Source organism: Camellia sinensis, chromosome 3 (assembly GCF_055761805.1).
Source record: "Camellia sinensis isolate YWXY chromosome 3, ASM5576180v1, whole genome shotgun sequence".
NCBI classification, from domain to species: domain Eukaryota; kingdom Viridiplantae; phylum Streptophyta; class Magnoliopsida; order Ericales; family Theaceae; genus Camellia; species Camellia sinensis.
In genome coordinates this window covers 222,744,301-222,816,389 of record NC_138963.1, presented here as the reverse complement: position 1 = coordinate 222,816,389, position 72,089 = coordinate 222,744,301, and the positions used below count along the sequence as shown (strand labels likewise).

The following is a 72,089-nucleotide window of genomic DNA, read 5'->3' as shown; positions in this document are numbered from 1 at the left end:
TCGAGCGTACACTCTGAGTTCATGCAGTCCGCTCGAACGGGAAAAGTAACGCTTAAGCGTGAAATGCATGTATCCAGTACTTTGTATGTGTTTACAGTCCGCTCGAGCGAGGGAATGCACGCTCGAGCGAGGACTTGTGTCTCACACTCGAGCGGGGGTCGAGCGCCCATCAAGCGTGAATTTCATGCATCCAGTACTTTTACAGTCCGCTCGAGCGAGAAAAGTCACGCTCGAGCGGAGCTCCTTTGTCTGCATGTCCGCTCGAGTGTAGAAGGCCACGCTCGAGCGAGACCCTTGTTTTTTGAAAATTCTGAAAAGTGTTTTAAAGTACATCCTTTCATCATCATTCCATCCTAGGCATTCTTAGGCCTAGTTTAAGGCATCTTAGTGAGGTTATTGATGTAGAACCACACCGAGTCAAGATAGGGACTAAGTTATTGATTCCCAAACGTGCACCTTAGGCCTCATTTGGGAACCCTCATTTTTAGCTAAAAAGTCAAAATGTTACTAAATTAGCCAAAAAGCCAACAACCCATACCAAAAAGTCAAAGATTCTTTTTTCTCTCTACTTTTTGCACATCTTTTCATAAAAAGCTAAAAAGTCATCCCAAATATACTAGTTTTTTTTAGCTCATATTTTAGCCAAATAGCCAAAAAGTTACTAAATTAGCCTGTTCCCAAACGAGGCCTTAGTGTGTATTCATCCTGTAACTGTGTAGGGTTGGCATCTGAGGACGCTCACTAGCCTATCTGTAACCCAGAACTCTGTGAGTAACAATATTGTAAAGATATGTTTAATCATGAATATTTTCTTAATGATCTACTGTACTGCTTTCTGAAATGATATTTCTTACTGAATGAATGATGTCTTATTGATGAACTGTACTCGTGGTATCTATAGCAACTTACTGTTACTGTACTGTTACTGTACTGCTACTGTCACAGAGATCTCTGTCGGTTCCTATGTTGGAACCACTACTGTTTACTGTTATGATGATCATTAACTGACTGTTCGGTCTGTTAAGACCTATTGTACTATTTTGCTATTGAATATACCACTTATAACTGCTATGGTTTCTAAATGACTAGTATGCCTGTTTAATGACTGAAAAGACATTCATTCTTAATCTCTTTACGCATATGTTATTCACTGGGCTTTAGCTTACTGTTTATATATATATGTAGGTGTCCAGGCATCGGATCGGAGTTAGGAACGTTGGGTTAAACTCCCTTTTTGTCAAGCCAACCAACGTGCCTCACTGCGAGGTTCCAAGTGTGTTCAAGCTTAGGCTTTTTGGGGTGTCTCAGTTCACCCTTCTGTCTTTGTTTTGTAATACTGTATAGACTTGTACTATATTGTTCTAATAGGGATTAGGTCCCTATCCTGGATGATTGTACATGTATGTATATACTGTTTTAGTTCTGAATGTGAATATGTATGAAAAGTCTTTTTGCATACAGACTGTCACAGCTCATTGAACATCTTTTATTACTGTTTTGGCTTCGCCAGCCCCTGTACTCTGTATTACTGTTATTACTGTTAAGCAGGCCTTCGGTAATCACGGATTACTGGCCGGTTACGGTGCTAAACCTATAGGGGCGGGTTTGCGTCGTGACACTTAAAGAGAGCGAATTTCCTACGTCTCAGCCCTTTCAATAGTTATTATAATTTTTATTATTTACATTTTCTGGTGTTTTATTTATAATTATCACCAATAATTTTAAGGAGATTAAAACAGTAAAATTCATGGAGCTAGTATTAGAGAAGCCCAATGAGAATACCGGTGACCTCAACTAGCTCTTCTGGTTCAAGGGAGCCCATTTCAAGAGATAGAAAGGCAATGTGCTTTTCTACCTCAGTCTCCCCAAGGTGGCCTATATCCTGACTGAAAAAAATCCGAACAAAGTCCCCACTGAAGAGATGACTGACGAGAAGTATGTCGTTCATCTTGAAAAAATTGACAAATACAACACAGATGAGTATAAATGTCGGTAATATCTTTTGAATTGTCTTTTGAATTAATTTTATGATTATTATGATACTACTTACACCACTGCCAAGAAAATTTGAAAAACCATGCAGAATAAATATGACACTGAAGAGGCAAGCGCTAAAAAATATGTTGCAAGCTGTTTTTTTCGCTATCAGATGATAGATGGAAAATCAGTGGTAGAGCAAGTTCAAGATTTTTAGATGCTAGTAGTTGAAGTTAGATCCGAAGACATCAAAATTGGAGACAATCTTGTTGTGGCAGGTATTATTGACAAACTACCATCATCTTGGATGGAGTTTTAGAAGCCAATACGCCACAAGCAAAAAAAGACGTCCTTAGAGACTAATCACAAGGATTCGGGTGGAGGAGGACGCACGAGAACAATATGCGCTTTTGACACAAGAGCATTCCACTGCAAATGTGAATTTAACTTCTGGAAATACATTACCTAAAGGTCGATTTCATAAAAATAGTTACTTGAAAAAATATTGGAAGGCCACAAAATAAAAATTACCCGAGGCAAAAGAAATGGAACCAAGAATTCTTTTCACAAGATCTGACAAATGTGACATTTTTGTGTGTGGCAAAAGTGGGCATATTGCTCAAACTTGTAAATTTCGAAAACAACAGTCTCGACCACAGGCTAATGTTACCGAGGAACCATTTGTGGTTATGATTACAGATATTTTTATGGTTCAATCTATGGAAAGGTGGTTTGCAAATTTTGGTGCCAATAGGCACGTCTATTATGATAAAGATTGGTTCAAAGATTTTACTCTTTTTAATGAGGAGATGACTGTTTTGCTTGGTGACCCCAGTTTAACCAAGGTGCTCGAGTGTGGGGATGTTGAGCTGAAATTTACCTCTGAACATGTGCTTGTTTTAAAAGATGTGTTGTACACACTGTCCATGAGAAAAAATTTGATGTCGAGTTATTTGCTTAACAAAACTGATTTCAAACAGACTATTGAATCTGACCAATATGTAATCACTTAAAAAGTTATATTTGTGGAAAAATGACATACATGTGATGGAATGTTTTAATTAAATGTTGAGAATAAGAAAGCACATATTTCTGTTTACATGTTGTCTTCTATGAATTTTTGGCATGCTCGCCTGTGTCAGATTAATAGCCGATATGTGCGAGTCATGAGTAGTTTAGGATTAATTCTCAGACTAACAAATAATTTTGAAAAATGCGAAGTTTGCAGTCAAGCAAAAATAACTAAAAAGCCTCATAAAAGTGTGGTGAGAAATACTGAATTGCTAGAATTAATTCACACCGATTTATGTGAATTTGAAGGAATTTTAACACGTGGTGGAAATACATATTTTATCACTTTTATTGATGATTTTTCAAAATACACTTATGTGTACTTGTTGAAAAAAAAAATGATGCTTTTGAAAAATTAAAGAATTCCTTTTTAAAGTTGAAAATCAATTCGGTAAAAAGATTAAAAGATATAGAAGTGATAGAGGCCGAGAGTATGAATATTTTGGATTCAACTTGTTTGCTCAGTCTTTGGGTATAATCCATGAAACTACTCTACCATATTCACCTGCATCTAATGGTATAATAAAAAGGAAAAATAGAACTTTAACTGATTTAGTAAATGCTATGCTAATTGAAACAGGTGCTCTGTGGGGAAAAACAATTTTAACTGCATGTTATGTTATGAATAGAGTGCCACGTAAAAAAACAAAAGTAACACCTTTTGAGTTGTGGAAAGGGAACAAGCCAAATTTGAAATATTTGAGGATTTGGAGTTGTCTAGCTTTTGTTAGACTTGTGGACCCTAAAAGACCTAAATTAGGTGTGAAAGCTGACATTTGTGCTTTTCTTGGATATGCAACAAATAATACAGCCTATAAATTTTTTGATATTGAAAACAAAATAATTTTTGAATCAAGTGATGTAATTTTTCATGAAAAAAAATTTCCTTTTAAATCTAAAAATGGTGGGGGTCAAAATTATCAAGAAAATATTTTATCTGTGAGAGGGTAATTTTTGGGAAAAATTGGGCCGAGCTGTGAATTGGGCTTTGTGGCCCAAAGTACGAACGACTGAGTAAAAAGGCCATAACGATTACTCCGGCCCAATAGAAATAGTTACTCCGGCCCAAGAAAGACAAAGTTACTTCGGCTCAAGAATAGTAAAGCTACTTTAGTCCGGGCAAGTTGGAGCTACGCCGGTCTCAGAGTTAGTCCGGTCGTGATGTATCTTGAATAGGTCGGTCTAGCGGTATTTTTGAGTTAGACCGACCTAGGAGTAATACCGGTCGCGATTTGTTAAGTTTGGTCCAGTTGTGCTATGGGTTGAGCAGAGAACCGAGATGAGGAGTAAAAGCAGAACCGAACTAAGAATAGTTCGGCCTACTCAGTGGCTCTGCATAGCCAAGCTTATTTCTGTCATATCGTAGTTCGGCCAAAGTAAAAACCATCCCACTTGGTTTAAGCAGTGGGGGGGGGTGTAAAAGGATAAGCATTATCCTTAGGAGTATGAATCCTAGGAGGACTCTGCATGGAGGAATAAAAGTCCTACTAGGATTGTGCCATTCGAAACTTATAAAAGCTCACAAACATCACCTTGGTGGAGGTAACACACAACTTTGCTTTCTGAATTCACAGAGCTTTGTCTATTTGTCAAGTTTGCTGACTTAGGCATCGGAGAGGTTTCCGGCACACACTCGCCAGCTAGCTCACGTTTGTGTTTTTAGGTGATAAGGCGACATCGTACGGAGGAGCACAGACTTAGTCAACAGGATTATACGAGGAAGTATATTTCTTTCCCGTACAATTGGCGCCGTCTGTGGGAAAAACAGACAGAACGAAACCTCTTGACTAAGCTTCTCCTTTTCTCATTCAATGGCACACATTGAAGAATTGCCGCAGTCCGCCGTCGACGGACTAACTCCAGAAGGGGGCGCAAGGCGTGAAGGATTACCTTCTGTCCCTCCCATGGCGGACTTGGAGCCCCAACGACATACCTCCAGGAGGGATGTTAGGGGAAGGCTGAATAACAGCCCCCATCGCTCTCATTCACAAAGTCCAGACAGGCAAAGACGGATGATTGACCCTCAAGCTCTGGAAGACCGCGTGAAAGAACAAGATGAATTGATAAGAAAGATGGCGGCGGACATGGAGGCCTTGAAACGCCAGATGAAGAAAAAAGAAGTGGCGACAGGAGAGGGACGCAAAAACAAGACGCCCCCTCGCCACTCAGAAAATCGTAGTATGAATACTACACCTTCACAAGGAGAGAGCAGAAGCCTCAGGACAGGCGACACTCAATCCTGGTCTTCCAGAACTCGTCACTCCAGGTCTGAGAGGACGAGATCTGAAAGGTCATACACTAAAAGAAGCACATATTGGCCTTCACATTCGCACCAAACCAGATCTAAACAGACGGAATTACCCAGATCATCCGACTTACGAACCGTGCTAAAAAAGAAAGCACGATGCAAGGAGGATGCCAGGACAAGGGATCCACATAGAGTTTCAGCCTTGCAGCGGTTGGCTCCTCGGACGCATGGAAGCGTCGAGGTGGGAATGCCAATACCGCGCCCTGCCTATGAACCGACGGACAAGGCATTAGCAAGACTGCAGACTTCACCGTTTGTTCCAGCGATCGAAAACGCGCCCCTACCATCAGGCTTCCTTTAGCCGAAATTCACCACATATGAAGGGAAGACGGACCCGTACTCACACTTGACCCACTTCTGCCAAGTCATAGCTGTATACAGACGAAACGAGGCCTTAATGTGCATACTCTTCCCATCAAGTCTTGGCGACCTAGGCTTGACTTGGTTTGAGAAGCTCCCAGAAGGCAGCATAGCCTCTTGGGCACAATTAGCAGAAGCCTTTGTGACAAGGTTCCGAACAAACACTAAAACCCCGGTGGAGATCGATCAGCTACTCTCCATCGACATGGGTGATAAAGAGACCCTAAGATCCTACAACAGTTGCTACTGGGAGACATTCAATCAGATTGGGGACTGCCCCACCAATCTCGCCATTGCACAGTATAAAAGAGGCCTTCCAGTTGGGAACAGACTGAGGGACTCGATCACCATGACGCCACACCTCACTATGGAAGCCCTGATGGAAAGAGTGCATCAGCACATCAGGGTAGAAGAGGATGGCGCACGGGCCAAAGCAAAATCTAGTGCGACCGCAGTACTAGAAAAGAAGACCTCAGCAAAGGTCAATACAGTAGATCGACAGAGCAAAAACGGACGTGGCAGACGAGATAACGGAGAAGACCCTGATAAAAGATGGTTGAGAATCCGTACTGCCATAACCACGGTGTTCAAGAAACCGATATATCGGATTCTGAGCGAAATAAGAGATGAGCCTTTCGTCAAGTGGCCAGCCAAGCTGGGAGAAGCTCAGAAAGACTATGACGACAGATCACGGTGCACCTTCCACAAAGAAAAGGGGCACCGAACTGAGAATTGCACGCCACTGAGACAGCACTTGGAAGAACTGGTGGCAGCAGGCCACTTGGACAAATACATTGAAGGAGGGACACAGCCAGCCCCCCAGGATCATAATAACCCCAATGGGATGCCGATCGACGCCCCACCACAAGGCATCATCAATGTAATACATGGAATCTTTGAACCTGAGCGTGTATGCGAGCTCAAGGGATCAATCAAAAAGGCAGAGCACTTTAGAGAAGTACAAAGTGCCCAACCTGCCATTAAGAAGGGGAAGACAGAGACAAAAAACGTCATGTCCTTTTCGGACAAAGACTTAGATCGAATATATTGCCCCCACAATGATGCCTTGGTCGTCACTCTCCGAGTCAAGGATTTTGACGTCAAGCAGATTCTGATTGACCAGGGTAGTTCATGTGAGATCATGTACTACGAAACATTCAAACAGCTGAAGCTACAAGACAAAGACTTGGCGCCAGCCGTGTCTCCCCTGATTGGATTCAACTCCATGCCAGAATGGCCCGTCGGCAAGATAATTCTTCCAGTCAGAGCAGGAAGCGTGACAAAACAAGTGGAATTCTGGGTGTTGAAAGTCCCCTCCACTTACAACATCATCCTGGGCAGAACATGGCTGCATGCCATGCGATCGGTGGCGTCATCTTACCACCAAGTAATGCGGTTCCCCAACGACACTGGTATAATTAAAGAAGTCTATGGAGATCAGATCATGTCAAAGCAATGTTTCGCCACGGTGAATGGCAGCCGCGCTGCCAAAGGATACGTTCATTCGGTGGAAGAACCGGAAAGTAATGAACTATTCGCGGACGTCGGTAAAGAGGCTGATCAGAAAGCGGTGAAGGACTTGGTGGAGGTAAAAATAGATGAGAAGAACCCGGACAAGTTCTTCTTGTTTGGCTCATCGTTGTCCAGCGCTGAGAGATTAGAGGTCTTGGAATTCTTGACCTCTAACATCGAAGTGTTTGCCTGGACGCCCTACGACATGCCAGGCATTGATCCAAACTTCATCAGTCACCAACTCAATGTCCACCCATCCGCTAGACTAGTCATTCAACGCACACGCAGATCGGCACTCCACCACGCCGAAATAGTGGCAGAAGAAGTAGGCAACCTACTGAAAGCAGGAGCAATTAGAGAAGTGCACTACCCAAGATGGATCTCCAACACAGTCGTAGTGCCAAAGAAAAATGGCAAATGGCGAGTCTGCGTCGACTACAAAACAGTCAACAAGGCATGCCCAAAAGACAGCTTTCCTCTACCCCGGATAGATCAACTGGTGGACCTAACGACGGGACACAATCGACTTAGCTTCCTGGACGCATACAGAGGTTACCACCAAATCGCCATGCATGAACCAGACCAGGAGGTCACATCATTTACAACACCAAGAGGATTGTACTGCTACAAGGTCATGCCCTTTGGCCTAAAGAACGCAGGGGCAACATTCCAACGGATGGTCACCAAGATGTTTGAACCATTGTTAGGCAGAACAATGGAAGCTTACATCGACGACATGGTGGTCAAAAGCAAGGATGAGAATGACCATCTTAAGGACCTAGGCGAGATGTTCCAGATCCTGAAGAAACACAAGTTGCGCCTCAATGCGTCCAAGTGTGCATTCGGAGTAGGATCTGGCAAATTCTTAGGCTTCCTTGTGACCAACCGGGGTATAAAAGCAGACCCTTCCCAGATCAAAGCAATCCAGGAGTTGGAGAGACCAAACTCAGTCAAAGAAGTGCAACATCTTACCGTCATGGCAGCTGCGCTCAATCGGTTCATAAGCAGGTCGTCGGATAGACTACGACCATTCTTCCCAGCTTTAAAGGCCAAGTTTGAGTGGGATGAAGAATGCGACCAAGCTCTGGAAAGCCTAAAGGAATATATGTCTTCCCCACCACTGCTTGTCACCCCAGTACCTGGTGAAGAACTCTTCTTATACCTGGCAGTCTCTCAGCACGCAGTTAGCGCAGTGTTGGTTCGTGCAGAAGGAATCCAACACCTGCCCATCTATTATGTCAGCAAGACATTACTGGGAGCCGAAACGAGGTATTTGCCACTAGAGAAGCTAGCATTAGCCTTAATGATGTCCTCAAGGAAATTGGCACACTACTTTCATGCCCACACCATAGTTGTCCTCACAGCTTTTCCGCTAAAAGCTTTGTTTGAGAGGGAAAACTTTTCTGGGCGAATTTTGAAGTGGGCAGTAGAGTTGGGACAATTCGACATCAAGTTCCAACCCAGGACCACAATAAAAGCCTAATCTTTGGCAGACTTCATCGCAGAATTTACTCCTGGAAGTCATCATATCTGCCCAGTTGACCTGACTGACACAACCGAACTAGGGACGAAAGTTGACGCTGGAATAGCGCAACCCCTAGTAGAAGATACTCAGTCAAACTCTAAGGCAGACCAGACTAAGGACAACAAGGAAGAAACAAACAAAGATTCACCAACAGTACAATCAGATGACGAAGGGAAGACAGCAAACATGGACCTTGAAGAAAACACCATCCTTGACCCCACGACATCATCTGACCCCTCCACGTGCTGGAAGTTGTTCGTTGGGGAGATGTGAAAGCTCTTTGTGGATGGAGCATCCAACCGGCATGGTGCAGGGCTTGGCATAGTCCTCATCTCCCCAGACGGCCTAGTTGTAGAGCAAGCAATCAACCTTGGTTTCCCAGCATCAAACAACGAAGCGGAATATGAAGCGCTTCTCGCAGGACTCAAATCAGCATGCTACATAAAGGCCACCGAACTAATGGTTTACAGCGACTCACAACTGGTGGTAAATCAAATTTCTGGCGACTATGAAGCGAAGGATGATAGGATGGCCAAGTACCACGAGCTGGTCAGAACAGAGATCAAGAAGTTTGATGTAGTAAGGATAGAACAAATTGGCAGGGAGGAAAACAACAGAGCAGACGAACTAGCAGGCTTTGCCTCAATGGCAGATACATCCATCCCTCATCCATTACTCATCGACTACTTACCAAGACCAAGCATAGAAGACCCCGAAGAAGAAGAGGTATGTTGTGCAGAACTAGGCCCCTCTTGGATGGATCCCATCATCCTGTTCCTAAAAGACGGCATCCTACCAAAAGAGAAAAAAGAAGCCAACAGAATAAGAGCGAAGTCGCAGCGATTTTGGCTATCTCCATCCTTAGCATTATACAAGAAGTCGTTTTCAGGACCTTACTTAAAGTGTGTTCATCCCAGCAAGGTGGAAGCATTCTTGTTTGAAATACACGAGGGAGTTTGCGGAAGCCATCAAGGGGAAAGATCGCTAGCTTACAGGGCCATTTCACAAGGATATTGGTGGCCATATATGCAGGCAGACTCAGAGAAATATGTGAAGAAGTGTGAGAAATGCCAAAAATTCGCGCACCAAATACATCAACTAGCAAGAGAACTCCTACCATTGACTAGCCCATGGCCTTTCGCAATGTGGGGCTTGGACATAGTAGGACCACTTCCAACAGCACCAGGCAACATGAAGTTCTTTCTCGCAGCAACAGACTACTTCACAAAATGGGTGGAAGCAGAAGCATTGGCATCAATCAAAGAAAAAGATGTGAAGAAGTTCGTTTGGCAGAATATCATCATTCGGTTTGGCATACCAAAAGCCCTAATCTCAGACAATGGTACTCAGTTCGACGGCAGAATCTTCAGAAGCTTTTGTGAAGAATACAAGATAGAATTCTACAATTCCACACCGGCATATCCTCAAGCAAATGGGCAACAGAAGCATCAAATAAAGTCGTCTTGGATGGACTAAAGAAAAGGCTAGAAAAGGCAAAAGGCAAGTGGGCGGATGAACTTCCTCATGTTTTATGGGTTTACCGCACCACACCTCGGCGATCAACAGGAGAAACACCATTCTCCTTAGCCTACGGAATGGAAGCAGTAATCCCACTAGAAGTCGGCCTCCCCACAATTCGAAGCAAAAATTTTGATCCAGACTTGAATGGAGAAGCCATAGCATTGGAACTCGACCTTGCAGAAGAAAGAAGAGAAAGAGCACTGGTTCACATTGCCGCATACCAACGAGAGTTAATCAAAAAATACAACAAAACAGTGCATCCAAGACAATTCAAGATTGGAGATTGGGTACTGCGCAAAGTAATGGGAAACACCTTGGTTCCAGGAGACGGCAAGTTAGGGCCAAATTGGGAAGGTCCTTACAAAGTGGTTGGGTTAGCAAGCAAAGGGGCATACCACCTGGAAGACAAGGACGGCAAAGCAATCCCAAGGCCATGGAACACTGCCAATCTCAAGTTATTTTACTTTTAGCTTTTCTTTTTCAAACATATGTAATTTTTTCTTTCTCCAATAAAAACAAGCAATCCTTTTCAGCACAAGTTGTTCTTTGTAAAAGTTAGCTTTAGTGAAGATTAGGTACATTGCAAGCACTTTATTCTAAGTTAGCTGGAAAAACTAACTTAGAGGTTGGCTGGAATAAACCAACACCCTTCCTAAGCCCAGGATAAGGATCCAGGCTACAGGACGTTTGGTCGGCATAACCAAACATTATTCTAAGTTAGCTGGAAAAACTTAGAGGTTGGTTGGAATAAACCAACACCCCTCCTAAGCCCAGGATAAGGATCCAGGCTGCAGGACGTTTGGTCAAAATAACCAAATATTTTTTTCTAAGTTAGCTGGAAAAACTAACTTAGAGGTTGGCTGGAGTACACCAACACCCCTCCTAAGCCCAGGATAAGGATCCAGGCTGCAGGACGTTTGGTCGGAATAACCAAACATTATTCTAAGTTAGCCGGAAAAACTAACTTAGAGGGTTGGCTGGAACAAACCAACTCTGGTTACTCTTCAGCCGAAGTAAGGGTATGGCTGAAGAGTGGTTGGCTGGAATAAACCAACTTTTGTTACTCTTCAGCCGCAGTAAGGGTATGGCTGAAGAGTGGTTGGCTGGAATAAACCAACTCTTGTTGCTCTTCAGCCGAAGTAAGGGTATGGCTGAAGAGTGGTTGGCTGGAATAAACCAACTCTTGTTACTCTTCAACCGAAGTAAGGATATGGCTGAAGAATGGTTAGCTGGAATAAACACTGTATACTCCTCAACCGAAGTAAATATATCGGTTAAAGAGTGGTTGGCTGGTAAGCATAGTTTAACCAGCTAAAACCGGAATGAGAGTTCAAGAAAAATCTTCATTCAAGACATTACAAATGCAAGCATACGAATCAAAACCAGAATAAGAGTTCAAACAAAATTTTCATTCATTGAAAGGTAATTACAAAGGGGGCATAGCCCGGTTACAAGGACAAAAGGTAACAAAAGGAAAAAGTACATAATCAAGAGAAAAGTTCTTCAATTTTGGCATCGAAAGCCGCATCACCATCAAGTCGAAGACCGGCTTTAGAAGGGAGCTCGCTCTCGGTTGCCAGGATGGTTTCGGTTGGAACCATGGTTTCACCCGGTTGTTCAATAGTCAGGTCTTCCACCACGGGCTCCAACCGAACTGAAAGGTCCGCGCTGACAACCGGAGTATCTTCAGAAGCAGAGGAGTCGTTGGAATCTGAGTCTTCCAGAAACTGCTGTTGCAGGGCATTAGCATACTCCCCAAGGGAGCTCGGTATGAAATAGGCTGGAGCGTTGAAAACCTCGGTCTGTGGATCGTGACCGAGCTTTTCAACGGCTGCCCTCCAGCCGCACTTGAAGAACAGCTCCTTGGCAGCATCGCATTGCTTGACATAAGCATCCTCTGCTTTCTTGTAGCCCAGCTTTTCGGCTCCCTTTGCGCTCTTTTTCAGATGTGTTATTTCGGTATCTTTTCTCTTTTCAAGCTTTACCAACTCGCGCAGATACTTGTCTTTCATAGCGATGGCGGCTTTCTGCTTCTCCGCTTCAGCCGAACTAACTAGACCGGCAAGTCGGCCATTCTCAGTTTGTAGCTCGGCCATTTTCTTTTCGGCTTCTTCTAGTTCGGCCACCTTTGCTTCGGCTTCTGCCATTGCTTGCCTTGTGGTTTTTCTAAGCTCTTGGACCTTCTTGTAAGTAATGTTGTTTTTCTGTAAGGCCTGACAAAGCGAAGACTTCCCTTAAGCCGAAGTAAAAGTTGGAAAAATTAGACAGAAAAAAGGACAGAGCTACTTACCAAAATCATGGACTTCGATGAAGACCGGATGGACTTCACTTCGGTGTTTAATTGCTTTAGGTGGTGCTCCATATCTTTAGGAAGGCACACACTCTTGGCCAGGTTAAAGGCCAATTGATGATCTTTTTCAGCAACAACCGAATCAGAGTCTTTGATATCTCGGTCGTTGAAGGTTAGCTTCGGAGCCTATTTGGAAGATTCTGCTCGGTCAGTTTGCTCCGATTGAAGGGTAGGTTGAGGACTTTGGGGGATGGATTCAACCTCATCGACAAGTTGCTGTTCGGTCAATGTAGATCGGGCGCGTTTAGAGGGGCAAGATGAAGAAGGCTATTGAGAAGGGAGGGCCACAACGGCAGGCTGCGTTTGGATTGATGGTGGTACTTCGGCCCTGGTTGTTGCGGTCAGAAGGGCCCTAACTCTGCTTTTCTTTGCCATCTCTTCTTCAGCGGTTAGTGGGACAAGTCGTATTTCGGGCAAGGTTGGGTCCGATTCAGGTGCGTCTTCAAGAAGGAAATCGGTCACTCGGGCTTTTCGGCGACCGCTATATCTGTAGGTCGGCTCAAAGTTTAGAAGCTTAGCCCAACTCCTTTCTTTAACACGTAATACGGCTCGGAGTGTGTTCAGATTTGGGTAACTATAATGGGAAGCAAGATGAGCTGAGTCTGCAAAAAGGATACAACTGTTAGATCGGTTATGACATCTGAAACCAAAGTACAAGAAAAAACATACATAAAACCGAAGTAAACTCTACCAGGTTTTCCTTTCTTCCAGTTTATACTTCGGCCTGGGATTTGGGCTTGCTGATCTTCAAAATTGCCCGATACCCAGAAAAAGTCATCATCATTAACGTCCTTATCGGGCGTGTCTTGTATTATCTTTTCTCTACGGCGGCGTATCCTAAGGTAATAAACCCAGCCATCTTCTTTGGAACCTATGGAGTACTGGTGGAAGATTTCGGCTAAACCGAGGTTCAGGCCTGCTTGGCAGTTTAGCTCGGCTATACCCATTATTATCCGGTATGTATTGGTGGATAGCTGGGTTGGGCATAGTCTGGTTTGCCTAAGAAACTCACAAATTAAAGGCTGGACTGGGAACCTTAGTCCGGTCTCTATTATTGAAAGCAGGGTAAAAGGTACAAAGCTTGCTTCGCCCCAGGGTATGATATCCGGCTTGGCTAGGGTAAGGTGTACATCGTCTGGAATGCCATAATCCCTTCGGAATTCGGCCATACCACCAGGGGTCTCTACTAGATACCTATACTTACCCATTTGTTGTATAATTTACGAATAAGTTATATCGGTGCAAAAATTGTGCTCAGTAGCTCGGTTGAGCGCACGCAGGAGTGCCTGAGTAACCTAAGTCTGCAAAGTAGAAAACAAAGAGGTTAAGCACAGATCATTGGACCGTGCTACAAATTAAAAGCAAGGAATATGAGTCCTACTCCGGCCTAATGGACTGGTTCTACCTCGGTTCATCAAAAGGTTTGGTAGCTCGGTTTGAGCAGGTTAGACCGGTTCATCGTCTGGGGACAGCTTTTTGAGTTCGGTCTAAAAAACTGAGAAAGCTGGCTTAGCCCCAAGACTTAATTTGGTTGAGCTATGTGTTTTGATACTTCGGTTGAGCCTCTAGGGGCAACTTTCTAAGTTTGGTATAAAAACTAAGAAAGCTGGCTTAGCCCCAAAGGCTTAGCTCGGTTGAAGACTGAAGTTCCTAGTTTAATGTATTCCAACTTTGTTCGGTGATCTTATTTCGGCTAGGATGAAACAGAATATTTTTTAAAGCTGCTGTCATCTCTACAAGTTCTAGTTCGGTTACTATCTAAGGTGATCTACCTATATAGGACAAACAGTATCCTAGTTCGGTTGCTATATCATTTTGGATCCAAGACTAGTTTTCTACAGGATAATTCATACACGCATGAGTTCTACTGGTTTTCTCATGAAAGTACAGAAGCAAAAACAAAAATGTATAAATATGTTTCGCAAAAACATAGAAAGTTGGATACAAAAGCAAAACAGAGGGAGAGAATGGATTGGCTTACCAGTTTGAAGAAGAGGGAACTGGAGATGGAGTAGTTGCAGCAATGAGAAGCAAGGGCTTGGAAGTGAAGAAATGGAGGCACAGAGAGAGAAGACGAAGAATAGAAGAATAAGTGATTCAAAAGTGAAAGGGTAGGGATGTTTTGTGAAAAGGACGAAAGGAGAAAATGCGGGACTGTTCAAAAATTTCGTAGTACGAGGGCGGCGTGACAGCTGCCCCCAGCCTATAAGAGCCCGCCACGTGTCATTGGAAAGGGAAGCGTTACAGTCGTGATTGAAGATACGTTTTGACCGAACAAAACAGAGCCCGGAGTAAAATTAGCTCGGCTGGATATGCTAAAGGGTTTTTAGCTCGGCTGGAAAGGCTTGAAGAACTTCAGCTCGGTTGGAAGACTTGTAATCCTAATCATGCTGTGCAGATGGAATTAAGGGGCAATTGAGAGGGTAATTTTTGGAAAAAATTGGGCCGAGCTGTGAATTGGGCTTTGTGGCCCAAAGTACGAACGACTGAGTAAAAAGGCCGTAATGATTACTCCGGCCCAGTAGAAATAGTTACTCCGGCCCAAGAAAGACAAAGTTACTTCGGCTCAAGAATAGTAAAGCTACTTTAGTCCGGGCAAGTTGGAGCTACGCCGGTCTCAGAGTTAGTCCGGTAGTGATGTATCTTGAATAGGTCGGTCTAGTGGTATTTTTGAGTTAGACCGACCTAGGAGTAATACCGGTCGCGATTTGTTAAGTTTGGTCCAGCTGTGCTATGGGTTGAGCAGAGAACCGAGATGAGGAGTAAAAGCAGAACCGAACTAAGAATAGTTCGGCCTACTCAGTGGCTTTGCATAGCCAAGCTTATTTCGGTCATATCATAGTTCGGCCAATGTAAAAACCATCCCACTTGGTTTAAGCAGTGGGGGGGGTGTAAAAGGATAAGCATTATCCTTAGGAGTATGAATCCTAGGAGGACTCTGCATGGAGGAATAAAAGTCTTACTAGGATTGTGCCATTTGAAACTTATAAAAGCTCACAAACATCACCTTGGTGGAGGTAATACACAACTTTGCTTTCTGAATTCACAGAGCTTTTTCTATTTGTCAAGTTTGCTGACTTAGGCATCGGAGAGGTTTCCGGCACACACCCGCCGGCTAGCTCACGTTTGTGTTTTCAGGTGATAAGGCGACATCGTACGGAGGAGCATAGACTTGGTCAACAGGATTATACGAGGAAGTATATTTCTTTCCCGTACAATCTGAAATAGATTTCTTTATTCCTCTTTTACAAAACCAAGGCATTGTAGTTTTTGAACCTAGAAAGAGTAAAAGAGCTAGATTAGAAAAAGATTTTGGCCTTGATTATCATATTTTTAATGTGAAGGAAACTCCATTAACTTTACAAGAAGTTTTGGCATCTCCTGACTCTGTTTTTGGAACGAGACTGTAAATGATAATATGGAATCATTATTATCCAATAAAACTTGGGTATTAGTAGATTTATCACCAGGTTGTAAAACTATTGGCTGTAAATGAGTTTTGAGGAAAAAACTTAAACTGGATTGAACTATTGATAAATATAAAGCAAGACTTGTTGCAAAAAGGTTTTAAACAACAAGCAGATCTTGACTTTTTTGATAAATTTTCTCCGGTTACTAGAGTTACATCCATTAGATTATTAATTGCAGCGGCTGCAATTCATGATCTAAAAATTCATCAAATGGATATTAAAACAGCCTTTCTAAATAGAGATCTGGATGAAGAAATCTATATGGATTAACCTGAGAGTTTTGTGGAACCCGGTCAAGAAAGTAAAGTGTGCAAGCTAGTTAAATCCCTATATGACTTAAAACAGGCCCCTAAACAGTAGCATGAGAAATTTGATTCTTGCATGATTGAGAATGGTTATAAAGCTAATGAATGTGATAAATGCATCTACTGTAAATCTGAAGAAAATTCACATGTTATTATTAGTCTCTATGTGGATGATTTACTTATATTTGACTTTAATTTGCATATCATCGTGGAAACTAAAAATATGCTTAGTAGATCTTGGTGAGGCTAATTATATTTTGGGAATGAAAATTACCAAACCTGTGATGGTATATTTATTGATCAGTCGCATTATGTTGAGAAAATTTTGAGAAAATATAATTTTTATAAGTGCAAGCTTGTTCTTACTCCTTTTGATCCTCATGTACGTTTATTTCCTGCTGAAAATGATGAGGATGTAATTAATAAAAAGGAATATGCTAGTATGATTGGTAGCTTGTGTTATGTGACTGACTGTGCTAGACATGATATTGCCTATGCAGTTGGAGTACTTAGCAGGTTTACTAGCAAGCCTGGCAGTGATCACTGGCTAGCCATTAAGCGGATTATGAAATATTTATCTAGTACCATAAAATATGTCTTATTTTATAATAAGTATCCTACAGTACTTGAAGGTTACAGTGATGCCAATTGAAATACATTGAGAGGTGGTGCTATAAGTTAGAAATAAAAAAAACAAACCATTATTACTAATTCAACAATGGAGGTTGAGTTTATTGCTTTAGTTACAACTAATGAAGAAGCAAATTGGTTGAGAGATTTGTTAAATAAAATCTTTTGTTGGGAAAAACTGATATCACCTATATTGATTCATTGTGATAGCACCGCATCAATTGGTTGAGTTAATAACCCTTATTATAACGGTAAATCCAGACCTATCAGAAGAAAACACAGTACTGTGAGATCTTATATGAATAATGACATCATAAATGTGGATTATATTAAATCTGATGATAACCTTGCAGATCCATTAACTAAAGCCTTAGCAAGAGATAGAGTCTGATATACATTGAGAATGATGGGGTTAAAGCCCATTGAATATAGCATAAGCTATGTATGAGGATACTCAACTTAGGGACTAGAGATTCTGTAATTGGATTCAATGAGAAGAACGATCATATGATGGCCGTGAAAAATGCACTAAATTAATTTTTATCCATCCCTATGATGTAAGTGCATTTATGCCGTGACATTGTAGAGGTTGAGATATAAAAAAATTCTTAATGAATTTCTGTAGCTCTTACTGAGTGGGGTGTCATAGTTACAGGAGCACCATTAACAGAATTTACCTATATGAGTGTGGTAGTGAGGCCGCTACCTATGAGATTTGGGTTAATTCTTAAACACACTCATGAATTTTGGGATCGCACAAGGTCGTAATGTGCTAGCTATTAAAGCTTATGTGAACACCTGGAATATTATGTGTGTGCAATAATTATTTATTTCCCTTAAACAGTCATAGTTCAATGCTGAGCATACTATTGACTCTAGAGTAGATATTATTGTTTCACTAATGGAGGTTCAATGCAGAGCACACCTACCATGATGCATAATATCCTTATTTTCCTAATAATCTCATATTGTTTTACCTATAATATTAAAATAGGTAGGGAAATGTTAGCAGATCTTTTATATTATAATGTGTTATAAATTATATTATGTGCTTGAGCTCCAAGCAATTTGTTCTCCAAGCTACCTTTCTTTGCCTCTAAGAAAAGTTTATTTCCTTCCAAGTTCTCTTTTATTTTCCTCCAAGTATTCTTGCCCACCAAGTGACTCTTATTTTTCTTTTCCTTCAAGTATTTTTGCCCACCAGGTAACTTTTATTTTATTTTTGTTTCATTTCCTTTTGCCCCAAGTTTTTCTCTCCTATAAATTAAGCTAACCTCTTATCTTGAAAAAAAGAAGAAGTGTTTGTTATTTTATTATTTTTGTGTGAGATTATCAGGCAAAGAAATTAAGGATGTATGTGATGGAGTTTTGGATTCAACCAATTGTACAGTATTGGTGAACCATACGACCTAGTCAGGCTATTAGAGCATCTCCAACACAGGAGCCAAAAGGGGAGAATTAGGCATTTTGCCTATTGAAGTTGGATTTCGAAGCTCCAACGCGCTCTGCAACTTAAGAGGCATTTTGCCAATTCTTGTTTTCGCTCTCCACAGGTAGCCAGCGTTCATTGCTAGGCAAAACACTCTTCCCGCCATTGTGTTGACCCCCATCGCCGCGTGTTCCATCTCTGTTCCAACCCATTGATGATCCCAGGTATGGCTCTCTTTCTCTTTCTCTTTCTCCACTTCCCTGTTCTTCCCCATCATCTATCTGCAAAGGAATACATGATTTAGGGCAATCCATTTGCAAAAATTAGGTTTGTGTACTGAAATTGTTCATTGGGAAATTAATGATAGGCACTGGGTATAAACCGTTGATGATTTATTTGAAGCTATCAGATCCGAGGGTGCATCATTGTCAAAATTAACGATTTTTGTTTGTTGGTCTGTATTTTCATGCTATTTTTGTATATTTAAAGTTGCATTCGACACTTTTTTTGGGGTAAAAAATTGGGTTTTGGGTTTTATATGCAGTGTTTATGCAATGTGCCTGGTAGATTGAGTGATTCACTTTTATATTTTGTTGTATTTGCTTTTATAGATTGCTTGATGATAGGTTTTTCAATGTGTAGAGGGGTTTCTCCAATGTCCTCTACATGTTCGATAAATTGCCTCAAAGAATTGACCCCACAATTCTAGCCAAGAATCTATACATGTTTTATATTATGTGTTATTGATTGTTACTAATTGCAGCCAAGAATTGATTGTTACTGATGTGTAGAGGGTTACTGATTGTTTTATATTATATTACCCCACAATTCCAACCAAGAATTGCCTCAAAGAATTGTCCTCTACATGTTTTATATTATGTGTTACTGATTGCTCTGCTAATTAATTATTCTATTTTGTAAGTGTTAGAGAAATGTCTATGAAAATTGTTTTATTAGTTAAGTCTTGAGCACTGAGACTTGGCTTTGCACTAAACAATTATGAATCATGCGATTTTAAGCAAGTGATGTTCTAATTTTTTTTGCTATAACTGATGCTCTAATTATTAATGCTACACAAGAATTGTCACATATTGTTTTCAAGGTAGGCTATAGATACTTAAAAGAAAATTAATTTCTAACCATAAATATGTTTATATATCAGTATAGATGCAAATACATTGGTGTGCTTCATAGGATAGCATGTTTGAAGAAATTATAGTTTGTCTATGTTTTATAATTTTTATATCTATATTCTAAAAAATACAGTAATGACATATGTTCAGAAACCACTAAACTCTTTTTTATCATCAGTTGATTATCACCAGTTGTTTTAAATTGAGAGCATGGAAAATTTTAAATTACTTTCTATGAATTGTGAATCAGATTAGTTCCCATGCATTAGGGAAATTTTAGATGGGATCAAATTACTTTCTATGCATTATGAATCAGATTTGTTCCAATTGTGAATCAGGAAACTTTTAAATTACTTTCAAAGATGTCCAATTATAAATTACTTTGTTCCATTATGAATCAGATTTGTCCATTATGTCCAATTATGTCCAATTTTAAATTACTTTCAAAGATGCTCAATTATGTCCATTATGAATCAGATTTGTTCCAATTTTAAATTACTGTGTTCCAATTATGTCCACCATTCCCTAATTCAGTATTTTTGGAATTAGGCCATGAATTGATATTTTTTTTTTCTTTTCTTTTTGTGTGGTATGAACAATTGTGCTTTAGATGGAATATCAAGGAAATGCGTATTTTAGCAACCTAATAAACGAGTTTGACGTTGACCATGATTTTACCACTGAATCTTCTCAACAAGAGAGTCAATCTTTATCATTCTCTCCTGAAATTATTACTCAAACTACAAAGATATCACAACGCAAAGGGAAATCATGCGATTGTACAAAGACTTGTATCACTCGAACTTTCCCTTTGAGCATTGTTGGAACCAAAGTGGATGGAAGATACAACAACAAAGAAGCAAAAAAGCACAAAAAAATGCATCTCCGGCAACGTTAACCCCTTGTACACCAGATTCAGTAAACTTAGAGAACAGTGATAACTATGATGTTGTGGAAAGACCAATAGGAAGGAAGGCCGCAAAGAAAAACAAAGCTAAAGATCTTGGAAATAATGTTACAGAGTCGCCTTTTGTGAAGCTCTTAGAAGAGATAAAGGTAAAGAATGACATAACAAATGAGAAGAAAATAGAGATATTTGAGAAATCTTATCTTCAAGAGGAACAGAGGATTGAAAATGAGGAAAGGAAAAAGGAACGAAGGCTTGTATTGGAGGAAAGGAGAGAGGAAGAGAGAATCATGTCAATGGATACAAGTATTATACCTCCATTGCAAGCACAATATATTCGCCAACGTCGGATGCAAATCCTTGAAAAAAGGAATTAATTGTTTTTATTTAGCTTTGAAGCTATATTTTTATTTAATTTAAGTTTGACTGGATTTTATTTTTGGGATTGCTGGCACATCTATTTTTGATATTCAGAATTTTAGTGCTTTGACTTGGATTTAGAGTTGGGTTTGTTTCAAATTTTGCTGGTTGAAATATGAAATGGAGACAGCTCTTTGAAATGGAGACAGTGCTTTGAAATATGAAATGGAGACAATGCTTTGAATTTTGCTGGTTTGAATTCTTGTTGGATTTTAGTGCTTTGACTTAGATTTAGTGCTATTTACATTTAGTGCTATTTATATTTTGCTCTTTAAACCACTCACTAAATCCTGGATTGTATTCTGCTGGTTTGAATTCTTGTCCATTCAAGTCCTGGTTTGAATTCTGCTGGTTTACACTTAGTGCTATTTATATTTTTGCTCTTTAAACCACTCAGTGCTTTGAATTTTGCTGGTTTGAATTCTTGTCCATTCAAGTCTTGGATTTCAAAATTAATGAGAGATGTAAAGAAAGATTAAGAATTCTCCATATTCTCCATATTAGGGATTTATTGATAGAAAAAATTTATTCTAAGTATCACTAAAGATCATAGATTAAAAACAAATCACTAGTGATATATTATTGAAAGCACATAAAGTAGTACAAATATTTTTGAAAAGACACTCACTAAAGCATATAAGCTAGTACATAAATCAATAAGAACCAACTAGTATTTCTCACAACGAGTCTCCATGTAGTGTCCACAAGTGTTCGACCAAGTCCTGTTTAAGTTTGGAGTGAGTTCCTCTATCTCTGATGCGATGATGATTTTGAATGAATTCAAAAAGTTCTGGTGTATGCTCATGAGACACTGGTGGAAGACTTTCACTAATTGTATCATAATTAAAGTCTAACCCATTGGCATCCCTCTCATCTTCAACAATCATGTTATGCATTACTATGCATGCCATCATAATATCTTCCATTATTTCCGTTTTCCAAAAACATGCAGGTCCTTGCACAATCGCGAAACGTGCTTGGAGCACACCAAATGCTCGCTCAACGTCATTCCTTGCCGATTCTTGAGCTTTTGCAAAATATATTTGCTTATTCCCTTGTGAAGATGAGATTGTTTTGACAAATGTTATCCATTGCGGATATATACCATTGGCAAGATAGTATCCCATTGTATAATCATTTCCATTGATTGAGTAATTGACTGAAGGAGCACGACCTTGAGTAAGGAGTGAAAATACAGAAGAACGAACTAATACATTGATGTCGTTATGAGATCCGAGCATCCCAAAAAAGGCATGCCATATCCATAAATCTTGAGAAGCCACAGCCTCTAAAATAATAGTTGGTTCATGGATGTGACCAGAATACATACCTTTCCGTGCAGTAGGACAATTTTTCCACTTCCAATGCATACAATCAATGCTCCCTAACATACCAGGAAACCCGCGATTGCTTCCCATCGCTAATAATCTTGAAATATCATCGTTGTTAGGGCTCCTCAAGTACGTCTCAGAAAACATTGCAACCACCGCCTTAACAAAGTGTTTTAGACTCTCTATGGTGGTGCTTTCACCAATTCTCACATAATCATTCATCAAATCTGCTACTACTCCATAAGCGAGCATCCTCATAGCAGCTGTCATTTTTTGAAGGGAAGACAAACCAATGATGCCAACAGCATCTGTTTTCTGGACAAAATATGGATCGTATGCTTCCACTGTAGATAGAATGTGAAGAAAGAGAGATCGATTCATCCAGAATCTCCTCCTGAATAAATGGGCAGGATATATAGCTGTTTCTGAGAAGTAGTCTCGATAAAGTCTCTCGTGGCTTTGAATTCGATCGCGATAAATAACTACATGGCCTTCAATGGAACCACTATGTCTTCTTGAACATCTTTCTTTATTGAGTTGCTCTTCTTCCATTGCAGCTATCGTTATTAACTGCAATTCGTCATCACCGTCAAAGTCGTTAAGAATCATTTTCATGGTATTGCGAGCCATGATAATTAAAAAATGAATGAAGTTGAGAAATATAGTTCAAATTGGTAAAAATGAAAGAGCAAATCCTTTTTATAAATAAAAATATATGACCGTTACGAATATGTCCGTTACAGAATATTACTATTAGAGAATATTACCGTTTGAAAATATGACCGTTGAGAGAATATTATCATTTGAAAATATAACCGTTGAGCTAATATGATTGTTTGAAAATATTTTTTTTATAAATAATTTAATTATATATATTTATTTAATTATATATATTTGTTATAAAAAGATTATTTATTTATTTATTAATGTTTATAATAGTTTTCTTTTAAAAATTAGTTAAGTTAGTTTGATTGGTTAGCTAAAATAAAGAGTATGGTTAGAGTGTACACTAGCTAAACTAGTTAGGCAAAATAAAGAAGGTAGTTTTTTGTGTACTTTGAAGAGGCATTTTAGAGAGCATGGTTGGAGATGCTCTTATATCCGGAAGGGAATAAGTTAAATTTTTTTTTTCTGCATCGGTGTAAGACTTTGCCTAACCGCAGAGGGTTGGAGCCTTCTTAAAGAGAGTGAATTTCCTGCGCCTCAACCCTTTCAATAGTTATTGTAATTTTTATTATTTGTTTATTCTGGTGTTTTATTTGTAATTATCACCAACACATATTCAAAAAAAAAAAAAAAAAAAAAAAAAACAAAGAGATAATAAGAATAAAGGATTGAAACAATTCAGAGGATAGAGTAGAGTCTGATTTCGTTGACCACGAACTGGTGAAGCTAAACGGCGAGACTGATTTCATTGGTGACAGTGACAATGAAGGTCTGGTGGAGCTTTGTCATCTGGTTTATGGATGGAAGGGCATGTTGGTGTTATGGGGATTTGCGTAGTGATTTGGTGGTGATGGGCTCAGTGGTTGCGGTAGAGATATGTCTGGTGGTGGGTTTCGATGGGTCTGGTAGCTGAATACAAAAATTCTGTTACATCTATTTGATCTAAGAGGTGAGAGAGGTAGGTTACGATGGATAATCTGAGAAATGAGGGATGAGTTGAGAGCTGCCAGTGGGATATGTTATTATTAGATAAGGATAGATAAAAAAAATTTAAGTGTGAGGGTATTAAAGTAATTTTACATTTTCAGTTAACCAAGCTAAATAACAAAACACTAATAGGGAGTGCAGTGTGATTTCTTAAAAGTGAAAGAGAAATTTGTACTAGCGCTTATTTAGAAGAGTGCTGCTATTAGCACCTGCCAAAATTCTTTAGACCACCCATTTTATAATTTTTTTTATTACAATTATACCCTAAAGTAAAATTACATTAAAAGACATTAGGAAATGGAACACCCACCTATCAATAATAACTAATACTCTATAATATTGGACACCCACCCAGACCCCCACTCCCACCTCCAACTCCAACTATACGTATTCCATGTTTGTAAATCCTAAACCTATTACTTTTCATAACCAATTAACATAAACCCTAAATCTATTATTTTTCATAATCATCTTAAATCCTGAATGTGTCATCTTCATCACCATCATCAACGCTATTGAACTTGAAAGTTTTGCTTCAAGTATAACGTGTACTTCATCACTTATTTCACTGTGTAGAGCAATGGAGGACGAGGACGAGGACAACATTCTCGATTGTTTATATGTATTGTATTAACATTCTTGGTCGTTTTCAATCGTTCTTGTTTCGTTCGAGCTGTTCAGTATTGGTTTGCTGACTGTTACAATTATGTTCGGTAACACAGTACTGAACATAATCCTTTCGTTCAATACATAAGTTTCGAACATTAATGCAGATAGTCAATTATGTAATTTTCTTTGTTAAACTAACTTAGAATGAAAAAGAGTGAATTGGAATGAATTTAAGTTATGTATTTTGAATGGATTTAATTCATGTTATTTTAAGTTGTGAATTAGAATGGATTCAAGTTATACAGTGATGAATAAATTTTGTTCGGACATATAATACTGACAGGATCATTATTGTTCGACAAAACAGTTCTGAACAAAATACATTTTTTCGGCTACACAGTGGTGAACAAATTGGGTGGGTGTGCTTTTCATTGTGAAAATATGGAAATTAGTTTTATATTCTGAAAATATTATGGAGATTAGTTTTCCATATATATACATTGTTTTCTATTCCTACAATTCGTATCAATCTTCACTTTCTCATCTGAATTTCCCAATCAATAGCAAATTCCAAAGAGACCCACGTCGTCGAAATCCTAATCGACGAAGAATACCAACCTCACAAGTAAATGCATTGTATTTTCAGGAACCACTTTTTAGATGTGGTTAACGTTGGAGAGAGAACAGAGAGAAAAAACTAGGTTTTGAAGCGGTTTTGAGAGAGAGAGAGAAGAGAGAGAAAAATCTTCACTTTCTCATATGAACAAAAGGGGTTTTGAGAGAGTGAGAGAAAAGAGAGAGAATAGACATCACTTATGAGGAGAGAGAGAGAAGAGAGGGAATTGGAATGGATTCAGGTGGATGTGCATTTCATTGTAAATATGGGTAGATTTGGTAATAAGTGGGGTGTCCAAAAAAATATTATTAAAATTTAGGATTTAGGGTTGAGGTTCAAAGAAATAGGGGCTCTAAAGAATTTTGGTAGGTGCTAATAGCAGCACTCATTTAGAAAGAATATTTGGGTTAAAAAAATAATATAAGATAAAATAAATTATTTTAAGGAAAATTTACCCATAAGTCCTAGTTTCTGAAAAGTTGAACCATTTAGTCCTAAAAGTTTTCTTATGCTCCATTTAGTCCCATTTGCACATCAATCTAATGTTTGAAACATTAATCTGATGTTCGAAATCTAATGTTCGAAACATTAATCTGGTGTATAAGTTATTAATTTGGGATTTATTGGTGCATCCCCCTTATTTTAATTTAATAAGATAAAATATTATATTTAATTTATAATTATTTTATTTTATTTTTATGAAAGTTTTAAAATTCAAAAAATTTATTCTAAATAAGATTTTTTAATCTTAAATTAAAATAACTAAAATATTAAAAAATTAAAAAACTAATCTCATCCAAACGAGCTCTTAAACTCAAATTTTCAATATAAAATAATAAAACATGAATTCACATATAATACATTTATCATTGTTCTTCTAATTTATTAAAATATAAAAATAGATTAATGATTGAGGCCTCAAATTTTTTACCTCAAATTCGGCTTGAATTTTTTTTTTTTTGCTCTGTTGATGCTTTACTTGTTATTAATATTATTATTTTTATTTTTTTTTTCTGCAATGTATTAACTCAAAAAAAAAAAAAAATTACATTCGAGGCAATTTCGACCTCATTTTCGAGGCCTCAATCACTGCTGATAAAAATAACTAAAATGTTTGGTAGCTCAAAATTTTGTTGCTCAAATGGCTCAAATCTGTCAAAACGACGTCGTTTTACACTCAAAATCTGTCAAAACGACGTCATTTTGACAGATTTGAGCCATTTGAACCACAAAATTTTGAATTACATAGCATTGTTGTAAAAATAAATGTTTTAGTGCAATGTTCATCCTATTTCACTGCGAATCATAGCAGTAATCATGGTTTTGTAAGGAAGCTACGCAATATGAATTGGGTAATCGTTGTCGTTATCGCACAAGCTCTGAAGGTAAAATCAAAACAAAAATAGTTGGTTTCGTAAAAAGTGACATCGCGTTCCCTCCTTTTTCTCTCTCTCCCTCTCTCTCTCTCTCCAAAATCCCGCTCTTTGCTCGACTAACAAAGCAAGGACATAGAATAGAGAGAGAGAGGGGGGAGAGAGAGAGCGCCTGTTCCTTTCAGTTCCATCGCCACCAGGCCCACCGCGACCTTCATGGCCGTCACGGCTCTCCCCCGGCGGCGGCACTACCACCATCACGGCCGTCTCCGCCTCCTAATCCCGGCGATCTCCGCCGTGTCTGGCGCTCTTCTCCTTCTATTCGCTCTCATTTCTCTTGTCGCCCCTTCTCCCGCTGACAACGACCATCTCCACCCTCTCCGCCGCCGCGTGGTACTCTAATTCTCCTCTCTCTCTCTCTCTCTCTCTCTCTCTCTCTCTTCTTATACAGTCTTCATATACGTCTTTTTTTCCTTGATAACATTCAATTGTTTTGTGATTTTCGTTCAGGTCAACAATGTCGTCGACGACATTGGAAATTCGGAATTTCGTGTCCCGGTTAGGTTTTATCTTTTGCGAGTTTCTTTTTCGTTGATTGGATCTGAATTTGCTTAATTTGATTTATTGCTTATTGGACTCTAGACCAGTGGGGGAAAATTGGATCGTGATATTTGGAGATCAAGTCGTTCCAAATTCTACTACGGATGCAGTAACGCAAGCCAAAACTTTACAGGTGCGCAATACTTTATTATATAGATATTTTTTTCTCTGTTGGCATTATAGTAATTTATTATTCAAAATTTTGTAGGCTTCAATTTATTTGTTGTTTATGTGAAATGTTGTTATGTTTGGTTTGGATTTCAAATTACAGAAGCTGAAGCTATCACGCATCCCAATCGGTACTTGGTAATTGCAACCAGTGGAGGTTTGAACCAACAAAGAACTGGGGTAATTTGCTGGAGATATATCTTTTAAATTTTCTGAAATGGAATTATATATAATATATATACATATCAAATATTAATTTGTGTTTTAGTTTAGTAGTAAACGGTTTTATCATTGTGTGATTAATCTTTTATTGGCCATGTAAGATGCCTAATGTTTTCTTCGATAGCAGTTGCTGTTCAATGCAGCATGATATTTTTTGTTTTCTTGAATTTATGCAGAACAGGGGCTCTTAAATTTTTCTTGTGAGATTCTTTTTTTGATTGTTTGGCATATAATTTCAAAGCTTCATGTCTTAAATTTAACGGATTTGATATTTTTGACCATGCTCCATATACGCATCTACAATGTATATATATATGCATGTATGTTCACTTCTAAATTCTGCACAAGGTCATCACTCTCTCTGTCTCTCCCCCCACCCTCTCCTTTTTTATAGAAATTTTAGGAAGTAAAGCTAGCAGTAACAGATCAATAAAACTTAAAGGGACATGCATATACTTCCACCTTGACATAGATATTAGAAGATATTGCACTCTGATATTAGATGAGCTGATGAGGACATAAACCTCACACATCATTGCTGAGGTCTCATAGAATGGTTGGCCCAAAGTCTGCTTTGAGCCATGTGCCTCACACATGGTTGCATGTGTCTTGTTGTAGTCTTGCCATTATAGTTCTCTGTCATTGAATATGCCTATCCTCTTACTTGAGATACCACTGTATAAAATGAAAACTACGGATTTCCAATTTTGAAAACTTTTGTAATGTAAGGTAATCCAAGTATCAGATAATCATCTGGTGTTGTTTGAGATGTTACAGATGTAAGGAGTTTCTTATGTGGTGGTTCTTAAGCTTTCAATACTTGAATGCCCTTAAGTTGTTTTTCCCCTATTGTCTTGCTAAGAGAAAAAATTGACCATGACAACACATTAGTTTAATGTTCAAATTTCATTATTTGTTAGAACTATTATCCAGTCAATGAGGCTGACTGGCTTTTTCTGTATTCGTTATCATTGATATTTTCAATTGACCCTAAGTAGTTAGGACCAAAGAAGCACGGACATGGATACGGATACAGATGCGGACAAGGACATGGATACGGATGTGAAAAAAATGGAGACACGGACATAGGAGGGACATGACAATAAAATATATTTTCATATATTTCTATTTTCTATCTAGATTAATATTACATCCATAAGCAATCAATATTAACAAAAACTAACTTTAATTCTAATTTTCTTTATACTTACGGTTTATATCTTTTTGTATAGATGGTCTTTTAAGTATTTAAATTTAAGAAAAAAATAATAAAACATTCAACATTCATCAAAAGTACTAAATAAAATGGGGGAAAAGACAACTTGGCATGTCCCTAGTGTGTTCTCCAAATGTCCCCGGCGTGTACCTTGAAAATAAATTAATTAAATAAGGGGACACGCCATGTGGAGTGTCCCATACGTGTCCCCGAAGTGTCCTTATGTCTGACATGGATACGGCACTTGTTTGAAGTGTCGGCGCTTCATAGGTGAGGACAAGATTTTGTTCAGTTAGTTGAGTATTATAATGGTTTTTTTAGTCAATGAGATTGGGACCTTGTGCATGGTATAAAGCCATTTTAAATCCATTGTCATTATTGCATTACTACAATTTTTTTTTGAATATATTGTCATTTGTGCCAAACTTACTGTACTCACCTCTTTGCAGATTATAGATGCTGTAGTGGCTGCCCGCATTTTGAATGCTACTCTTGTTGTCCCAAAGTTGGACCAAAAGTCTTTTTGGAAGGATGCGAGGTTAGTCATGGAACTAGTATTCTTTTTTGACATTTTTTATTTTGTTTTATTTTATATTAGTTCTAGCTGTCATATCTGAAAGAAAAATGAACTGTTCTGTGCATTTTGTCATGGTAATGTACTATGACAAATTTATCCTGTCCTGTGCAGTAACTTTTCAGATATCTTTGATGCTGACTGGTTCATATCACGTCTATCAAAAGATGTCAAAATTATAAAAGAGCTCCCAAGAAGGGCTGGAAAGATTTGGTTTCCATATAGGATGCGTGTTCCAAGGAAATGTAGTCCTAGATGCTATCAGAATCGTGTGTTACCTAACCTTTTGAAAAAGCATGTAAGTTATTAGCACCCAAAACATTTCTTTATTATATATGCAGATATGTAGTATTAGATTCTTCTATTTGATGCCATCTTTGCTTAAATTTTCATTAGTTAGTCTTTGGACATGCTGTATCTTGTCAAGCGTACATGTATGAAGTGGTCACCTAATCCAGCAGCCTAGCCTTAGGACTAGTTGTTACCATATTGTAATATGTGTTTAGGTTACAAATATAGCTTAATTCTAAGTGTGAAAGGTTCCCCGACCTGCCAATCTTTTCCTTTTACTTTGGATGTGAATAATATAAGCTATTTTGGTGACAACCTAAGGCCCTCATGGTGATGAACTCAGATATGTTTGGGAAACTTCGAATAATGCTTCCAGAATTGGTTGTGGTTTTGGGGGGAGGGGAGGTGGCCAAGAGAATATCCAGCTTTAGGATACTAAGCTTTTTTACCTTGTTTAAGCTATTTTACTGCATAAGCTGTAAGCAGAAACTATAATAAATGGTCTGACACAGAATCTCAAAATAAAAAGCCATATGCAGCCCATTTAAGCTGCAGCAAACAACACAGTTGTAGGTCAAGGGTCTGATAAGGTAGTTAGATTCTAATAGTTAGGAGCTCAAAAGCACGGACACAGACATGTTGACATGAAAATTTTCAAACAATGTAAGATTTGACACGTAGAGGACACATGCAAAATATTTATTTTCTATCATATATAAAGAAACAATTACTATATGCCATGTCTGTGAATATTTAATTTAAAGATAATAACAAAATGCAATGTAACATTAATTTCTAATGTCTAAAGGAGGAAAGTATGTATAAACTTACATTTTTTTTTCTTCTATTATCAATGGATTCCAAGTTATTTCATTCAAATTTGTAATGTGTTTCATGTGTGTATAAATGATAGACACGTGTTTTCCAAGTGTTTGAGTTGCCTTGAATTGTATGTTGTCCTCTAGATTTGGCCTTGTTTCATTCAAATTTACTAATTACTATTATTCCAAAACTAATACTTAATGGTTTTCATAATTGTGAAGGCTGTTCAACTCAGCAAGTTTGATTACAGACTTTCAAATAAATTGGAAACAGATTTACAAAAGCTTAGATGCAGAGTTAACTATCATGCATTGAAGTTCACTGATCCTATAGCTGAAATGGGTGAAAAATTGGTCCATCGAATTAGGACGAGAAGCAAGCATTATATTGCCCTTCACCTACGGTAATCTGGTTGATCCTCTCTCTTTGTTCTGGTTAAGATCTGGCTGCTTTCTAATATTTATTTCTTGGATAAATAATAAAATTTCATTAAATACGGCAGTAAGGGAATTTGATTTTACGTTCTTTTTTTTCTAATTGCTGATATGGTCTCTAGTTTCTTTTCTTTATGACCTCACATTGCTGCAATTTCTAATGCAGACAAAATAATTGTGTTCTGTGTTTCCTGGTTCGCTCTTATAAAATTAGTGCTTCCTGGCTCTCAATTGGGGCATATTTCTGCTTATGTTGTGTCTTCAAATTTTAACTGAGAAATGGATATGTTACCAACTTGACAAATCAAGAAACTACTTAACTATCAGAACTATCAGATGTATACCATTATGTGGCATATTACTTATCATATTATAGTTACTATGCTGAGGGTGGAAATGGGAACTCCTGTCCACTGCACTAAATTGTCGAATTCAATGACAATTGTTTTCCTTTTTTACCTATGATGATACAAACCAAAAGGATGAGGAAGTATTTGATCCAAAATGTCTCTTAAACTCCTGTTCACTGCACTGTGTTGTCCAATTCGAAGGCTATCAGTTGTTTTCTCTTTTTAACTACATTTTGAAGTATAAGGATGGGGAAGCATTCTGATCCAACATAATGTTTCTTGTTACAGGTTTGAACCTGATATGCTTGCATTCTCCGGATGCTATTATGGTGGAGGGGACAAGGAAAGGAAAGAATTGGGTGCAATACGAAAAAGGTGGAAAACTCTACATGTAAGCCTCAAAATGTCATATTTGTGTGACTTATATGAGAATATTCAATGTTTGAGAAGCATAATTTTTCATGGAAATGAGCATTGCTTTTTTGCTTCATTTGTATTTTCTTGGAACATTTAAAAATATGTATATATACCTATGTATTATTGCATCTTGGAAAATGCAACACTATGCATTACATTGCATGTGTGATAAATGCTATTGAGAAAAATTACATCAAATTTTTTTTTTATGGGGTAAATTAAACTCCCCTCATCTATGACCCATTCTTAACTTGCACCAATTTACCCAATGGGTACAGTGTACACCCTTTGAAGTGTTGACCCATGACACTTGACACATTTCTGTCACATCTTGGCATATAAATTAACAGAAAAAAGGCATGTGAACATCATGTGCCAATTCATATTATATTTGGACAGTTTTACCCTTTTCTATTGGATGGACAAATTTGCCCTTATCTTTTCCAAGGGACCAGTTGGGTCTCTTTCACCCTCTCCTTGTATGTTCTCTTTCCAACAGACAAGTCCCCTTTCAATCTCCTTCATATGATCCCTACGGTCATGAATCCATTCAGTAATCATCTCCTACACCAAGCCCACGCACGAATCGTGATACCTACATTCATGACTAACAGCTCAATCCCTCCATCAAAGCTCACTACCTAAAGCACCAAAACTAGATTTTATATCATCTATTATCCATTTGTACATATAAACAAGTTATATACATTATATATGTATTTAAAGTTAGGTATGTATTCAAGAACCCCTACAGCAAGAAATGCCATCAGGCATCATATATACATATACATATATAAAATAAATATAAATGTATATATATGAGAAAAAAAAAATTACTTAAAATAAATGACTTATTGAGCTCTACAAAACTCCCTTGCTTTCAGAAAATCTACAATTACTGTCTTGATATGTTCTCAAAGGACAGTGCCCTTCTCTGTAAAATGGGTTGAGAAAAGTAATTGTAGGGTTATAATTAAAGGGTAAAATGGTGAATTAATAATTTTTGTTAACAGCATCAATAACATTTGTAATTCATATAGTTGAAGGGGTTAAGTGTTGAGTTTTATACATTAAGGGGGCAATTCAAAAATGAGTCATAGTTGAAGGGGGTTATTGTAATTTACCCTATATGATATGATACATGAATTGGCACTAGTTTTTAAACTTTTAATAGCTTTAAATGGTTGGTTAGAAAAAAATTGGTAGCATTAGTCTTAGTCCTCAATGGCCCTGCGCTTATACTATCCCAGTTTTGATATTTAAATGACAAGCTTGTCCTTTCTCTTATAGTCGGTGTATTTCCATTGAGCCATGTTTTGAGGAATTTGGAAAATTCGGAATTTGTTGGGGACAATATGTATCAACAAATAAAGAATGATGTTCTGGTTCCACACATGCCTATCTGGACTCTTGAGACCATGCTGATATGGTCTAGACTGTGAGATTTGGTACTTCGTAGTGAGAGATAGTGTAGGAAAATCAGATAGAAGGGTAGTTTTGTCATTTCAGTTACTTGATACGAGAGGCGGAATGTTGAGGGTTTTTTTGGGAGCAGGAATACTTTCACAATATAAAGTTCAGATAATCAACACTACATTACCACAACTACCAAGGGCCACCCAAATGTATAGATTAGGATCAAACCTGAGTCTTGGTTTTCAATCCTGGTGGTGAATCTGGTTTGGATCCTATTGCCATGTTTCAACTCTCCTGTGGTGCATGTATATAACATGTTTGAGACTTCTTTTTGATTTATTTTCAGCATGTCAACCCAGATAAGGGAAGGAGGCAAGGAAGATGCCCACTTACTCCTGAAGAAGTTGGTCTGATGCTGAGAGCACTGGGATACAACAATGACGTTCATATTTATGTGGCATCTGGGGAAGTATATGGAGGGGAAGAGACATTAGCCCCCCTAAAAGCGCTCTTCCCAAATTTTCATTCGAAAGACACCCTAGCCAGCAAACAAGAATTGGACGCAATTTCTTCATTTTCTGCTCGCATGGCCGCACTAGATTTTATTGTGTGTGATGAAAGTGATGTATTTGTCACCAACAACAATGGTAATATGGCAAAAATGTTAGCGGGACGAAGGTGTGCTTGCTTTCTGTTTCTATTTCTTTTTTTTTTTATATTATTATTATTCTTTTTTTTCTTTCTATTTTTATTTTGGGTGTTGGGGAGTGTTGACCAACTTTTCCTCTTTCGTGATTTCAGGAGATATTATGGACACAAGCCTACCATTCGTCCAAATGCTAAAAACCTGTTTCGCTTGTTCCCAAACCGAGGTAACATGACGTGGGAAGTATTTGCATCTAATGTTCGTACTTACCAGAGAGGCTTCATGGGAGAGCCAATGGAGGTGAAGCCAGGGAGGGGTGAGTTTCATGAGAACCCACATTCTTGCATCTGTGAAGATTCAGAGGCCAAGAAGAAGATGGAGTCGGGTCCTAGAAAGTTTGGTAAAGTGAATGGTGTAACAAGAAAGGATGTTTGGGAATTAGGTGATGATCAAAATGATGATGGCAATGACAATGAGGAGCAGGAATGGTCTAACCCAGATGATGAAGAGGATCAAAATGGTCTTCTACTAGGTAAAGGTTTGTTCAATAGTACAAGTTTGGATTATGGTGCTTTCACATCTGAGGAGCCTGAGTTGGAAGAGTTGCTTTCAGATTGAGGATTCACATTGGCCTTTGTCGGGCCTATTTCTGTTGTACCTAACCAATGCATTCTGAAAATTCTTTGCCTCTTGCGTTCCCTTTGACTGCTTGCAGTAAGTTCTCTTTGTCTGTGACAAAGCCACGACAATACAGTAATCCAATATATCTCTTTTGAGATCATGAACCTTCAGAATCTTTTGTGATGAAAGTACGAGGACAGATGCAAGTAGTTTTTAGTAGTGGAATCAGAGCAGAAGTTGTTTTTGGATATTATCTACAGACCGTGGATATCAACTGATGTATTCGTGAAATAGTAGTGTCCCATGAAGTGAGAAAATTATAAAAGGGAAATTACACGAGGCCAACTCACCTAGGTTCTGCCTGATCATTGTAATAGATAGATTCTAAGTCTTTGTTGGATGATGTAAATATATATTTATATATATGTGTATATTTTTAAAAATAATACCCAGAGTGGCTTTTAGATCTTAGAATTCAGATGTTTCTACTGGTTTACCACAACCCTCCTAGTGTAGTGACCGGGTAAAGGTAGTTAGAGCATCCGCTTCAGCCTCAGCAAATTGAGTCAAATTATAACCAAAAGGCAGTTAGAGTATCCGCATCAGCCTCAGCAAATTTTGAGTCAAATTATAACTAAAAATCTACTTTTATATTTTAGTTAGTCTCTTTTTTATGTACATATTCTATCAAACTCTCTATTTTAAAATTTTATTTTATTAAAATATTATTTTTTATTTTTTTATTTAAATTGAAAAAGATAAAAGCTAATCTCCAGAACTCCATCTCCTACACTAAGACCCTCATTGAGAACCTGGTTATGGGGGTTAGTGAAGGAAGCTTGGTTGATGACGAGTTTGAGCACATTCAAGACGATGAATTTGGTGATTTGGAGGATCGATAGGTTGATTTGGATGGTACCGAAAAAAAAACAAGCATAGAGATCGGGATTTAGAGTGAGATCGTGATGGTTTGGGATTGCGAATTTGGGAAGCCTGGTTTTTATTTTTGAATTGCTCAATGCTCTGTTTCTTTGCCTCCATGCTCTCTCTCCCTCTCTGAGTGAGTCAAGTGTAGTCGCAAATAACAAGCAAATAGCAGCAAACACAATCACACAGGGAGGTTGACTGGCCGGTCGACCGGTTAGGTCAATTTTAGGCATTTTCCTTCTTTGTTACAGGGCACTCACGGGACATTCGGGAGGACATCTAGGGGGACATTTGGGTGGACGATCGTTCACGGCTTTTTGGCCTAGCTTTGCTCCAGAAGATAATAAAAAATAGATTATTGTATGAATAATGTCTCAACAAATCAGTTGAGACACTGTAGCATTTACAAAATGAATGAAGGCTATAAAGAGACTAATAGAGCTGATATTTACAGCTTTTGCTCTCAATAATACCTTCAAAGCCATTGTAGAGCTATTGCAGAGAGGCTGATGCAAATGCTTTTATACATTTTACCTATCTATTTCTATCTCAAACAATAACCAAGTTTAAAGAAAAAATAAAAAATAAAAAAATTCTATGTTAGAATTGGTAAAGAGATTATTTTTTATGATGCAAGCTTTTGAACGTTCATAAATTTACTATTTTCTAAAATTCAGAATTTTGTTGAATTATCATGCCATGAAATATGAAATCTTCTAAGTGATAAAAATATGCGCTCATTTTAAATTTGGTGCATGCTTGCGAGAGGAAGGTTACAATTGGTTAAAAAGAATTTATGAATTTGTTATATTTATTAGAAATATTTAATTTATAATCAATTAACGACAAAGCAAAAGGCAAAAGAAAAGTAGATCCTCTCTTATCTTTTCGGACTTCAAACATTTTCAAATCTGGTTTCCCTTTTCTATAAAAACCAACCATTCCCTCTGCAAAAGGCACACTTTCAGAATTTTAAGAATTTGTATATTGTAATTGATGAGTTTGTAAGTGTTAGTGTGAGCACAATTATAAGAGTGAAAGTGAGTGTACCAAGTGTGAATAGTATCTTGGATGCTTTGCCCAATCTGCTTCCAAGAGTGTAATCATTTGTAAGTTTTCTTTATCTTGTATTCTTATTTTTGGTTTTAATATAAGTTTGATATTTGTTTAGTATGTTTTAAATTTTTGAATTACGTATTGAGATTAATGAAAATCACCAATATATTTTTGATTTACAAGAAGAATGGATAGAGTTAATGGGTATAGTTTTTGTAGAATATATTAATCAAACTTGATAATTAATTGACAATGGATAGAATAATCTCTACATTATACGAGTCAAACTTGGATAATTTAGAAAATTAATGCAGAACAAATTTATAATACTCTTCTACACATGTAACCCGATCTCATTTGGTAGCTTAGATCAGCAATGTGAGATAAGTCTGAACACTTTCACGAGAGATTAGACTTTAGGCGGAGATTTCGTTTATTAAAAGTATCCAATCCAAAACTAATTGATTAAGCTTATAAGCCAACTTATTGACTTATTTTAGTCATATCATCTCTTTATTTTTTTATACTTTTTTTGTAATAAGTCAAAAAATAAATTTGTAAGTCAATTCTCAAAACAACTTAACTTAGGTAACTATAAAAGTGAAATAAGCGTTTATAATTCCCGACACATACAATTGGACCGCTATGTCCGTAGAGTGTTAAAAACTTGTTTCACATTATTTCTTTGAGTTTGATTCATGTATAATTTGAAATCAACTCTATTCATGATAGTTAAATCTCAAATAAATTTAAAATACTTTTTTAAGGATTATATGTAAAGTCTCAATAAAATAAAAAGTATAAAACACCCACATATTAATTATTAACATATGTATTCTATCACTACTTTTTAAAATTTAGTTACATATTTCTTTATAAGAAATTTTGAACATATCCTAATTTGCATTAAGTAGTTTGAATTGAATGGTGTGAGTTGGGTTTAAACTCACATATTATAATTTAAATAGACACTAAATTGACAATGATCGTGTTTGGTAGGATTTATTTTTAGCTTATTTTAATTTTTAGCGTAATTTAACCTATTTTGATGTATTTGGTTCAACTTAACAATACAGTTTATAACTTTTTGTAAGTCAAAAATCAACTTATTCTTTGAGTGAGGGAGAAGAAGTTTAATTTATAAGTCAAAAATTAATTTATGTTTACAGTTATAAATTATAAACTGTTAAACTATGACTTATAATCAATTTTTCCCAACTTTACCAAACGGGATCCCTAAATAAAAAAATTAAGAATTAAAATGCAACATAACGCAAAGCAGTGTATTTTTTAAAAATATTTTATTCTTATTTCATCATCTAAAGTCATCACTTTTTCAGACTCAGACCTCGAGTATGCAAATGAATGATAATTAGCTTCCTCCAGATCAAATCGGTATTTTGGCTTGCGTAACAATGCAAGGAGGATCAACTGGCATCGGCTATGGCCTCAAATACCAGGTCAATTCGCTCTCCAAAGCCCCTTCAACGTATCTTTTCTACACTCTCAAAACCCTAATTTTGGTTCCTAATTCTTCTTCTTCGTAGGCTAGATGCATCGCAGATGTCAAAGCAGACACAGATCACACCAGTTTCATCGCCGGCACTCTCAGTCTCAAAGAAGAAAACGAGGTGTGTGTGTGTGTGTTTTTTTGTTGTCTTTGATCTCAATATATGTTCAGAACACTGATTGTTCGCTTTGAATTGATTTTGAATGAGATGAATTATCTTTCTCAGGTGCATTTAATTAGGCTTTCATCGGGCGGAACTGAACTCGTATGTGAGGGTCTGTTTTCGCATCCAAACGAGATCTGGGACCTCTCTTCTTGTCCCTTTGATCAGCGCATTTTCTCCACTGTATTCTCTTCCGGTAATTGATCGGTTGTATTATTAAATTTGTTATTTTTTGAAATTTTATTTTGATTATATTTGCAGATGAAATATGACTGATTTCTCTAAAGATCCTTGCACATAGCTAAAAGTGCAGTAGCATTGCATCATTTTTTGGTGCATTGGTTAATTCGAAGTCACTTTTGAGTGATTTTTGGTAGTGTGTCATTTGAATTGAAATCCCTTTTGTGGTTGCTTATTTGACTTTCACTGTGGACTGGCAATTGTTGTGTTTCTTTTAATTTTTGTTTAAACCTAGCAAATCCACTTCTATGACCTTCATTGCTCCGAATTTAATGACTGCAAAAATGTCAATAATTTTTTGAATAGCTCCCTCCTCTAGAAGTTAAGTTGCATAAAAAAGATACTGGTTTAATAATGCGCCTTGCTGTTGAAGGTGAATCATATGGAGCAGCAATATGGCAGATCCCTGAGCTATATGGACAGTTGAATTCTCCACAGTTGGAACGTATTGGCTCCCTTGATGCCCACAATTCTAAGATCAAATGGTGAGTTATAGTCAACAATTCTGTTTTGTGATTTTAGTTTTCCTTTCTTCTTCACTTGCTTACAAACAATTTTAAGCTTTTACGTTGCTACTGTTTTTATTTTTTATTTTTTATTCAAATAAAAAAATAGGCCGTGAACCAGCTACAAGTTTGGTTCTTTGGTCCGGATCTCTTTATTCTTTGGCTATTTTAGTGAGGCACATGATCATGATTACTAGTGCCCCTAAAGTTTAGTCAACAGCAGGTGGTAAAACACACATGTATGGGAACAGGGTATGTGTCTGACATGCAGCCAGCAAGCATTAGGAATGGCAACGGGGCGGGGCGGGGCGGGGCGGGGCCAGGGATCACCCTCCCCGTCCCCGATCCCCGATGGTGAAAATTACCACGTCCCTGGCCCCGATCCCCGACGGGGGACCTATCATCGTCCCCGCCCCCGTCCCCTAACGGGGATCGGTTTTCCCCGACCCCGGAAATTCCTCGGGCCAAAAAAAAAAAAATGAAAAAAAAAAGAAAAACAGAACAGTAGCAACAATGAATATGTGTTGGATCTAAGGTGAACAACAATAATAATCTAGCAATGATCCTCTGTTTCTTCTTCGTCAACAACAACAACAACAACATCAACATCAACAATAACAACCACATCAACAATCAACAACAACAATAACAATGAGATGATATACATACCTATATACATACAAGTTAATCTATATTTATATATATTGAAAAATCAATGAGATGATACATATATATATATATATATATAAATGAAATTGAAGATCTGAAACGCAGAGGTGGTCATGGATTGAAGACCAGAGGGTTGAAAAAAAGATCTGCAAAAAAAAATTAAAATAAAATAAAAAATACTTCATCAAAGGAGAGTAGGTGACCAAAATACATTCTGCATATATATATATATATATTATATACACACAGCAGCAACCAAACATTCTCTCTCTCTCTCCCCATCTCCAAACCCTAACTCGGTCGATGCTCCTTCGACACTCTCCTTCGTCGCTGCTCCTCCGTTGCTCTCCTCCGTCATTGCTTCGCTGTCCTCCGTCGCATGATCCAGATCCATAGCTCATTGAACAAAGTTCAGATCTCAGTTTAGATCGTTGCAGATCTCGAGTTGGCGATGATGATCGTTGCAGATCGACGGTGATGGGAGGAGGGAGAGGACAGCGGCGGAGGGAAGGAGTCGGCGGTGATAAGAGGAGGAAGAAGACAGCGGAGGGAGGGAGGGAGGGAGTTGGCGATGGTGGGAGGGTTTCAAAGAGAGAGAGAGACCGTGAGAGAGAAGATTGAGAGGCATATGTGTGTGTGTGTGTGAGAGTGTAAGAGGTTTGGTTTATATATATATATATATAGAGGGTAAAATGGTAATTTTATTTCAGGGATAAACCGGGGCGGGTACGGGGCCGGGCCGGGTACGGGGGTTGGACACTTATCCCCGTCCCCGGCCCGAAATTGATCGAGGATTGATTTTTCAATACCATCCTCGTCCCGTCGGGGGTATTTTTCGGAAAAAAACCGCACAAATCGGGGTCGGGGAGTCGGGTCCCCGTCGGTCCGGGTTTAAATTGCCATCCCTAGTAAGCATGTCCAGCATTTCTAGTTCATTTTATAAACTGTTAAGTCTGACACTTAAATGCATACCTACAGCCAACAGACGTGCTAACTCCGTTTACAGTCCTTTTGGATGGATAGTTTTGGTGAGAAAAGAAAACTCTATCAGTGGTTTGGATGTTTACGTAGATGAGAAATGGTGAGAAAGAGTGTCTATTTCATTTGTCACCAAAAGTAGTGAGATTTGGTAAGAAACAAGTTGATTGGTTAAAATATTTATAATACTGAGATTACACCTTAAAATACAAAGGAAGAAAAAGAAATCTCATTTATATCCCTCTCTCACATGTCTTATTTTCTTATCCATCCAAACATAATAGTGAGAAAACACAATCATTTCTTTTATTTTCTCACCTGGATGAGAGACCACAATGATTTATTTATTTTTCTCACCCCGTGATCCAAACGGAGTTTTATTGATTGGCAATTTTGTAATAAGAAATTTTTTTATTTTTTTTTGTTCATGGATTAACTGAATGATGAATTGTATTTTGTGGTAGAAAATTTGTGCCGTTTTTTGAACCACTTCATGTACTCTATATACTTGACAGCACACTATGGTGGCCATCTGGAAGGCATGACAAGTTGATCAGCATAGATGAGCAGAATCTCTATTTGTGGAGCTTGGATTCTTCAAAAAAGACAGTACAGGTGTGTCCCATGAAGGAGTGTTTGGAGGAACCATATGTCAGTTAGATCTGATAATGTTACAGGATAGGGAGCAATGACTTGCCCAGCTTTGGGTTTTTAAGTTTCATTTTTCTTCGATGGCACATGTTGCAGATTATCTCTTTGGTTTATATAATTGTGCAATATTTGGGTGGCCACCTAAGAATTTTAATTTTTCTACTGATTTCTTGATGGCAATAGCTGGCAATTACACAATTCATTTTCTCTTATATATCTTCACTAAATTCATGTCTAAAGATTGCTTGGTTTTTCTATGATCATGTGACGTTATGTGTAAAAGTTTGCATGAATCTAAACAAATTCAAAAGAAACTTAAAACAAATTAAGGAATATATTGTTCAGAAATTTTTATCCATAACTGGACAAGCTGGAAGACCTGAGGAGTGTATGAGTGCCCTTAGGAGTACAATGCTTCATGCTTTCAACAAGGCAATGTATATATTTAGAAATTCATAGTACGATTTTATTTAAGAAAATTATTACAGAAATTTGTAATTAATTGGAAAGATAATAAGCTAGGGATACAGTAAGAATTATTTATTATAGTTTGAGAAAATAGGGTATTTTTGGTCGATCTTTAAAATTTGAAACTGTTCAGATTAGCTATTAACAAAAAGAGATTTCCCATTATCTTTAAAAAATTCAAAACTATGATAATAGTAAGAGTGGTTTCATTAAAGGATTTGCCTTATAAAGAAAGTGGGTTTAGCTCTTTTCAACTCACATCTCATACTATTCACTATTTGCCCGAGCCCCCTGGTATTTATAGCTTTCTGGAAATTTAGAGATGTTTCCTTGTGGGGACAATTGCATTTGAAAACATTTACTTGACCTAAACGCATTACTTTTCAGCTCATATGAACTGTAGTTATTGAATCAACTGTTTTAATGTCTTATCATATTTTTGTACTTCCCTGTTTTAGAACTAAAAATTCAATTATCTTTTCTTGTAAGTTCATCGTGGCATGTTTAAGGTGCCATTTGATCTATAGCAGTTGCTATGAGATCCTATTGTCAAAGTGATATTGATGTTACTTTTAAATTCTTGGACTGATTCTTAATCAGGATTTGTGGTGAAATCCAGGTACAATCACAGGAGTCAGCAGGAATGCTTCATTACTTATCTGGTGGAGCATGGGATCCACATGATGTGAATTCCGTTGCATCAACATGTGAATCATCGATACAATTTTGGGATCTACGGACAATGAAGTAATTTTTTTTTTACCCTTTTAAAAATAGTTTATAGATGACATGAGTTTGCATAATCTTTGTGAGCCTCTAAAAAAAGGTTAAGATGGTGCTCTCAGCTTCTTTAACAAGCTGATTTAGCTTTTGCATGTGTGACAAATGACAATGTAGCGTAGCACACACTGGGAAATTTATGAATTAATAAACTTTGATATAATTGTTTGGATGATAATGATTGAGAGAAATCAGACAATGCAAAACCTTTTAAAATATTGATATATATTGCATTTTCACCTGTCTCTTGTCCTTTTAACTCTCATTACTCATCAATTTTTATCCCTTGTATGCTATATCATCTCTTTATCATTATTTCCCCCTCCTAAGTGTGGCAAATTACTCTGGTGCCTATTTATGGAAAGTTAGAAAATTAAATTATACTTAATGCTATTTTAAACGTGACACCCACTTAGCATGTGCAAGTGTGTGCCTACATTTTTTTGCTTTTTAGTTGGGTCTTGTCTGTGGTCTTTAATCATCTGCACAAAAACCAAGATTGAAATGTACCTATAGTTTTTTTTCTTCTCCCCACCGCCATTCACACCCCCTCCCTCTTTAGCCTTTATTTGTTCAGAGAGCTACTTTAATGGGTGTGTTTCTACCTGTTTTTATACATGGGAGGGGGAAGTAAACGAGAGCATAAATTATGAGAAGGGAGGGGAGTTACCCCGCTTTTGGTTTGGTTAGACAATAACTAATCAAGGGGAAGGAATGATGACTTTTCCTTCCTTTTGTTTGGTTGGACAATAATTATAAATTTATGAAGGAAAAGGAGGTGCAGAAGCCAAATAGGGTAGGCCTGAAAAAATCTTATACTTATCTTCTCACAAATTGAAGGGTATGTTTTTGGTATTAAAAATATTTTTAATAACAATGACATAATTTCCGCTCTGTTTCCTCCCAATTTTGGAGAGGAAGAAAGGTGTTGATGTAGGACGAGTAGGGATTTCTTTCTTACAAGTAGTGAGCCCAGTTTAAGTATATTGGCAGCAGCAACAAAAGACTTACAAGGCTGGATTTGGTGGGATTTTGTGACTGCAGAAATATTTAAAAGAATAAGAGTTTAAGGGTTTGTAAAAGGGTAGGGTTTTGGGAATGAAAATACAAGTGTTTAGGGGCAGTTTGGTGGTTGTTCTAGGCACTGTGAACAGTGACATGAACAGTGACCTTGCTGGATAGAAGAAGAAGAAGAAGAAGAAGAAGAGAGAGAGAAAGAAAGAGAAGTGCTTCATTCTCACAAGGGATAGGCCAATCACACAAACACAAATTCAAATTTTCATAATATTAACTCTGCTATTGAATCATTGAGATTGCACATATATTTATAGGCTAAAGACTTTTCTAATTCTATAAGGACTATATCTCAAATTTAGAAACTAAAAATATTTAGCAACTACTAATATTCTAGACCAACTATGACTTCCAATTCTACTTCAATTATAATTCTACTTCAATTATAATAGGAAACTTTAATAATTTCTAATTCTACTTCATATCAAAATAGGAAACTTGGACTTTGACCACTAAGATTATTTTAGACATAATAAAACCCATATATAATAACCCATTTAATAACTTGACCCAAAATAAAACCCATGGGCAATCCTACAACCCATGTCCAGCAAAACTGAAGTTACCATAATACCCTTAAGTGCTAAACACTACCATGGACATTTTTTTTGGGACCAAAAAGGCTTCTTGACGAACATAAGACCCTTAGATTTTGTGTTGGGTTTCCACAACCTATCGTACTTGTTTAACCATGTAATAGATGTTGCACCAGGTGTTCAAATTGTGGATCCACTCTTTCCTCACAATCCCTCCATCTACTTTCCTTTCCCTTCTCAAAACCAATCCAGAATATTAACTGTTCCCTTTTCTATCTTTCACTTCCCCTCCAAATCTCTCAATCCAGACCATGTAAAGCAAAATTTTCGTGGTTTCTATTTTGACTCTTTAAATTCTAACTTTTATTCAACCATGTTGTGTTTGCTGGCACAAATTTTTTAAAATAGCGTGCTCTTTGATATTGTTTTAATGGTTGGAACTGTTTCTTGAGGTTTTGCTTTGATGGGATATTAAAATCTACTTTCTGGTTGATAATGTTTTCATATGCTTGCAGGAAAACAAATTCAATTGAGCATGCCCATGTCCGTAATGTAGATTATGACACCAAAAAGAAGTTTATCCTTGTAAGTATGTGAACTTTTTATGGTTACAGGGTATTGCAATTTACAATGGAATGGCATTCTTGGGGGTTGTTGATATTTAATAAGAGGACCATTTTCAGTACAGAACCAACCAGCACGAACATTTACACTTTTCATTATTATTATTATTTTCTTGAAAAAAGGGAATTATTTCATTTCTCATATCCATTGTTAGGCTCATAATTACCAGTCAACTCTTTCATTTGGATTCCTTGTAAATGTCTCCTTATTTATCCATTAATTTGGTAGGTCGTTTTTATTTTATATATTGTTACTCTTGTGTATTTATAATACCTTGGATATTCATTGAAATAAAATCCTTCCGTGTTTTCTATAGTGTCTAAGCACATAAATATATCGTTTGGATTGACTGAATTGTAATGCTATAATGATTTGCAGATCAATTTTGAAATTACGTGTCCTTGTAAGCAACATGTAGATATATTTAAACACTTTTGAATAGAGAGAATCAAAAAAGGAAAGGGAAGTGAAGTATATTTACTACAATGTGAAATACAAAATAATTCTTTGCAATGGGCATCCTGGTGCCCTTTACATTCTCACCATGCCACAAAGGAATGAGATTCTATCTTTTTATTTATAATTGACTATCCTCCAAAATCTCTAGATTTTTTTTTTTTGGAAAAATTTTCTTTGATTATCCAATTGTGTTAAATTAACATGCATAACAATATTGTTGTCAATACTACAGGTAACTGCTGAGGATGAATCTGGGATACATATATGGGATCTTAGAATGCTGAAGGTTCCTATCCTTGAGCTCCCTGGACATGCACACTGGTATATTGTACACTGAATGCTGTCTGCCAACTCTCATGTACATGTTTCATGCTTATGTGCTATGATTAATGTACTTATGGGTGTTGTTTATGTGTTATTCACATTCATCGAAGTTTTGTGTCTTTAGTTGGTATATTATTCATATGAACCTATGTTATCTAGAACATGGATCATTTCTACATGAGGAGCAGGAATGGGAATGTGGTACGATAGGGTGATAGGGTTGGCTTGTATAGATTACATTACACTATTGGAACTTAAGGTGGTTCTGAATGCAAAAAGTAATTTTCTTTCAACAATTAGACACCCAATAAAATAGTGTATTCTTATTCAAGTTAACCATGTAGAAACACATTTCTAAGAGCATTATGGGTATGTTTCCACATTCTTTCCAAAACCACACTCTCTCTTGGTTTTTGTTTAATATACTTCTCAAGGACAATTTCTAAGGAAAAAAATATGAAAAAATTAGGGGCCACTTTGGAAAGCTATTTCCACCATTTGGAGCGGAAATTTTTTCAAAATGTAAATTGCTAGGTCACAAGCATATAAACAATATCTCATAGCTTGACAGGAGTCTGACTGACCATTTCCGTGATTGTTGCAGGACGTGGGCTGTTAGATGTAATCCTGAGTATGATGGCCTAGTTCTGGTTCTCTCTCTCTCTCTCTCTCAAATGCATGCACATGCTTATACATTTGCATTCATTTTCTTTTGCCAAAATAGGAACATACGCAATAGTTATGGACATTATGGTGAAAGAAGCCCATAACATTGGAATCTCTTATAATAATTATTTAATTTGGTCTCTATTTGGCCCCATCTAACGAGGTAGATTTAAGTTGAGACCCCTTACAACCATTTTGAAATGATATATTTGAATTCATGGTATCCTGTCTTTGTTGGGCAAGTATGTGACAGGATGTATGTTTTTTACCATTGAAATGGCCATGTTTTTTTTTTTTTTTTCTTCTTCCTATCCAATGATATTTCACTATCAGAAGCAACACTTTTGCAGAGTGCTGGAACAGACTCAGCTGTCAATTTGTGGATGGCTTCTCCTCCTAGCAGTGATGATTTATCATCTGAAAGGTTACTTTCCTATTTTCAAAGGCTAGGACTTCATCATGTAGTTTTCCGTTGTTGATTTCTTCTGATGGTCTTGTTTAATTCTATGATTTTGGCAGCTTGATGGACTCACATACGAGATCGGTAGATCCATTGCTCATTTCGTACAGTGACTACGAAGACAGTGTCTATGGTGATTGCTGCAACGTTCATTATTCTTCTTCTCTACATATGTATAAAGCTTAATGTCTGAATTTAGCCTGACTAGTTTTACCAAAATTGCAGGCCTTGCTTGGAGTTCCCGAGAGCCATGGATTTTTGCATCATTATCCTATGATGGGAGGGTAAGTGCAATTTTTTATTGTATAATGGATTAGAAACATGGGACAGGATTTAAAATTCTAGCTTTTGGTTATTGTTCTTTGTCATTCACAGAAGGATAGAAAATTATTGTTCTTACTTTATGTGCCTAAGGCTGTGTAAAGGCCGGTATAAATTGGTAATTGTCTGATTGATGCTACACAACCTGATAATTACTGTGACATGCTTCAATGTGGGTTGCTTTCACAGTAACAGAGTACCTTGGATGTTCAGAGTTTATGCTATCTTTTGCAAGGAAGCAAAAGTAACTGTTAGTTCATCCAGTATATGTGATTTGTCATCTAAGCTCTAGTTTGAGTGGAAATAGTTTCCAGATTATACGCTACACAATACTCTTAGGCCATGTTTGTTTGGGCGGACTGGATTAGCATTTCATGACTAATAGTCCTAGAACTATGAATCCGTTAGATTATGTATTCTATCTTAACTAATAATCAAGTTTAAAATAATTAGTCCCTACTTCAATTGTTTAACCAAACATCGGATTAATAATTTTATTGGACTATTAGTCCAATCCCAAGCTCATGTCCACCCAAACAAACATGGCCTTAATTCTTATTTGAGATGGCATAATTTGTATGGTCTTTACTGTATTATGTTCCTCGTTAAAATGGATAGTCATATAAAGGAGAGTGAGTTTTCTGATTGGTTGACTATTCTGTCTTGGTCATCATATAGACAACAGACAAAAACATTATGGTGATTTATCTTTGTAATTAGTTACAAAACATGCATATAACTTGGAACTTATCCAACCCAATCAAAACTAGGGAACATGAAGAAGAAATAGGAACTATTGTGAACTAAATGTGAGCCTCTTCATGTTTTTCAGTACTGCTTAGAGTTTAAAGTTTGATTTTATTTACGTGTGTATAAATCATTTTTATTTTTGAAAATGCTTGCTCTGTAAAACAGGTGGTCGTGGAATCAATAAAGCCCCATCTTTCCAAAAAATGAAGTCAGATCATATACTTGATGTGAGTTCTTAAACCCTTGTTGTCCTCGCAATTTTTTTTATCATGTTTGCATACTCACTTCGTCAGTTTAACTGCAGAGTATTTTTTCCCCCTTCACAAGCTTATTACTCGGAATACCTTCTACCCTCATATGAAATATTCTCATTCTCTATTGAGGGTTTTCATAATGTTTCGGGATGTAGTTGAGGCTCATGTGCCATTTAGGCATGGTACATTGACTTGTGCATGGACGACCTTGAATATTGTATTCAAATATGAGCATGTGGTGCTTGTACCTTTGTATAGAGGGAAATTAAGTATTGGGATTGTTTGGTCTTCAGACCACACATTGCTAAAGGAGACCAATTATATTTGAGTGATTCTTTCATTTTAATGATTTTGAGTTTGGAAAGAAAAAGCGTCATTGATCTGCATTTGACCAAATCACCAAGTTGAACATGAATGTCTTTTCCATATTCATAAATGGACGAATTAATTAATGGTTTTTGTAGTTTAGGACTTGTGTTATTTTAGTTCTTGATTTTTTTTAATTGTAATATATTTGATTTTGAATTTTGAATTTTGAATCTCGTTTCAAATAAGAATAATTTAAGACATTATTGTTTCCTTTCAAGAGCAAAATTGTTAACTTGATAAAATATAAATTAGTTTAAAAAAAAAAATTAAAAATTATTTCTACTCATCAAATATAAAATTATATAAAAATGATAAATTTTTTTTATTTTTACTTTTTTACCAAATTAATTTTTAGTAGTTTGTGTTTGGATGTTGATCATATAATGAGTGGTTGTTTTTGTTGATATTTTTGGATTTTTATTATGTAATAGATGGTTTTATTTGTTGTTAACAGATATTTTTGGATTGTTATCATGTAATAGATGATTATTAGGTTTTTAATGTATAATCGATATGTTTAATATATGAAATATTTTTAGTTTTGGATTTTTTAATTTAATGGATTGGTTTAATAATGAGATCAATATGTTTAATATATAAAATGTTTTTAGTTTTGAATTTTTTAATTTAATGGATTAGTTTAATAACGATATTAAAATTGTCATATTTGATTTTTGAAAAAATAAAACTAATTTAATGAAAATAATTTAATGTTTCTACTCTTTTAAAAGATAAAATTATATAAAAATGATGCATTTTTAATTTTTTTTACTAATTTAATTTTTAGTTTCTTAGAAATATTTTCTGAAAATAGATTTTGAAAATCAAAGCAAACAAAACTTTATAACCAACAAAAATTAAACATTATTTATTAAAAAAAAATAAATATATTTCAAATAACATATAAGCTAATTAATATAAAATAAATTGTATGACGACTTTGTTTTTCAAATGGAGTAATAATGTTTTCAATCGTTCTTATTTGCAACGAAATTTAAAATTTAGGATAAAATATATTACAATTAAAAGCGATATAAGTTTCAAATTATAGAGACTGTTAGTACTCGTTTGGTTTTCCTCTTGGGACTAAAAAATCACAAAAGGACAAAAAAAAATCAAAAAATACAAAAGGACAAAAATCAAAAGCATACCAAAAAAAAAAATATCATTCCAAAGTCAAAAAGCCAAAAAAGCCAAATAAGAAAACCAAATAAACAAAAAGTCAAGGGCTAAAAAAGTAAAAAAATCAACTAAAAAAGTCATTGCTAAACGACTCCGTAGTATAATTCGTCCTTCATAATTTGTTTAAGCTCTTACGGCATAGGATAATTGATGGTGCTCGCATTACAGAGCATGGGGCTTCTGTTATTATAGCCAATTATGCTCTTGTTTTTTTTTTTTGATTAGAAAGAAATGTTCATTACTCAAGCCAAACGGCACTTACAAAAGGAAATCATCCAAAAGATTAGCTTACACCAAGCAAAGAAAAATCAGATCAAATAAACACACATGTATTAAACTATGAAAATCTCAAACGCACATCACGTGCTCGTGTTTGTACTGCCAACAGAGGCCAAAAGATTGACTATAGAGCATGTCTAAGATAGGTCATAGATTACACCACAGAGTGGATAAGCCGCAGAATAGCATCGATGGATTCCATACAACACTTACAAACCAAAAAAACAAACAAAAAAAGCTGGAGCGTACAACCTCAAACCCGGAAGAACCGCTGGATCGAGAGAGGCAACCAGATCCAAAACAGATCTGGCTATGGGAAGGTGATACAGAGACGGTGAGCAGCGGAGAAGAAGAGCATGACAGATCCGGCACCAGTGGGAGGAGGAGCAACCCAGCAAACTTCCACCAAGGGGGAAAAAATCCTCACAAAAAGGAAAAGGTTGGGAAGAGAGATCTCCCAAGGGTTATTGAGCAGAGAGCAAGAAGGAAAAGAAAAGGGAGGGAGAGAGGAGAGGGAGGGCCGGAGGTCAAAGCCCCCTCCCCCTTCCCTTCCCCCTCCTAAATGATGCTGCTGGCTTGAAACCCTAAGGGAAGAGACTAGAGAGAGATGCTCTCGTTTTTAGAGAAAATATTTGGAAGTGCGTATAACTATGAACATACTTTCAAAACAAATTTTCACACTCCCCTCCTCCCTTACCAATTCCAGCTACCACCCACTGCTGCCACCCAATTATGATCTTGTTTGGGAAATGGTTATATTTTAGGCTTTTAGTTATTTGACTATTTTAGTAGGCTATTTGAGTTCGTGTATTTGGGAAGATGAGTTGAATTTTTTTTGAATGGTTGTATTGGAAAAAGTGTTTGAAATGATATTTTCATATGAAATTACCAAATTGCCCCTACATATGTCCATGTACTATTCTAATAGGAAAATGAATGTTTGTGTGCTGACATGACAGTGGGTGAATTTGGACGCAACTTTTTATTTATTTTGAACAGAATTTGGACACAGTTTGTAACGACTAAAATGAGGCAATTTGGCACAAAATTCGAAATCTTCAATTTGTGAATTATAAATAACGTTTAAAATAGTAATAAAAAAAAATTATAACTTATAAACAATGGGCATACCACGTAGCGTACTAACATACCTTTTGACATTATTTTAAACTTTACCCATTATAAAAATTATAATTTTTAAATATTTAACAATCATTCACTTATCGTACTTCTTCGCCGATTGCGTGGTTTGGAAGGGAGAGCCCCGCCGGAGAGAGATCCATGATAAAGAGTCTTCTTTCTTCAGTCGGTAAGTGAGAGATATGAGAGACGATTAGGGATGGCAATTTGAAACCGGCCCGACGGGGATCCCCGATCCCGACTCCGATTTTAGCGGTTTTTCCCCGAAAAATACCCCCGACGGGGAGGGGACGGTATTTGAAAATCAATCCCCGATCTGTTCGGGGCCGGGGACGGTGATCAGTGTTCAAGCCCCGGCCCGGCCCGACCCCGGCCCCGATCCCCGATCCCGATCCCCGCCCCGGTTCCCCGACATGAAATTACTAATATACCCCCGTTTATATATATAATATATGTTTGGCACACTCATTCACACTCATTCACACAAACGGTGATCAGTGTTCAAGTCTCCTCTCTCTCTCTCTCTCTCATACACAGTGCCTCTCCTTGGCTTCTCTCTACTCTCTCTCACTCTCGCAGATACACAGTGCCTCCTCAGTGCCTCCATCACTGTCTGCGATGCCTCCGCGATGCTTCTCTCTACTCTCGCACCTCTCCACCGTCACAGATCGCAGCCACCGTTGCAATCGCAGTCACCACTCTCTCTTTCTCAGATCTGTGTTGATCTCACAGATACACAGATCTCAGATCTCATATCTGGGTTGATCTCCGTCATCGCCGCCGATCTTCGCCGAGCTCCTCCGTATCTGGGTTGGATCTAGGGTTTACATATATGTATATTATATATATATATATATGACTATATAGATCTGTTTATACAAATATATCTGATTATATATATATATATATCTGAATGAGTATATAGATCTGTTTTTTTTTTCTTCTAAATTTATAAACAGATCTGATGATGTTCATTGTGTATTAGTTCATTGTTCATTATTGAAGATGAATAATGATAAATTTACAGATTTTCATTGTTCATTAGATGATGTTCATTGTTCATTAGTTCATTGGTTCTGTGTAGATGATAAATTTATTTATGATGTTCATTGTTCATTATTTATAGATTTTTATAGATAAAAAAAATCGGGGATTTTTCGGGGTCGGGGATCCCCGATCCCCGATCGGGGGCGGGGATGGGACCGGGCTATGAGTCCCCGTCGGGGATCGGGGCCGGGGCCGGGGAAAATTCGAACATCGGGGATCGGGGACGGGGAGTGTGATCCCCGGCTCCGCCCCGCCCCGTTGCCATTCCTAGAGACGATGGAAGATGGGTTTGAGAGTTATGACAAGTTCAAACATTCAAAGGGTAAAACGATAATTTCATCTTATAGTACAACTCATTGTACACAACCTCAGCAACTAGAGGCTTTTTGGTTATTTTCAAAAAACAGGCACCAATAGCTTATTGTACCGTTTTCCAAACAAAGCGCTATGTTCAAAAAAGAGGCTACAATAGCCTATTGTACTATTTTCCAAACAAAGCCTATAGAACATATGAGTTGATGATGATGGCATCTGTGCGTGATATGTAAATTGTGGCCTATAAACTTATTTGTGATGCATGGAAACCTTTGAATTCCTTTAAAGATTTTCAATTTAAATTAGAGTCTAAATTTAGTGGGGGTAGTTAGTATCATCATAGGAATTACGTTATTACTTAACTTGTGTTATTATTTTGAAGGATTGATAAAATTTTATTAATTTAAACCTCTTTTTAATTTAACCCTTATTGAGATTTTATACACTCCCATATGAGGGGATATTATGTAGTTGAACCCCCAATTTTCTTAACCAAATATAATTATATATTTTATTAAATTATTAATTCAATTTCAAATGTCTGTTCACAGAAACATAGTCATCGAAGTGACATAGAAGCCATTTGGGATGAGAGTAAAAAGTTGCGTTTTGCAGCAACACAAAAACGCAGCTGGGCAGCCAGAAACGCAAGAAAACGCTTTGGGAAGTGCTAAAAATGCCAACTTGTGAAATTACGTAACTACCTTCCATGTTAACAATTTGGTCCTAGGGCAAAACACTTACTCATTTTCACCTCGTCTCCTCTGCTACCAATTCCTCTTTCTCACCGCTGCTCTCCTCTGCAACTCCTTTCCACAACTTACGACGAAATCGTCGGTCGCCGACGCTGCGTCCAGACTCGTCCTCCACGTCCTCGTGGTCGCTGGATCTGCAGCATCAGGTAAGGCGCGAAACCCTCCTCTGTTGTTGTCTGGTTACTCTTATTTCCAGAACCATTTTCATGAAAAATTGGAGTAAAAAATAAGGGATCAACTCTCATATAACAGTTGTATGCTGATGTTGTTGTATAACACTTGGATTAAGAAACAAGATTTTTAGATTTGCATAAATTTTCTAGTTTTCACTAAACCCTTCTTGTTCTTCAAAACCCAAATCTGAAACTTTTGTGGGTATCAATAAGATTCAGCAACAACCTTTTTAGTAGTTTTGCGATTCTGAAAAGGAACTTCTAACAGTTAATTGTTTGGATTTATTTGATTTCTTGGTCTCTGATCAGTGTTATATTATATGCTTTCAATTATGTTCTAATTTTCTAACAGGTTCTGTTTTGTATGATCAACCTTCATTTGAACTTTTAACAATTATTGCACTTGCTGGGAAAAAAAATATAAAAGCTTTGTTTTTAAATTGGTTGCTTTGATTTGAATTACTTGTTAATTTAGGATATTGAGGATCTGTTTGGAAGGATGGATGGATGTTGTACGGGGAGCAAATATTCAGGCAAGCCCGTACTCCCTTCTTTCAAGCTCCGCTTCTATCCGATCACTTGCGTACACAAAGGCGGTGAGCTACCCGACGGTGTGTGGCCGGAAAACCCCTCCGACGGTCAAGTTAGAACACACACCAGGGGATAGATAGAGAGAAGGGAGAGAATTGTGTTTAGTGTTTATCTCACCAAAAATTTCTTGTCTCCAGCATAGGGGCGCAGACTTGCTTATATACCTTCTGCGCCCCAAATCTACTCCCAGTGATCTCTCGATACGTGGTTCTGCTATCCCATCTGCCAGCACAAATCTTGCTGAGTATCACCTAACCCAATTGCCAGCCCACTCTACTGGGAGCTCGGCAGTCGGGCAACATTATTTCGGCTACCAATGGCCATACTCCACTTCAAGCCCAAGCGCACTTGACGGCGTAATGCTCCTCCAACCAGGCTCATTTCTAGCCGTGCTCGACTGCATTCCAACGAAGCCGAGATGGAGGTTGATCAACTTGGTCGTGCCGGGCTGAGGGCGCGTGTATTACAACCGAGCAACGCGCGAGCTGTGGAACCCTTACCTAACTGAACCTTAACCTGCCCGGTCTCCGTGCCAACGAAATCATGTAGCTCGGTTCCACAAGGCCTTTGCCATTACCGAGCAAGATCACGGCCCAATCTCGGAGCCAAATACCTCGGCCCAACCTCGTTCGGCCCAATCTGTCCGGCTAATTCCACCTTCCCAAATTCAGATCATTAATCTCCCTCTCAATTGCCCCTTAATTCCGTCCGCTGAAGCGTGACTGGGATTACCTATTCCGACCGAGGTATCACCTCCTCGGTCCTCAATTTACTAATCGGCAACCGGGCTAGTCGACATGCATGAATTCAAACTTGCCCGGTCTGAACTTCCTAGCTCTTCAGCTTGCTGGGTCGATGCCTCACCTGACCTTTCTGTCTCTTTGGCTTGCTCGGTCGACGCCTCACCTGACCTTCCTGTCTCTTTGGCTTGCTCGGTCGACGCCTCACCTGACCTTCCTGTCTTTTCAATTTTGACGCTTCCATCAATGGGACATGTGGCGTTCTCCCGTTGGTCCTCGAGCAGCCAACCAGCCGTCGCATGAAATTCGAATTTGGGCGGCAATTGGGGCTATATACGTGCCCCGTCTCTCTCTGTTTCATTTTCACTGACCATCTTCCGTCTCAAGCGTCCCAGAGCTGCTGCCCTTCTTCTCTCGCCATTCTTGAGCTCGTGCTCGAAGGAAAAGTCATTGCCCTTCATTGGTAAGTCCTTCAACTCCTCTTTTGTTGCTATCTTCTTTAATATTTCACACATTAGGGCACTAAAACATAGTTTCTAGGGCATTAGTCTTAAGAACCATCCCAAACCTCCCACTGTGAATGGTGTTCTTCATTTTTCCTGAAGAACACAGAAAATCTGGGGCGGACCGGGCTCCAGGTCTCCATTTGATCCAAAAGGCCAATCTGACCGAGCAAATAACCTATTTGTCCCAACCTTAGTGGAAACCGGGGTAGGCAAAGGGTTTGGTCGATCGACCGGGCTAATATCTGGTCCGCTTGAACGACCGGGCTCCTTGGCTAACCTTCACAACCGAGGTGGTTTGGCACAATCAATGACCGAGCTAAAGTCAAGCTCGTTTCGCGCGACCGCGCTTCCTCTTACACTTGACAACCTTTTCCTGCAGAGTCCAAGGGGACCCCTGACCATTTCTGAGGCTCTCAAAGACCAAGCAGCCAACAATCACCAGTCAGTGCCGAACCTCCTCAGCCGAGCTAATTTAGCCGGTCGTTCATGGGGAAATTTTGATTTCTCGTAGATACTCCGGTTGCCCTAGTTGCGTTCAGGGAGGAGTACGGCATCCCGGCCGATGTCCACCTTGAGCTTGCAGAAATTGAGACAACGCCTTGGGGCAGAGAGGAGTGCCCCTTCACCGTGCTATCAATTGTCGAATGAGGCCTTTGTTTCCCACTCAATCCATTGATCACCGAGTTCCTGCGCCGTACCGGGCTTGCACCCACTCAAGTGTCCACTAACACCTACCGAATAATAAACGGTGTGCACGAACTTAACAACCGGATAGGCACAAACTTAGGCTTAGTCGAGATATTGCGGCAGTACACTCTTGGACACACCGGCAATGGTCTTGCCTATTACCTTAAGATTAGGCCGGGCAAAGAAAAAATAGTGACCGGTACACCGGACAAGGACCTGCACGATGACGATTTCTTCTAGGTGACTGGTAATTATGAAATAGCCGAGGTACCGGGCTGGTTCATAAGCAAGAACTTCGGTTCCACATGTAAACCGGTCTGCTTCTGCTTGGTCAATTGTTCCTCTACATTATTCTGTACTTAACCATTTTTCTTGTTTCTCTTGCAGCTATTCAAGCCTTGCAAGCCAACTACCAATACCCCAACATTGAATCCATCCGCACAGTGCTCCGTTACAACCACCGGGATTGCAACGAGTTGCTCGGCTAAACGCCAACCTACAGATACTCGGCACCACGCCGGAGTAAAGTAACAGACTTTCTCCGCGCTCCATCACCTCCTCCAGACCCAAACTTTGCCTAACGTCCCACTAATTCGGTTGACAGAAGCCGAGGAGGTGGCAAAAAGAAGCCGCATCAAAAATTTGCTCACAGCCACCTCAGCTGAGATACCGAGCATCGCCACACGTTCCCCAGCTGCCGGCCAATCAAGCGGCCCCGTGGTCGCCCTGGCATCTCCAGCCACCAGGCAAATTAGACAGGAAGCCCGCTGGTCTGGCAAAAGGCCTCGCGCAGACCCATCTGCCGAGCTAGTTACCGAGCTGACAACTGAGCAACCTACCGACACGGTCGACCCCGTTCCAGCGTGGCGGCCGCAACTGAAACACCGGGGCAAAGAGATCCTGGCAAATGCTTTGGTTAAAGGCGAGAGTAAGCACTTGCTTGCCTTCTACCTCTCAAAGGCGCTGCTGCTGCCGAGCGACGTGGTTGGCAGCGACCGCGTTCCTGACACCCGGCTGGTGAAATCAGCCGTGAAGTCTATGACCAGGGTAAGAATCTCAATCTTCTGCTCCAATTTTCACAAGTGTTTGCACGGTTTTTTCTCTGATCGAATTCTGTTTTTACAGGCCATCCAGAAGCAGCATTTGGTCATGGAACGCATCCACCGACTTCGGCAGAAGGCCAGTGATACTGCCAGCCAAGTCTAGAGCCTCCAGACCGAGCTAGGCCGAGCAAAATTGTCACTCCAAGTCGCCAGTGCTGACAACAACAAGTTGCTCGGCCAGCTTAGCGAAGCCAAGCAAAAGAGAGACGCGCTCCAGGCCGAGCTGGACGAGCTCAAAAAGTCCAGGGAGAAAGAACGTGAAGAAGCCAATAACGCCGGTTTCAAAGAGGCAGAAGACAGCTATAAAAAACAAGTCTTTGCCACCCAGGACATCTATTTCAAAGCTGGATGGAAGGCTGCCTGTCAACAGCTCGGTCAAGGTCCTGACACCGACGTGTTTGCCTCTCCACCGACTGTTTTCTTATCGACTTACCTCATACCATATGCCAACGACGTCTTCAGTACGTTGCAGGCTGAGGCCGAGGAAGGACTTGGGGGAGAAGTCGAGGCAGATGCTGAGGGAGAGGACCAAACCGAGCAGGAGTAGACCGGCCAGACTGTGACCGGTATCCAGGACCAGACAGCACTGGTCAACTTGGAAGCTGATGAGGAATTCCTAGACCTTTCCCCCTTAGACTAGTTTTGCGTTTTCTCTCTTTTTTGTCTGCAAATGTAACCGGGCTAAGTTCCCCATCTCTTGTATTTACTTTTTATCAATGAAAAGCTCCGATTTCATCAACTGTCTGCACGGTTTTTTTTTCTTTCAATTCTACCTTCAGCAAAACATCTCGGTTTAAATTACAAAGTTGAACAAATCACCAACTTCATCAACCGGAATCACCATCGCGGTTGGAAATCCCAAGCTGAACAAGTCATCAACTCTTTCAACCGGAATAAGTCATCTCGGCTGGGATCTTCAATGTTGCACAAGTCTTCAACTCTTCCAACCGGAGTAAATCATCTCGGTTCGGAATCCTAAGTTGAACAAGTCATCAACTCTTCCAACCGGAATAAATCATCTCGGTTGGGAATCCTAAGTTGAACATGTCATCAACTCTTCCAACCGGAGTAAATCATCTCGGTTGGGAATCCTAAGTTGAACAAGTCATCAACTTTTTCAACCGGAGTAAATCATCTCGGTTGGGAATCCTATGTCGAACAAGTCATCCACTCTTCCAACCGGAATAAATCATCTCGATTGGGTATTTAAAAAGCAAAGAACAAAATGCTAAAGGCAAAGAAGACACTTCTATATATTGACAAAAAGAATTACATTCTGAAGTGTAAGCCAAAAAATTCCTTTGCACAAAAAGAAGGCTAAAGCTAGAAATAATACAGTTTGAGGTTGGCCGCATTCCACGGCTGGGGTATTGTTCTACCATCCAGATCCTCCAAGTGGTATGCCCCTTGGCTTGCCAGACCGGTTATCTTGTAGGGTCCTTCCCAATTTGCCCCTAGCTTGCCTTCTCCTGGCACCAGGGTATTGCCCATGACCTTCCTCAAGACCCAATCACCAACTTTGAACGGTTTGGGGTGCACCGTCTTGTTGTATTTCATTGAAAGTTCTTGTTGGTAGGCTGCCACGTGGATGAGAGCTTTTTCCCATCGCTCTTCCATTAGATCCAGTTCCAAGGCGATGGCCTCGGCGTTCAGCTCAGGCACAAAACTTTCGCTTCTGAGTGTGGGCATGCCAACTTCCAAAGGTATGACCGCCTCCATGCCATAAGCCAAAGCAAATGGAGTTTCCCCGGTACACCGCCGAGGGGTTATTCGGTATGCCCAAAGGACGGTGGGGAGTTCCTCAGCCCACTTTCCCTTTGCTTTCTCCAGCCGCTTCTTCAAACCATCAAGTATGGTCTTGTTTGATGCCTCGGCTTGACCATTGGACTGTGGGTAAGCCGGAGTAGAGTTGTAGAATTCAATCTTTAAATCCTCACAAAATCCTCTGAAGAGGCGACCGTTAAACTGGGTGCCGTTATCAGAGATCAGAATTTTGGGGACGCCAATCCGTGTACCAAATTCTGCCAGACAAAGCGCTTCGCGTCTTTCTCCTTGATCGTTACCAAAGGCTCCGCTTCAACCCATTTGGTGAAGTAGTCTGTGGCGGCGATGAAGAACTTCCGGTTGCCTGGTGCGGTGGGGAGCGGCCCCACTATATCTAGCCCCCACATCGCAAAGGGCCAAGGGCTGGTGAGGGGAAGAAGTTCCCTGGCCGGCTGGTGGATCTGGTGGGCAAACTTCTGGCACTTTTCACACTTGCGAACATATTTTTGTGCGTCGGCTAGCATGCATGGCCACCAGTAGCCTTGTGAAATAGCTCGGTAGGCCAAGGACCTGCCCCCTATATGACTGCCACAGATGCCTTCGTGAATTTCGTACAAGAAAGTCTCCACGCTGCTTGGGTGCACACATTTTAGGTAGGGACCGGTGAAAGACTTTTTGTATAAAGCACTGGCTGGAGAGAGCCAAAATCGCTCTAACTTCACCCGCACTTTATGTGCTTCCTTTTTGTCGGTTGGAAGAGTCCGTTCTCTAAGAAATAGGATGATAGGGTCCATCCAACAGGGACCTAGCTCGGCGCATAGTACTTTTGTCTGCCCGGCTTCCTCAATGCCGGGTCTTGGAAGGAATTCAATCAAAAGAGGGTTGGGAGATGCGCTATCGACCATGGAAGCAAGGCCTGCCAACTCATCTGCTCGGCCATTTTCTTCTCGGCCAATCTGTTGGACCCTGATCGCTTGAAATCGCCTAATTTGGTCCCTAACCAGGGCTTGGTACTTCGCCATTCTGTCATCCTTTACTTCGTAAACCCCAGAGACTTGGTTAACCACAAGCTGGGAGTCACTGTATATAATTAGCTTGGATGCTTGCATCTGAATCGCGCTCTTGAGCCCGGCCAAAAGCGTCTCATACTCGGCCTCATTGTTGGATGCTGGAAAGCCAAGGGTAATAGAGTGTTCAATAGTCAGGCCATCCAGCGAGATAAGAACGATACCTAGCCCGGCGCCGTGACGATTCGACGCTCCATCAACAAAAAGTTTCCACATCTCCCCGACAAAGAGCTTCCAACATTCTGAAGGGTCGTGAGAGTTTCGAAGGTCGATGAGATCACGGTTGTTCGGCTGTTCGGCTGCACGTTCTGTGCAGACTGGTTCCACTTCAGCCCCCCTTGGTGATTCGGCACCGGACTTAGCAAGTTGATCTTCAATGCCCAAGTCCGTAGGTGAATCTCCAGGTTGCGGTATTATGCCGGCCGCAGGCTCTGTGCTGAATGCTTCCATTTCTTCCTCTCTTTGTGATGCGGTACCGGACAGAGCAGGTTGGTCGGTGATACCCAATTCCGTCATCGCATCACCAGGCGGTGGATTTGTACAGACTGAGGGTGTTCCGGAGGGGCGTGCAAATTCCGCGTCGCCGACTCTACCAAGTTGTTGTGTCTCGGTTGTGCTTGGGTTTGCCTCATCATCTGCCGCGGCAATGTCGACCGGGCACACCGGATGAGTTCCAGGTGAGAATTCCGCAACGAAATCGGCCAAGGTCTGGGCTTTTATAGCAGTGCGCGGTTGGAACTTAACATCAAATTGACCCAATTCGACCGCCCACTTGAGAATTCGGCCAGAGAAGTCTGCTCGTTCAAACAAGGCCTTAAGGGGAAACTCCGTCAGTACGATGATGGTATGGGCGTGGAAATAGTGTGCGAACTTCCTTGAAGCCATCATCAATGCCAACGCAAGCTTTTCCAATGACAAGTATCTCGACTCTGCCGGCAGCAAGGTTTTACTGACGTAGAAGATTGGGAGGTGCTTAATTCCTTCAGCTCGGATTAGCATCGCACTGACTGCATGCTGTGAGACGGCAAGGTAAAGATAGAGTTCCTCGCCTGGCTTCGGTGTAACCAATATTGGCGGAGAAGACAGATATTTCTTAAGCTCGGCCAAAGTTCGGTCACACTCTTCATTTCACGAGAACTTTGATTTCAATGCCTGAAAGAAAGGGCAGCAGCGATCTGATGACCGGCTTATAAATCGATTAAGCGCGGCTGCCATTCCGGTCAGATGCTGCACGTCCTTAGCCGAGCTGGGCTGTTTCAACTCCTGCACGGCTCTGATCTGAGAGGGGTCTGCTTCTATGCCTCGGTTCGTGACTAGGAATTCCAAAAATTTTTCGGACCCCACACCAAAGGCACACTTAGACGCATTCAAGCGTAGCTTGTGCTTTTTGAGAATGGCGAACATCTCGGCCAAGTCAGACAAGTGGTCTGCTTGATGCCGGCTTTTAACCACCGTATCATCAATGTAAGCCTCCATTGTCCGGGCAAGCAACAGAGCAAACATCTTAGTCACCATTCTCTGAAAGGTTGCCCCGGCGTTCTTCAAACCAAAAGGCATAACTCAGTAGCAGAAGAGTCCCCTTGGAGTCGTGAAGGAGGTGATCTCCTGGTCAGGCCCATGCATGGCAATCTGATGGTAGCCGCGATAGGCATCCAAGAAGCTGAGCCTATTATGTCCAGCCGTCAAGTCCACGAGCTGGTCAATGCGGGGCAAAGGGAAGCTATCTTTCGGACAAGCTCGGTTGACTGTCTTATAATCGACACAAACTAGCCACTTCCCATTCTTCTTGGGCACCACTACGGTGTTGGAAATCCACTGAGGGTAGTGCACTTCCTGAATTGCTCGTGCCTCGAGCAAGTTTTTCACTTCCTCCGCAACTACCTCGGCGTGATACAGCGCTGACCTCCTTGTTCGCTGAATGACCGGCTTTGCTCCGGGGAAGACATTGAGGTGATGACAGATAAAACTTGGATCAAGGCCGGGCATGTTGTAAGGCGACCATGCGAAGACCTCGATGTTGGTCATCAAAAACTCCACTATTTCAGTCCTTTCTCGGGTAGTAAGGCTGGAGCCAAGCAGGAAGAACTTGTCTGGATGCTCTGTATCAATTTGCACTTCCACTAATTCCTCAACGGCTTTGTCCTCTGCCCTGGTGCCCACATCCTCAAGAACTTCCTGGTCTCTCGGTCCTTATCATTTGAACAAAGCCTTTGGCAGCCCGGCTCCCATTGACCGTCACGAAGCACTGCTTTGACATGACTTGATCTCCCCAAATTTCTTCGATTGCCCCCACAGCCGAGGGGAATCTCATTACCTGATGGTAGGTCGATGCCACGGCTTGCATTGCGTGAAGCCATCCCCTTCCAAGGATCAGGTTATAAGTGGATGGTACTTGCAGCACCCAAAACTCCACTTGCTTGACTACGGATCCCGCTTTGACCGGTAGGATAATCTTTCCCAAAGGCCACTCCGGTTGTGAGTTGAAACCGACCAGGGGCGAAGTTACCGGAGCCAAGTCTGTATCACGGAGCTTGAGCTGCTTGAATGCATCGTAGTACATGATCTCGACCGAGCTTCCCTGATCGATCAAGATCCGTTTGACATCAAACTCCTTGATGTGGAGCGTCACTACTAAGGCGTCGTTGTGCAGTGTCTGAATGCGCTCTAGATCCCTCGAGGAGAAACTGAGCACATCTCTTTCTTCGGTCTTCCCCCTCTTGATTGCAGGCTGAACTGACAAGACTTCCCTCATGTGTTCTGCCTTCTTTATCATACCTCGGAGCTCGCATACCCGCGCCGGTTCCATTATGCCGTGAATGACATTAACAACTCCTTGTGGGGGTGCATCATGGTCATCCGGTCCCCGCGGATCAACCGGAGCTTGATTCGCCTTAACACCTCCATCGATGTAAAGGTCCAGGTGTTCGGCTGTGACTAACTCTTCCAAGTGTTGCCTCAAAGGCAAACAATCCTCTGTCCGGTGGCCGAGCTCCCGATGAAACGTGCAGCGGTACCGCGGATTGAAGCCCTTTTGACCGTCGCCCAACTTAGCAGGAAATCGAACGTACTCCTCGTCACGGATTTCACTAAGTATGCGATAGATCGAAATTTTGAAGACCGTGGTAATGCCCGTCCTGGCCTTCAATCTTCTGTTTGCGTCGGCCACATCATCCCGGGGGTAGTCATCCCGGTCATTCTGACGTCCCCTACCTCGGTTTTTGCGATTTGAGCCACGGTCTGATTCCTCAGCGCGGTCACTTGATCGGCTGGACTCTTGTCCAACTGCGTGCACTTTGCCAACTGACCTCTTGTCTGTTGCCACCGGAGTCGCCTTCGCGGTAGATGTTGACGCATCATCCTCTACTCGGATGTGCTCATTGATGCGCTGCGTTAGCTGACCCATGGACGTCCACTGGTGTATGGTAAGTGAGTCCCGCAGTCTATGTCCGACCGGGAGGCCTCGCTTGTACTGAGTGATTGCAAGGTTGACCGGGCAATCCAAGATCTCGTTGAGAGTCTCCTAATATCTAGAGTTGTATGCCTTCAATGTATCGCTCGACTCCATCTTGACACTCAGCAGGTGATCAACTTCTTTAGGTGTTTTAGTGTTGGTTTTGAAGCGCGTCACAAAGGTTTCGGCCAACTGATGCCACCTCTCAATACTCCCCTCCGGCAGCTGCTCGAACCATTTCAAGCCCAGCTCGCCTAAACTTGACGGAAAGATGAGGCACATAAGAGCATCATTCCGCCTATGTCCGGCCATGACCTGTCGGAAGTGGCTTACATGCATGTAAGGATCGGTCTTTCTGTTGTAAAGCGTGAACTTTGGCTGGTGGAAGCCTGCCGAAAGTAGTGTTGTTTCTATTTCCAGGGAGAAGGGGATGGCGCTCAACCATGCCAAGTCGGAATCCACAAGGAGTGGCGCCGCTAGGCGGGGTGGAGGCATTCCGACCTCCTTGCTGGCGTGAACCCCGTAGGATAACCGTTGGAAAGCCGGTATCCTCTGTGCCTCCCGCCAGCGAGCCCGTTTCTCCAAGACTGCCCACAAATCTTCTGATCGAGCGGAATAGGTGTACCTCGACGTCGTCGCCGGATGTGAGGGCTGGTAAGTGCTATCTTGCGCGCTGGACTTCTCTGCGCGTACATCGGAATCACCAACCTTGTAACTTCTGGTAATAGAGATGGACGATGTGTGCCGCTGACTCTGACTACCTGAACGGCGGGGTTGGGTGCGCTCACTGTGGTCTCCCACTCTAGCTACACCGTTCCCTTTGACATGCCGCTTCAGCTCCTCCATCTCCGCCACCATTCGCTAAATGACGACGTCCTGGTCCTTCAGCTTATTTTCCAAACGTTTGGCGTGTGAGTCTCTCCTCCGCCGGTGACCGTCTGGACTCCGTGAATGACCATGACTTCTTCCGCACTTATCCCGCGCGTCTCCCGACTGTCCTCCTGGGAATGTCTCCAAGTCCCCTATTGGAGTAATGGTGGGGTGTCTCTCTCTCTGTCTGCCTGACTCCGGAGTGGCTCCATCGATGGCGGACAGCGGAATCTCTTCGTTGTTCGCCACAGAAAGCGATCGGATGAGCTTGGAAGACAAGGTTTTATCTGCAAAGTTTCCCACAGACGGCGCCAATTGTACGGGGATCAAATATTTAGGCAAGCCCGTACTCCCTTCTTCCAAGCTCCGCTTCTATCCGATCACCTGCGTACACAAAGGCGGTGAGCTACCCGGCGGTGTGTGGCCGAAAAACTCCTTCGACGGTCAAGTTAGAACACATACTAGGGGATAGATAGAGAGAAAGGAGAGAATTGTGTTTAGTGTTTATCTCACCAAAAATGTCTTGTCTCCAGCATGGGGGCGCAGACTTGCTTATATATCTTCTGCGCCCCAAATCTACTCCCAGTGATCTCTCGACACGTGGTTCTACTATCCCATCTGTCAGCACAAATCTTGCTGAGTATCACCTAACCCAATTGCCAGCCCACTCTACTGGGAGCTCGGCAATCGGGCAACATTATCTCGGCTACCAATGGCCATACTCCACTTCAAGCCCAAGCACAGTTGACGGGGTAATGCTCCTTCAACCGGACTCATTTCTATACGTGCTCGACTGCATTCCAACGAAGCCGAGATGGAGGTTGATCAACTTGGTCGTGCTGGGCTGAGGGCGCGTGTATTACAACCGAGCAACGCGCGAGTTGTGGAACCCTTACCTGACTGAACCTTAACCTGCCTGGTCTCCGTGCCAACGAAATCAGGTAGCTCGGTTCCACAAGGCCTTTGCCATTACCGAGCAAGGTCACGGCCCAATCTCGGAGCCAAATACCTCGGCCTAACCTCGTTCGGCCCAATCTGTCCGGCTAATTCCACCTTCCCAAATTCAGATCATTAATTTCCCTCTCAGATGTTAATGTAGGATCTACCAATCTGTTCATTTTAATCACTTTTTCCATTCTTCTCCTTTTCCCTCCAGAAATCTCCACTGAAATGGTTGATTCAAACACAAGTTTAGTGTGACAAAGTTGAAAACGAAAAAGGTAGAAACTTCATCAGGATATGTGGCAAAATTTAAACTTACAAAACTTTTATATAGAAAAATTATACAGAATATTATAATGCTGATAATTTTACAATTACAAATTATGTGATATAATTTTTCATTCCAAATGAGTATATATAAATGGACCACAACATGTTAAAGGTCTCTTTTGCTTAACTACTTCACATGTTTGCCCCTCAAATCATTGCTAGATTTGGTAGGCAACATATGCTCAAAAAATGCACATTTGACCAACACGGCAAAAGGGAAGAAAAACCAAGGTCTTAGCATGTGTGTATTTAACCCAGGTTCCAATCAATTATCTTCATCATCTGTTGGCTTAGATGAATGTTAATCTTATGCAGTAGTGTTGTACTTGCAATGTCACTATAATTACGTGATAATAAGGATCATTTGTTATGTTTTTTTTTTTTTGAAAAAAAAAATAAATCAGGATAAGGCACATTAACATAATACATAGTTTAATAGTTTGAGTTTCAAATTAAAGTGAAATAGTTTTAAAATTATTGCATATGTTTTAAACTACACAACCTAAAACGATATCTTTTGGTTTTACATTTGAACCTAATTCATTGACTTACTATAGCAAGACCATTGTCCAGAGATTCATGATAAATAATTTTAATCACTAATTATCGTACATTATCTCGTAGGTAAAAAGGTGTGGATTTTCAAGTGTTTACTTTGTCCACGCTTTAAAACAAAATAGTGACGTAGCCTCCATTATTGAGTGCGTGTATTTATGTTTATAATTCTATGTTAGACGAGAAGCTTATTCAATCTCATAATCAACGTGCTAGTTAACTCTAATACTAAATGACATGAATTCTTTAGATAAAAATTTACACAAGGGGAGACTTGTTTCTACAAAAATATTTATATTCACATAGTGGGATAGAACTAGTACAGAATTACCCATACTATTCACAGTACAAAGGTTGTTAACTAATACCCAAGAAACACAATGAATGTAACTAACGAACATGAATGTCACAAATAAATGAAAATAATCAAACCATTGACAAAACACCGTCGACCCAACCGTAGATTCTATTTTGCAGCTGAAAACAGATTGACTGGTTAGCAACCAAAAAAATAAGATTATAGAGATGGCGTCCTCCATGTCAACTGCCACTTCGTTATGGCCACCGAGAATGTGTGCATGTGGCTTTGGACATTGTGTTATCAAGATTTCCTGATTTGCTAAAAACCTAGGGCGTATGTACTATGTTTGCCCTAGTTGTACGGTGTGTTTGTGTTGCCCCTCTCTTATGCAGTTAGTCATGTGCTTATTCATTTGTCGTTATGGCACATATTATGCAGTCTAACTATGTATTTCACTTTTGTACGACAACGATGTGTTGCGTGGGTTGGTTGGTGTGACGAGTTTCGCAGTGAAAGATTTGCTACTGACCACCCACCTAATGTTGTCGATACGGGGTTACGTGCGGACATTGTTCGCATCGATCAGAGCCTACGTATGCTTGGGATTGTCGTCGATATTTTGTGTGTCGGTGTTTTTATGTTGTTGTTTCGTACGTGATCCATTGTCATGGATATTGTGACATGTACGTTTGGTTTTGTATCACCTATGTTGTTGTCAGTACTGTGTACGTCCTGCATGACATAATGTTTCTGCAAAGTGTTATAAAAATTGTCTTATTCTGTTGGGGTTTTGTACTAGTATATGTAGAACTTATTTAATTGTCTATGGACTTGGGTTTCGGATGTGGACATGAAAAACATATACTCCAATTTTGTTAAACTGATACATCATTAACTGTACAAGCAGGATTGCATTTCTCATAACTCCAACTACACCAATCGCACTTGCCATGGCAACAAACCGTGTGTCACCCCATACCCCTTCCAAGAACTGAGGTAAGGCAGTTACATCAACCCAACAACAAGCAATCCACAAATGCCAGTTCGACAGTGACGATACGAAGCTGTTTCAACAACTCGTCATAGCTGAAATGGATGCGGGTAATCGACAACCGTGTGGATTGTCGATGAGTGGGTATAAGAACGTTGCTAACAAGTTCTTGGACAAAACCAGCCTTCTGCATTCGGCCAAACAAATGAAAACCAAGTATGACAACTTGAAGAAAGATTGGGTTGCGTGAAAGAAGTTGGAGAATGCTAGCCAAGGGTTGATAAGACTTGGGTACGACCAAGAGACGGGTTTGTTCACAACTTCTGACTATTGGTGGGCAAAAATGCAAGCGGTACGTCGTGCAATAATTTTTTTTCCTTAATCATGTACTATTTTATGATTTGTAATGCAATATTTTGCTTTCGGCACTACTTTCTAAAATCGAAGCAATTGTTGAATATATTGAAGTTATCGTCCAAGATAATTATGCCACTTTTACAATTATTAGTTTTAATGTTTTCATTACTAGTTGGTACATTGTTAAAATTCTTTCTTGTGCACCGCACAACTTTGCATGCGTTTACACTTATTTGCATGTTTTCAATTATTGTGTCTGAATAATTATTGGAACTGATTATTTTTTGAGTAAAACATTATACAATATGAATGTGTCTATTCTTTTGTCTCAAATGAACAACCGATGTGCTAAGTTCAAGATGAATCCTCTAGAGCACTTGGAGCTCATGGAACGGGTGTACTTTGGCACAGTTGCGACGGGTAAACATGCATGGACTCCAACTGAACTACGCGATGATGATGCTGTCGCGGCCATTGCAATCGAGGACAGCGGCATGGAACTTTTCAGTGCTAGCACACCACCATAGCTAGCCATGATACTGTCGGGGAGAACGTGGTGGATAGTTCCTTGTTCGACGATGCTCCCCCGCAATCTACCGCTGACGGATTAGCCAATGCAAAACGTTGCAAGCGGCCAGTGTCTAGTACTGTCGCTAGTAGCATGGACAACCTTGTGGAGGCTGTCAACAAACAAAGTCGGGAACTGAAAATTATGCAATATGTTGTCACAAGGAAATGTGAGAACACTGTTGGGGACTGTCTTGCAAGGCTAATGAGCATGCCTGGATTGGAGCCCGGTAGTAAGTTGTTCTCATTCGCTTGCGGCATAATGGATTCACCTGATAATCGCGACCTCATCATGTCCCTCTCCTAGGATTACATTGTCAACTGGTTAAAAGAGAAGCGTGCCTACACGCAGGCCAATGTTGGCAGGGAACGTGAACGAGACGTACGTTTGTTCGGGAGTGATGGTGTGGTTGATATAGATTAAGCTTCTTCGCTTCCACTTACTTTTGTAGTGCTGCCATGGTACTGTAGTTTAAATGTTTGGGGACTTTCATGTTCTGGACTACTTCTTTTTTATTTATTTATTTATTTATTATTATTTGTTTTTTCCTGTGTTGTTTTCGAAATATGTTTTTAGAAGAACCATATGTTTGACAATAGTGTAGTCGTTAATTACACTTGTGATGGGTGCATTTAGTTAAGTTTGGAAACATGTCGACTATTTATCTGTTATTCTTGTTTGTTATTGTTGTCAAATTTACTTTTTTTAGTTACAAAGAAGTTTTGTTTTGTTTGTTTGCTTGTTTGTTTGTTTGTTTGTTTGTTTTTTTCCTTGTGTTAATTGATGCAGGATTGAACTCATTTGTTTTTATGTTGGTAGATGAGAGGAGTAGGTTTTCACCCATAGTCTATGATGTGGGTAATGTCTGCAAAGTGTACAAGCCAGTACATGGCACTGTTGTGTTACATGCTAGACTTCTCAAATGAAGAAAGGTAATGGAATCTAGCATATGCATCATGTACTACATTTTAGAGTTGTATGTTGTAGTGTGTACGTAATTGCAACATTTATGTGGTTGTTCATTTGTGGTTCAATTTTTTCATTTATTTATATTGTTGTATTAATTTATTTATTTAGTTACTTACATTTCTGTAGGTATATGTTAGTTTATTTACTTAATTTTGGATGTGTTTAGTTATTTAGTTATTTTTATTTTCTGTATTTATTTACTTATTTAGCATTATATGTGTTGATTTATTTATATTTCTTTTTTAATTTATTTACTTATATATTTCAGATTCGATTTATATTTTTAAATAAATACAGTTTCTGTATTTATTTAGTTCTGGTTCTATATATTTATTCACTTACAGCTTCTATATTTATTTATTTATTTATTTAATTTCGGTTGTATTTACTTATTTATTTTTATTTTCACACTTTATTTATTTATTTGTTGTTATATTTGTTGATTTAGTTATATTTCTGTATTAATTTTTTTTATTTTTTTTTATTTTTGGTTCTTTTTATTTATTTATTTACTTACTTAATTTTGGTTGTATTTATTTATTAACTTATTTATTTATTTTTGGCTCGATTTATTTAATTATTTATATTTCTGTACCTATGTAATTGTTTAAATATTTCTTGTGCAGCATTTATGTATTTATTTGTCTCACATGTTGGTGATGCAAATGAAATTGTTGCTTATTGTTGCTAATGTGATGGCTGCATGAGAATGGAATATGGCAACCACTTTTCAGCCTGTACATGAATCACAGGGTATTGTCAAATTATAGTTCTTCATGCATCACATGGAAATAGTTGCATGTGGTACGGGAACTTGTGAAACAATTGCTATATATGGAGATGATGGTATGTTCGTCTGGAAACAAAAGATTGGTGGGACATAATCAGTTTAGTTGTTGTTGTCTTTCAAATTTCCATTATGTGGAAAAATTGCTGCATTTCATTTTTGGTTCAGTCCACAGTGACATAACCCTGCCAAAGGTGTGGTACGTGCCTGACATTAATATCTATTTACACTACTATTTAATGTATTTATTGGAACCCAATTTTTGGCAAGCAAATGTTGGAAACTGTAAAAGGTGGTTACTGTCAACAAACCTAGATAAATTGGATCAATTTTTAATTTTTTTTTTCGGTATTAATGGTTCCAATCCAGCTTATTTTATAAAGTGTATGCAATTCTTGTATGAGCTTTTTCTGTGGTTTGTAGTGTCCATGGATCCGCAAGAGGGTACTAGCCCCGGAGTCGTATGCAATGGGTAAATAAATGCATGGATACGAGAGATGATCGGAGATATGGAATCGACGACATCAATGATATATGGATGGAAATTGCACACGTTGCCAATGAGTATGTGTATGTTGATAGGACTCCATTTCACAATTCATCATTGACTGATCGCTTGTGAATGAAAGAGATGCTTCGAGGTCGAAATGAAGCATTTCAGCGAAATTTTTGGATGTCAAGGGATGTGTTCTTATTGTTGTGCAAGACATTAGTTGAGGATTTCGGTCTCCCACTACCACAGCGTCCACATGGTGTGGACATAGTTGAGAGTGTCAGCATGTTCATATTCGCGTTGCAGGGCTTCTCGAGTTGGGATATTGAAGACCGCTTCCAACACTCGGAGGAAACAGTATGCTGTCATGTAATGCGTGTTCTTAAAGCAATGAAGTGCACATTGTCGACCGACGAGGTCACAACACAGCAAACATCCGTACTTAGAGTCTCGACGAAAATATTTGCCATTTCGAGTGAGTTTAATCATTTACCAAACATTTCATGAACAGTAACCACATCTTTGTTAACAAGGGATTATAATTTTGGGTGTTATGTGTTCATCCTTGTCGTTTACGCAATTGCTGTGTGTGCATGCCCAGGACTGTATTGGCGTGCTAGACGGTACACACGTAGAGGCATATCTCCCACTGCGAGAGGTAGCGCCATATTTTGGCCGTAAAAGATGGCACACACAAAACATACTCGTGGTGTGTGATTTCGACTTGTGCTTTACTTTTATCTCTTGCAAATGGGAAGGTAGTATGCACGACGATAGAGTTTTTAATGAAGTAACACAGGACCCGACCAAACAATTCTCCACCCTAGAAGACGGTTAGTTGAATTAAGGGTGTTCACATCTTTGTTAGTTGTGTGCATTTCATTGATAAATGATATTACTAATGCAAAATTATCTTATGACAACCAGGAAAATACTACCTTGTTGATGCGGGGTACAAGAACCAAAAAGGCCTTTTGGCGCCATTTAAGGGATGCCGATACCACCAGGAAAAGTTTCGCACTACTGGATGGGCAAGAGATGCAAACGAAGTTTTCAACACAGTGCACTCCTCCTTATGGAGTGCAATTGAACGTACATTCGGAGTATGAAAAGCACGCTGGGGATTCCTACATAACATGCCTCGATATGATTTTGGGAAAGTTAATGTGCCATTGGTCGGGGCTTCATTGGCACTATATAATTTTATACATCGTAACTCCAACAACGATGAAGCCTTCAACAAAGTTGCCAATGCAGAGACCTTTACTTTCAACATGCCAAATGTTGCGGGTGTTGGTGATGACGATGATGGTGAACTAGAGGGCGATGATGACATACATATTAACGAAGTTAGGAAATCAATTCAGAATGAGTTGGTGTGACATCGGCGTCAACTTGGGTGTAGTCCTATTCGGGCTTTACCAATTGACGGAAAATGATATGAATGTGTCAAACTATTGAACTTGTTATAAAAATTGTCTGGTTGTCTTGGTAAAGCAAAAGTTGTCAATTGCGTTTAGTAGACGTAAATGTGGAAAAAAAATGAAGGGAAGAGCGCAATTTCTTCACAAAAATTTAATAAATTTAATGTTACATTGAATAATTTAATTATTTTAATGTGATGTATAGTGTAACATTGAATAATTGATTAAGGCCGAAATGTACGTCATTGAGGCTGTTAATTAGAATCTCTTAACTTCACTTGCTGGTCAAACTGTATATTTTATGTGTGTTGAGTGTCAATCAGGTTGTACATCGTCGAAGCATAAAATGAGCAAAAAGACAGAATTTGGGCAGAGTTGACTTTCCCGCACGTGCGTTGACTTTTTCCGCACGTGCGTTGACTTTTCCGCACGTGCGTTGACTTTTTCTGGAAAAGTCAAACCGACGTTTTAAACCTGTTTGGACGAGATTGGAAGTATAAAAAGGCAAGTAAAAGGCTGGATTAGGGTTTTGAAAATTGTTTTGACCTAAAGGGAGAGGCTAGGGTTTGGAAAGGAAGAAGAAACAAGAAGCTTCAAAGATGTCTCCCATGGTGGTTCCTTCTCCTTCTACCTCCTCCCA

At 39.3% G+C, this 72,089-nt stretch overlaps 3 protein-coding genes and 1 long non-coding RNA gene across 4 annotated transcripts; 3 read left to right on the top strand and 1 right to left on the bottom strand.

Annotated features, from left to right (window-relative positions):
- Window positions 1-21,595: 21,595 nt before the first annotated feature.
- Window positions 21,596-22,879, bottom strand: LOC114315204 (uncharacterized). Its single transcript, XM_028261783.2, has one exon. It carries the CDS (start codon window positions 22,877-22,879, stop codon window positions 21,596-21,598), a length of 1,284 nt encoding a protein of 427 aa, XP_028117584.2.
- Window positions 22,880-26,415: 3,536 nt separating this feature from the next.
- LOC114315227 (O-fucosyltransferase family protein) lies at window positions 26,416-34,723 on the top strand. The gene is made up of 10 exons (XM_028261811.2): window positions 26,416-26,893; window positions 27,011-27,058; window positions 27,143-27,233; window positions 27,372-27,448; window positions 29,156-29,244; window positions 29,395-29,578; window positions 30,615-30,796; window positions 31,466-31,568; window positions 33,357-33,688; window positions 33,812-34,723. Exons 1-10 carry the CDS (start codon window positions 26,717-26,719, stop codon window positions 34,272-34,274), a joined length of 1,746 nt encoding a protein of 581 aa, XP_028117612.2. The 5' UTR covers window positions 26,416-26,716; the 3' UTR covers window positions 34,275-34,723.
- A 2,802-nt stretch (window positions 34,724-37,525) lies between these two features.
- On the top strand, window positions 37,526-48,039 carry DWA2 (DWD (DDB1-binding WD40 protein) hypersensitive to ABA 2). The gene is made up of 14 exons (XM_082922331.1): window positions 37,526-37,720; window positions 37,808-37,891; window positions 37,997-38,129; window positions 38,547-38,658; window positions 40,842-40,941; window positions 42,065-42,192; window positions 44,351-44,420; window positions 45,151-45,239; window positions 45,847-45,892; window positions 46,259-46,332; window positions 46,428-46,501; window positions 46,594-46,652; window positions 47,605-47,666; window positions 47,744-48,039. The coding sequence occupies exons 1-13, from the start codon at window positions 37,676-37,678 to the stop codon at window positions 47,644-47,646; spliced, it is 1,056 nt and encodes a 351-aa protein (XP_082778457.1). The 5' UTR covers window positions 37,526-37,675; the 3' UTR covers window positions 47,647-47,666; window positions 47,744-48,039.
- Window positions 48,040-52,576: 4,537 nt separating this feature from the next.
- Window positions 52,577-67,330, top strand: LOC145823119 (uncharacterized). Its single transcript, XR_014365278.1, has 2 exons — window positions 52,577-52,926; window positions 66,768-67,330. It is a non-coding gene; the product is annotated as an uncharacterized LOC145823119 (long non-coding RNA).
- The last annotated feature ends 4,759 nt before the right edge of the window (window positions 67,331-72,089 follow it).

What these genes read in the sequence shown, in the direction of transcription:
- LOC114315204 (XM_028261783.2), bottom strand. Translation starts at nt 22,879, where the DNA reads ATGGCTCGCAATACCATGAAAATGATTCTTAACGACTTTGACGGTGAT.
- LOC114315227 (XM_028261811.2), top strand. Translation starts at nt 26,717, where the DNA reads ATGGCCGTCACGGCTCTCCCCCGGCGGCGGCACTACCACCATCACGGC. An exon ending in CGCAAGCCAAAACTTTACAG is followed by an intron (nt 27,234 to 27,371) that starts GTGCGCAATACT and finishes TTCAAATTACAG; the next exon opens with AAGCTGAAGCTATCACGCAT. An exon ending in AAAGGTGGAAAACTCTACAT is followed by an intron (nt 31,569 to 33,356) that starts GTAAGCCTCAAA and finishes ATTTATTTTCAG; the next exon opens with CATGTCAACCCAGATAAGGG.
- DWA2 (XM_082922331.1), top strand. Translation starts at nt 37,676, where the DNA reads ATGCAAGGAGGATCAACTGGCATCGGCTATGGCCTCAAATACCAG. An exon ending in CACAATTCTAAGATCAAATG is followed by an intron (nt 38,659 to 40,841) that starts GTGAGTTATAGT and finishes TATACTTGACAG; the next exon opens with CACACTATGGTGGCCATCTG. An exon ending in CTTCAAAAAAGACAGTACAG is followed by an intron (nt 40,942 to 42,064) that starts GTGTGTCCCATG and finishes GGTGAAATCCAG; the next exon opens with GTACAATCACAGGAGTCAGC.